The 72,089-nt window shown below is 43.0% G+C and overlaps 2 pseudogenes; both read left to right on the top strand.

The window, feature by feature from the left end:
* Window positions 1-21,477: 21,477 nt before the first annotated feature.
* Window positions 21,478-46,105, top strand: LOC136536753 (polyubiquitin-like; annotated as a pseudogene).
* On the top strand, window positions 34,629-35,482 carry LOC136513450 (2-hydroxyisoflavanone dehydratase-like; annotated as a pseudogene).
* Window positions 46,106-72,089: the final 25,984 nt, after the last annotated feature.

Here is a 72,089-nt window from a genome sequence, read left to right as displayed (position 1 = left end):
AACTCTCTGAACTTGATGAATGGCGTGAAAAAAGCATATCACAACTCCAAGATTTACAAGGAGAGAACAATAAGATGGCATCATAAGAGGATCAAGAAGAAGGAGTTCACCCAGGAGATAAGGTATTACATTTTAATTTTAGGGTTAAATTATTCGGGCATGGAAAACTTCGGAGCAAATGGGAAGGACCATTCAAGGTGATAAGCACTTCGTCACATGGAGCAGTAACACTTTCAAATGACAAAGGTATGTTATTCAAGGTGAATGGCTAGCCAACTGTCAGTCGCCTTGTGCCCAGTCAATTCTCTCGAGTCTTCTAGATCCTTCCTTGTTAAAATCCCATAGTTTTTTTGCCACATTCGGTTTTTCCTCGTTATGAGACCTCATATGGACAGATCTTGACCCTTGCTGCAAGTTGTCCCCCCTATATAAGCGAGCCTCTATCTACCTCCATAGCCATCCCATCAGGGCCTTCTCTCTCTAACAGCAACAAAGCTCTCCTCCTTTCTAGTTCTCATGGCCAACAAAGAGATCGTCCCCTATGGTTTTGATCTTAGCAAGAAGCTCAACACTCTTGCGTTGACCATCATTCCTCTAGAAGTTACCCCCATTCGCTCAAGTCAAACTTACTTCACCCAAGCTATCCATCGTTCGGTGATCGCTCCACCGCTGTCACGTCCACTTCTTGAAGTCAAGCCATGCCAATAAGAGCCTCATCTAGACATCTAGAAGCTGATCAAGGTGACGAAGGAGATCAACCTCCTACCTTTGAAGGGACACAAGGTGCTAACTGGAGTGAAGACCAACAAATTTGGAGATGTTACATGTGCAAAATACAAGTCAGTCACCCCTCATACCATCATCGATGGAATCCGAGCTATGCCAGATCAGATAAAGGTTATTCCTCTAAAGGAGAAGAAGAGGAAGGCGCGATCACCACCTATCCTAGAGGCTAAGAAGCATCCAAGGATGACTATTGCCCTCTTAGAGAAGAAGATTGAAGACCTCTCCGATGTTATCTATACCCTAGAACAAGGGATTGACGAAGAACTCGTCTATCGCAAGAACCTACAACATGACCTAAATGCTTTGAATCATTTTGTTGCTAAGATGAAGAAGTGAGAATTAGGTAGTTAATAATAAGGCATGAGTGGTTAGGTCAAGTGTTTAAAGATAGTATGTTTAGGGTACTTGCTTAGCTCAGATCGTTAGAATATTGAAGTTCATGTTAGGTAGTCAAAAATTTGTGTTTAGTTTGTGCTTGTGTAATAAAGTGCTTATATATTAATGGAGTCTTATTATTATTATTATCTGCTTCCTATTTCTTTTGGGTATGTGTTTTGTCTCCACATGTTTGCATAAAGATATATAGGAAAACAAGTGTGGGGGAGGCACACTGCAACAACGAGACAGAATTCGATCGCGAAAAACATGAAATTCAGAAAGCAATGGACCAAAAACCACACTTGCCAAAGTTGGACCGAAATGGGCCCGATAGTGGGCTGCTCGGCATCCTACATGGGCCAGTTGGCCCATCATGATGCACTTTGCCTCGCGCTTCGTACACTATTAGGTTTGAGCCCAATACACTCTATTTTTATATGTTTCGCTTTCTGTTTTGAACCAAATTGAGAATCCTTTGATAAACAACTTTAAAACCTAAGGAAAGATTATTTCAGTGATGACTTAAGGGTAGACTCACATAATACTTTTCCTGGAAGTCATGCTACTTTTGGGAACTTATTATTAGGGACCTCATGTTACTTAAGTTGTTGTGGAATGAGATATAGTAGAATAATGAGAACTTGATTCTTGATGTTTTGTTATTGGACAATTTTATTTCAAAAAGTAAAAAGAATAGCTACACCTCTCCTTTGTGGTAAGCAATGTCCTACCAAAGCCAAATATAGACTAGAGAAACCTTCTACATATACTACTTGTCATTGTGTTGAGTTTGGTCAAACCTTGTGACCCTTGTTGAGAAACTTATCATGCTCTCAAGATCAAGATCACGTGCACTCCACATATATCTGCTACTCCTACACTAGAAGTACGCAACAACATATTTTCCATCCACCTAAAAATGTTCTACTCCTACATTGGGAATAGACACAAAAATATGCTTGATAGGATAAATGCTTCAAGTTATTGTAAATGTCTCTCTTGAAAAGTTCCAATTATAGAAAGAGAGGCATGGGCTATGCAAAAGTTATTCAAAAAAAGAAAGTATTGAAAAAAATGGACAAGTGTCCAAGATATCTAAAACAATGGGTACTCAGATGCCCGCCAGAAAGAAAAAAAAGAAAGAGAGAGATGAATAAGATAGCCCATGTTTTCTTGCAAAAGTTTTCAAGTTTCAAACAAGAGATATATGTTTCAAGGAGCATAGTAGAATTAGATTAGCCACCATATACACATCCACATCTTGATCTAAGAGTATGACATCTTTCTCCTTGGATTCTTGTTTTGACTTTACAATATATGCAATGCAAATATGTTTTCATATTCATCCCTACCTGAGCTCCACATAAGCTTTTAGAAGTAGAAAAAAAGAAGGCAAAGTCATCAATGCCTTGGTGAGAATCCAAAAATACCACATATAGAGAGAGATTTGAGAGTACTACAAAATGAGAAGGTAAGCTATGTTTTCTTTTGAAAAATCTTAAAATGTTTCTCCAATTGACTTGTCTGAAGGAAGATGGTGATCTGTTTTAGCTATTTCATTTTTCAATCGCCCAAAGTTTCATGGTAGACACTTTGAATCCTGCAGTGCATGCATGACTAGAAAAGGTTTTATATTGATGTCTTATCCTAAGATTCTATCTTAAGTAATCCATTCTTTTATCGAGGACAAATAAAATCCTAAGTGTGGGGGAGTTTGTTCATGGTAGTTAACATTTATCATAAAGCGTAAATATAACTTGAATAGATAACTAAAATGGATAACCAATGTAGACTTAGGGGTTTAAACTATAGACTTAGGGGTTTAAACTGACAAATTCCATGAGTTTTGGTAAATATGTGTTTTCAGCATGATTTAATCAGAAAACTGCTAAGGAGGACCTATTCGTCAAAAGAAATCACGGAATTCCACCGCGTAATCAACGTGGAAAGACTCTAGAAGACATCAGAAGGCAAATCACCGAAGCAGAAACTGTGCCCTTGACATGTGGGGCTAGCCGGCCCCACCTACAGGCTAGCCGACCTATGGGCCCCCCATGTTAGCCTCCTGTTGCTATGTCGGTTCTCCACTGCCTTAAGGATTACATCTCCGCCATTTATTCAAGTCGGTTTGATCCGAGGGCTCAAGATTGATGCTCCAGCCTATATATACCTGCATGCACCCCCTTCCAGGGCAGATGCCTCATTTGATCCTAAGAGCTAAGAGGCCAAAAACCCTAATTCATATGTCCACCAGGATCAGGGCTAGCAATCAAGAGAAGATTAGTCCTTAATAGGATCTAGTCTTGTATTAGAGAGAGTGAGACAGAGTGAGAGGGAAGAGTTTGGAGGAGTTCAGCCTATCAGTGCCCTTTCTATGGCTTGTAACCTGGCAGAATCAAGTTCTTCTTGAGCTTGCTTCTGAGATTTCTCTAGTAATTGAGTTCTAATTCAAGTAAGCATCTTGTTCATTTTGTTCTTTAGGTTTGCGACTCTCTTTTGACTACTTGAATCCTTGTAGCTCCTGGGTTACAGTAGTATCCATAGTGTAAGCATGGTACTTAGACTTGGTTACTCATGGATGCACCCTATTTTCTGGATCAGTGGTAGCTCACGAGGGTGACCCTTATAGCTTCGTTGAATCCTTTGTAGTCCACCTCCTGTTAGTAGGCCTAGCAGGACATTGTTGCTATAAGAAACATACCCTGCCTGTGTTTTCTCTAGTAATAGCTCCAAAATTGAATAATAGAAGACAAAGCTTACCAAAGTTAGAACTAGAAGACCTTAGCAGTCTCCTCTATGCTCCTATTATCTAGCCTTGATTGTGAAGTTGGGATAAGTTAGATTTGGTTATTCTCACACATGTTTCCTCGAGTTCAATATAAAACTAGGTACTCCCAGTGAAGTGCCACATCAGTATAATATTCGTGCGCTTGTGGATTATTATGTGTGCATTAATTTATACCAACAATCACACAATTGTCCAACGGATAGCAAGTTGAAGCTCAATGAAGCAACATATATCACATTTGAAATTGAGTGGTCATTTGATATTGCAACTTTGCCCAACTCTTGCACTTTGCCCTTTGAATTGTCACCAAATGTGATCCTTACTTGACCATCCACATCTTCATCTAGTGAGGTGAACATATGAGGATCACCGGTCATATGATGAGTGCAACCACTATTAATAACTCAATGACTTTCCACCGGCCTTGTAGTTCACCTACGCACACAAGAGATCAAGCTTGTTGTTTAGGGACCCAAACTTGATGAGGGCCCTTGACTTTCTCAACTAGTGATTTAGCAACCCAAATTTGCTTAGGCCTATTCTTGTTTGGTGGACCTAAGAACATGACTTTCATCTTTCTACTAGAATCCTTTCTAAGCATGTAGTGAGTATCGAAAGCAAACGGTCTAGCATGCTTGGGCAAGGGTTGTGGTGGTGGAGTTTCACACTCAAGAGCAAAGTGACCTTCTTGTCCACACTCAAAGCATCTCTTTGGCTTAGGCTTTGACTTGTATTGTTGATGTTGAGCTTTAGCTTTCTTCTCTTAATTTACCAAGAACCCAATACCACTTCTATCCATCCTCATCACGGTGTTCATACGTAGCTCACTTTGAAGATATTGGCCTCTTATGAACTTGCTCAAACCGGTCTTGAGATGCTCTTTCTCCAACTTGAGTTTCTTGTTTTCTTCTCTAAGTTCATCATGAGTTGATAGCCTCTCATGATTCTTCTCCATCTCGAGCCTCTTGTTCTCTTCTCTAAGCATCTCATTCTCAAGAGCCATGTCAAGATCATTGTCAAGTGTTTCAACAACAATTGTGTTGGTGGTTGATAGCTTCTCAAGATCCTTCTTAAGCTTCTCATTCTCATTCTTGACCTTGATATAATCATCATAGTTGTCGGACTCAACCACTTTATTGCCTTTGCTACTAAAACCTTGCTCAATGCTCTCAACAATCAAGTCATCACATGATGTGGCTATATCAATCTTAACAACTTGGTTAGTAGCACCATGCAATTCACAAGGTGATAGCATTCCTCATGCTCACTCTTGGTTCCCTCATGGAGCGCACAAATGTCCAACCAGAGTGCATGGGCATCTTTTTGGTTCCACACACAGTTAAAGACGTCCTTACAAAGGCCTTTAAAAAGGGTGTTTCTAGCCTTTGTATTCCACTTCTCGTAATTTACCTCATCACCAACAAGGTTGGCGGGTTCCTTAGGTTTTGGGAAGCCTTGTGTGGTGGCTCTATACACTCCAACATCTATGGCCTCTAGATACGCTTCCATGTGAATTTTCCAATAAGGAAAATCATCTCCCTCAAAGACTGGAGGGGGTGCATCCCCATGGAACATCTTGCTCTAGGCGGTTAAGCCTAATATAAGGAGCATGAGGCTCTAATACCAATTGAAAGGATCAAGATGCCCAAGTGGGGGGTGAATTGGGCTAATTCTAAATTTCTTGCAATAATTAAGCCCTACACTTATCCCATTTCATCCCCTTATGCCTAAAAGTGTTTCTATTGTTCTACCGCATAAAAGTTTTGCACCCTAGGTTTCAATCCTACTCTAGCATGGCAATTCTAAGAATGTAAAGACATGAATTGAATTACTCAAATGTAAATGCTCAAAGTAAACAAAGGGAGAGGAATGCGGCGATGTTTTTCCAAGGTATCGGAGAGTCATCACTCCCCACTAGTCCTCGTTAGAGCACCTGCACAAGGGTGTAGCTCCTCCTTGATCCATACAAGGATCAAGTGCTCTCTACGGGATGATTTTTTTACACCCCGTCGCGGTGAATCACGCACAACCGCTCACACCATGACTTGAGTCATCCACAAGCTCCGTCGGATGATCACCAAGCTTCCAATCACCACCGAGCCATCTAGGTGATGGTGATCACCAAGAGTAACAAGCACAAACTCTCACTTGACCCAACCAAGCCTAATAAGAAGAGTGGATGCACACTTGCTACTCTTTATGCACTAATGAGGTCCTTAATCTTGGATTAGCAAATTTTAACAACCTCACTACGCTCTTGCTCTCCCTTGCACACCAAATGGTTTCCTAAGCTGAATAAATGGGCAAGAGAACCTCAATGCACTAGATGGAGGGGTATAAATAGCCCCAAGGGATGGAACTAGCTGTTGGCCCTCCACTCAGCTTTTTCGGGGTCACCGGACAACAAGGTGGCACACCACCACCCACTGTCTGGTGCCACCCCAACAACTATTCTTCAAGTAGCCATTACTAGGCTAGCACCACCACCCCAGGGGCGATGACCAAGCCTTAGTTTCCCTCCTCTCTGGAATGAAACAACGGTGGCACCGCCACCCTAGGGATGGTGCCCTGTCCGGTGCCACCAAGGCCTAGGGGTACTCTCTAGAAAACAGTGGCAGTGTCACCACCACCCTAGGGGCGGTGCCCTATCCGATGACCACACCAGAGTACCCAGTCTCTAGATAAAAGGGGTGGTGGCACTACCACCGTGATGGTGGTGTCCAGGGCGGTGCCAAGATACTTACATAGCACTCCCACCCAGTCATCGCCGCCCCTGTTTGAGCCCCCAAATTGGTTCACCATTGTCCCTTGGAGTCCGTGCATGCGCTACAGCTCCGCTTTCGCTGTTGGCCTTGCCGGATCGCGTGTAGATTTGGGGCGGCAATGTGGTCGGCCAAAAGTAGAGGAGATGTCGGCGCGGCGGCGTTCACGTGCTGGGCGAGTGCGGTATGGGCATGAGGTGCGTGGCATCTTGGTGACGAAGGTACACGAGGTGGAGGGCGAGGGGGTGCAGCGCCAAGAAGCCTCGACCGCTGTTGGCCAAGCTCGGCCATGCTGTGCCCTATAACGGCATGGGCACAGAGGATAGTGGAGAGGAAAGAAGAGAGGGGTGACTAACATGTGGGCCATCACCACGCGTCGTCCATGTCAGCAGCCACGGTGGCAAAACCACCATCGAAAACAGCTTGGGGGGTTATTGGACTGGTTTTAAAAGTTTAGGGGGCAGAATATCCGGTTTTATAGTTTAGGGGTAAAGTAGTCAACCCTAGATAGTTGAGGGGTCATTGATGAGGACATCAACACCGACACGGGAATGGCTACTCCAACTGAACCAGCACAGGCGCCACCAGGACCCATCACTCGAGCTCGTGCACGTGAATTAAACTTCGTGATGATTTTGAAGAATGAAGGACCAGAAGTTTCCTAAGTGCATGCGCCATCTATGCTCATGATGAACCTGCCCAGAATAATGTCTAGGTGCTGCGCCACCTATGTGTTTTTAGTTTTGTCAAGAAATAACCAGGAAGGTGCTGCACCATCTAAATCAGGAAAGGGAATCAATGAGATGGTGTGTGGCTGTTTGGGCGCCTATTCCTTGCCTTGTGGGCAGGCTGGGCGTCCTCCTTCCTCCCTCCTCCCCCCTATTTAGCCAAGGGCTGCGCCCCCTCTTTGGCTTGGGTTTTGTTTTGCTTAAGTTAGCCATTGCTACTTCCGAAGCTTCGTCTTCGTGTAATTCAGAACCCCACCTTCGAGTAATATTCAGGGTTGCTCGCCTCAAATTCTTGCTTGTTCTTCGATTGCATGCAGGAATTGATCTTCGTGATCAGGTTGATCTCGCACCAGCAAGGTCAATAACCATCGGGAGTTGGTTCAGCGATTGCTAAGGCGCCACGGACTTGTTCGTCGTAGTCGGATCGCGAGGGTCGACACCCACCAAATCGTAGTTATCCTCCACTCACCGAAAGATCGGGTACTCCAGCTCTATCAAGTGGTATCAAATTTCAGGTTGCTCGGTGAGATCTATCCCTTTATTTGTAGTTTTGTTCATCGTCCTATCATCCACCAGAAAAGCCAACAAAAAAACGTTTCAGGTTAGAACCACTGTCCAAGACCTTTTGAGCCTTTGCATCTTTCATTCAGTTTACTGCTTTGTTGAGTTTTTGGTTGCATCGCTGTGTCGTGTTGCTGGTCTTGGCGTCTAGTCCATTAGAGTTTTGAGTTCCTGTCACGTATTAGTTCACATCTTTGCACTTGATCCTCCTTTTCCTTTGTCCTCCATGCTCCTATAATCTTTCCCACGTCATAGACCCCCTTGTGCACGCCAATTTCCCACCTACAAAAGGAAAGTAATTTATTTCGGGTCTTGATTTATCTCGGCAAGGACACAGGCATTAGCTGTTGCATCCGTAGTCCGTTTGGGAAGTTTAGGTACAATTTGGAAAGCATATTTCGTGCCCTTTCCAACGGATACTCACTTGCCTTGCGATTCATTTTGGGCGTATCATAGGAGATCATGCGAGATCAGGCAGTCTGTGGCTACACGAAAGGAAAGAGTTCCTGATTTCCTTTTGTTTTCCTTTTTGAGTTGTGCAACGTGTTGGTAGTGTCATCAAACTGAAAAAGGCAAAAGGTGCAAAAAGAGCCGCACACAAAAAAAACAACAAAAAAAAAACAAGAGATGCCAAGGGTGTGTACTCGCTGTCTTTTACTCTTTGTTCTTGCAATTCTGTGTCTATCTTTGTGCGTGGGCTCACGTCTCTAGTATGGTCTAGCCTAGGACCAGCACAACACCAGCTTTGAGTGATTATTCAACTTTGCCTTTGCTGAATGCTTGTGCTACTCCTTGCTACAAATTGAAGCCTTCCCATAGCTCCACAAATTTTCTACAGCGATCAAGCTCTGTGTCCTCTGGCAATCGCTCCATTCAATCTTTGGAAGGTTGTACCGCTGGTTGCAAGTCACCCCTGCGAGCTTGGTAAGAACGGGTAAGAGTTTGATAACAGCTTTAGTTTGAGTGCCTTGATCAGCACCACTTCCTATTAGCTTTAGGACACATACTTGTTTTCGTGTTCGTTGTTTTTCCACTAACAATGTCAGGGGAGCCAGCTGATCAGGACACCATGCCTCACTCCCCACGCACTAAAGGCATCATTCACCACTTTAATCGCAAGATGAACGAGCATGTGGAGGGCTTGGCAGAGGAGATTAGGATCGCCAACGAGCAAGTGGGTCAATTTCAGGACGCTCAAATGGCCACAAATGCTACGCTTGCGGAGATGCAGCAAGCACAAGCTGCCCACGCCACCAGCCTTGCCACGCTCACTACACGCCTTGATGAGTTGGTACAACAACTTGCTGATCAACGTGCGGACTTTGATTATGGTGGTGATACCGAGATCGACGACCAGGACCGCCATGGAGGGCGCCACCGCAACCGCCGTGGTGAGCGTGTGGTACGTAATCGAAATGACTCATTTACTAAGATTAAGTTCACAATTCCTTCATTTAATGGCAAATATGATCCGGGTGCGTATCTTGATTGGGAACTTGCGGTAGATCAGAAATTTCATTGTCATGATGTTCCTGCACAATATCAAGTTAGGGCTGCTACTAGTGAGTTTACAGATTTCGCATCAATTTGGTGGCGTGAGCATCGCAGCAAACACCCTAATAACATTCCCACAACTTGGGAGCAATTAAAAACTGTCATGCGACACCGATTTGTTCCTTCCTATTATGCACGAGACGTGCTTAATAAAATGCAGCGTTTTCAGCAAGGAACCAAATCTGTAGAAGAGTATTATCAGGAGTTGCAAACCGGCATGATTCGTTGTGGTTTAGTTGAGACTAATGATGCTGCGATGGCACGATTTCGTGGTGGTTTGAACCGTGAAATTCAGGATATTCTTGATTATAAGCACTACGATGATATTACTACTTTGTTTGCATTTGCTTGCAAAGCTGAACGTGAAGTGCAGGGACGACGAGCAAGGACCCATTCTAACTCTTTTGCAGGTCGCACTACTTTGACCCATTCAACCCCTACGACGCCCTATACACCTAGTAGTACGTCACGTGACAAGGCAGCAGCTCCACCTCCAGCGCCCCCTTCAGTTAATAAGAGCGCCTCCTCTTCCACTAGCCGCACAAAGGACATTCAATGCCATCGTTGCAAAGGTTATGGGCATATGATACGGGACTGCCCCAACAAGCGTACGTTGATTATACGTGATGATGGTGAGTATTCTTCCGCTAGTGATTCCGATGAAACTATATATGCTATGCTTGCTGCTGATGTTTCAGGACATGTGGAAGAACACGTGGCTGCCACTAACGCCGACAAGTATGAGAGTCTTGTTGTGCAGCGAGTCCTCAGTACACAAGTTGCACAGCCTGAGCAGAACCAGCGCCACACTTTGTTCCACACCAAAGGCGTTGTGCAAGAACGATCCATTCGCATCATCATTGACGGCGGTAGTTGCAACAATTTGGCAAGTTCGGATCTGGTGGAGAAGTTGTCTCTCCAAACGCGTCCACATCCACATCCCTACCACATTCAATGGCTCAACCAGGGTGGCAAACTCAAGGTAACACGCTCGGTTCGTGTTCACTTCTCCATGGGTTCTTATTCTGATTATACTGATTGCGATGTTGTTCCTATGGAGGCATGTTCGTTGTTGCTTGGTAGGCCGTGGCAATATGATACTGATTGTTTACATCATGGTCGCACAAATCATTATTCATTACTGTTTAAGGGCAAGAAAATTATTCTTCATCCAATGACCCCTGAACAGATTGTGAAAGATGACATTGCTAGGGCTACTAAAGCATTAAAACAATGCCAACAACAACCAGCCACGTCTAAAGAAATTAAGCTACATGCTCCTGTTTTACTTGCTACGCGTGCTGATTTTGATGAACTACATGTTGATAAGATGCCTTGCTATGCGCTTGTATGTTCTCATGTGCTGGTTTCACTCGATGATGCACCATCTTTGGATATACCCCCTGCTGTTACTAAGCTTTTGCAGGACTTTGCCGATGTGTTTCCGAAGGACTTACCACCAGGTCTTCCTCCCATTCGTGGCATTGAGCACCAGATCGACCTCATCCCGGGCGCCCAGCTTCCAAACCGCGCCCCGTACCGTACCAATCCTGATGAGACAAAGGAGATTCAGCGCCAAGTCCAAGCACTACTTGATAAAGGCTACATTCGTGAGTCTCTTAGCCCTTGCTCTGTTCCTGTGCTACTTGTCCCAAAGAAAGATGGTACCTGGCGCATGTGTGTAGATTGTCGAGCGATTAACAATATCACAATTCGTTATCGTTATCCTATACGTCGCCTTGATGATATGCTTGACGAGCTTAGCGGTGCTGTTATATTCTCCAAGGTAGATTTGCGTAGCGGGTACCATCAGATTAGAATGAAACTTGGGGACGAATGGAAGACGGCTTTTAAAACAAAATTTGGCTTATATGAATGGTTAGTTATGCCGTTGGGACTGACTAATGCTCCCAGCACGTTTATGCGCTTAATGAATGAAGTTTTGAGGCCTTTCATAGGCTTGTTTGTGGTTGTTTATTTTGATGATATTCTGATTTACAGCAAGTCTAGGGAAGAGCATTTGGAACATTTGCATGCTATTTTTGATGCTTTGCGCGCTGCCCGCTTGTTTGGTAACTTGGACAAGTGCGACTTCTGCACACAACGTGTTTCGTTTCTTGGCTATGTTGTTACTCCGCAGGGCATTGAGGTGGACAGCAGCAAGATTGACGCCATCCAGAGCTGGCCCACGCCAACAACAGTTACGCAGATTCGGAGTTTTCTTGGGCTTGCAGGTTTCTACCGATGGTTCGTGCGTGACTTCAGCTCCATTGCCGCCCCGTTGCATGAGCTCACCAAGAAGGGCGTTCCTTTCTCCTGGGGTGTGGCACAGGACGAGGCATTCACCATTCTAAAAGATAAGTTGACACATGCCCCCTTACTACAGCTACCTGATTTCAATAAGATGTTTGAACTTGAATGCGATGCTAGTGGTATTGGGTTAGGCGGTGTTTTGCTGCAAGCGGGCAAGCCAGTTGCTTACTTTAGCGAAAAATTAAGCGGTGCTAGTCTGAATTATTCCACTTATGATAAGGAGCTTTTCGCTTTGGTTCGCACACTTCAAACATGGCAGCACTATCTTTGGCCTCGTGAGTTTATAATTCATTCTGATCATGAGGCATTAAAACATATTCGTAGCCAAACTAATCTGAACCGTCGGCATGCTAAGTGGGTCGAATTCATAGAGTCTTTTCCTTACATCATCAAACACAAGAACGGGAAAGACAACATTATTGCTGATGCTTTGTCGCGTAGATACACCATGCTGTCCCAGTTAGACTTTAAAATTTTTGGTTTACAAACTGTGAAAGAACAATACGCCGATGATCCTGGCTTTAAGGACATCATGCTGCATTGCAAGGATGGTAAACCATGGGGTAAATTCCATGTAACCGATGGGTTTTTGTTCCGCGCTAACAAGCTATGTATTCCCGCAAGCTCGGTTCGTCTTTTGCTGTTGCAGGAAGCGCATGGTGGCGGCCTCATGGGACACTTTGGCGTTTACAAGACACAGGAGATTTTGGCCGCGCACTTCTTTTGGCCCCAGATGCGCCGCGACGTGGAGCGTTTCGTTGCACGCTGCACCACGTGCCAGAAAGCTAAGTCACACCTGAACAACCACGGTTTGTATATGCCGTTACCTGTCCCTACTTCTCCTTGGCTAGATATTTCTATGGATTTTGTTTTGGGCTTACCTCGAACTAAGAAGGGGAGGGATAGTATCTTTGTGGTTGTTGATCGATTCTCTAAAATGGCTCACTTCATACCATGTCATAAAACTGATGATGCTAGCAGCGTTGCTGAGTTGTTCTTTCGCGAGATTATTCGTTTACATGGTGTTCCAAATACAATAGTCTCAGATCGCGATGCTAAGTTCCTAAGTCATTTTTGGAGATCTCTTTGGAATAAACTAGGAACTAAATTGCTTTTCAGCACCACTTGTCACCCACAAACAGATGGGCAAACTGAGGTTGTGAACAGAACCTTATCTACCATGCTTAGGGCTGTGTTAGACAAGAATCTGAAACTTTGGGAGGATTGTTTGCCCCATGTCGAGTTTGCTTACAATCGTGCTACACATTCCTCCACGAAAATGTGCCCTTTTCAGGTTGTCTATGGTTACATTCCACGGGCGCCAATTGACTTGCTGTCCTTTAACCCTTTGGACGCCCCACATGTCGATGCTATTGCACGTGTTCAACAAATGTTGGACATCCATGAGCAAACACAGCAGAACATTGCGCACACTAATGCTAAAAATCAGGCTGTTGGTAGTAAAGGACGTAAACTTGTTACTTTTGAACCTGGTGACTTGGTTTGGTTGCATTTGCGCAAGGATCGCTTTCCTAGTTTGCGCAGGTCTAAGCTGATGCCCCGTGCTGCTGGTCCCTTCAAGGTGTTAAAGAAAATCAATGATAATGCTTATATACTTGACCTGCCTGCAGACTATGGTGTTTCCTCTAGTTTTAATGTTGCAGATTTGAAACCATATGCGGGCGAGGGTGAGGAGATGCCGTCGAGGACGACTTCGATTCAAGAAGGGGAGGATGATGAGGACATCAACACCGACACGGGAATGGCTACTCCAACTGAACCAGCACAGGCGCCACCAGGACCCATCACTCGAGCTCGTGCACGTGAATTAAACTTCGTGATGATTTTGAAGAATGAAGGACCAGAAGTTTCCTAAGTGCATGCGCCATCTATGCTCATGATGAACCTGCCCAGAATAATGTCTAGGTGCTGCGCCACCTATGTGTTTTTAGTTTTGTCAAGAAATAACCAGGAAGGTGCTGCACCATCTAAATCAGGAAAGGGAATCAATGAGATGGTGTGTGGCTGTTTGGGCGCCTATTCCTTGCCTTGTGGGCAGGCTGGGCGTCCTCCTTCCTCCCTCCTCCCCCCTATTTAGCCAAGGGCTGCGCCCCCTCTTTGGCTTGGGTTTTGTTTTGCTTAAGTTAGCCATTGCTACTTCCGAAGCTTCGTCTTCGTGTAATTCAGAACCCCACCTTCGAGTAATATTCAGGGTTGCTCGCCTCAAATTCTTGCTTGTTCTTCGATTGCATGCAGGAATTGATCTTCGTGATCAGGTTGATCTCGCACCAGCAAGGTCAATAACCATCGGGAGTTGGTTCAGCGATTGCTAAGGCGCCACGGACTTGTTCGTCGTAGTCGGATCGCGAGGGTCGACACCCACCAAATCGTAGTTATCCTCCACTCACCGAAAGATCGGGTACTCCAGCTCTATCAGTCATGTAGACTTTTTCCATCTAGTAATGTTGGATTTAATTGGGTGTGATAAGGTTTTATTTCAGTTAAATGAAATAAAGCCCAAATCCTATAAAATGCTAGGTGTATTGAAGGTTTAGTCCCCCATAGAAAATATAATGGACTCAAGATCTTAATTTTACTAGTTTCCATCTGAGTCTATATGTCAATCCTTACTAGACTTTGTTAGGGAATAAGATCAGAAACTCTCAGAATAACGAGAAATACCATATATATAAGAATGAAAAGTGAGAAGAATTTTTTTCATGAGAATCATAAAATTATTGGACTACTGATAAGGATTTGAAAAAAATAGGAAAAAGAGACAAAACAAAACGAAAATGAAAAGATAAAACCTGCTCTATGAGAGGGAAAATGGATGAGAAGCCGGGGCGGCTGGGCCTACTTAGCTAGGCATGTCCGCACTTGCGATCAGTTCGGCCCATGAAGAAAGCGCAGTGGGGTGACATGGGCCTTGTGCGATAGACTGACTATGAGTTGGGCCGAGCTATACATTGGTTATATATCAATATATCTGGAGAGAATTCCTTATTTGACATCAGACAAATGACCCATTCCTTTCTTGGCCCTCAAAAAAATTCAGTTCGATATTTGATACCGAGTTCAACTTTCATTCCTTATATGACACTCCGTTAGATTTTCCATCCGTGAGTCGTTAACTGCCATGTGAAAAGACGATTTTGCCCCTATGGGTCCCACCACCCTTCTCCCTCCTCTCCTCCCCTTCTCCCTCCTGTCCATGCCCGTATAAACAGCACACCGGCGGTGGAGAAGACAGGCGCGTCGCGGCCCCCGTCGGCCATCCCCGCCGCTGCGGCCGGAGCCCCCTCCCTCCTCCGACGAGCCACGCCGTCAACCACCGACAGAGCTCGCTCGGTTGCATCATGCCCTGGGACAGCGGACATCGGGGCCCCCTTGGCGGGGGGTGGCCACCCGCCCCACCGGCACAGCACCCTGCGGGGGGCGCCGTCGCTCCGCCCCTGCGGCGTGGGGGAGGGGCATGGAGGAGGAAGGCGCTGAGGGCTGGTGCCGCCACCAGCGAGAAAGAGGCAGCTAGGGTTCTGTCGAGCCCCCGTGGATCGCCGGGAGGACGCAGCGCAGGGGAAGCTGCGCCGGCGTCCACCAGCGGGGCCCAGTCATGCCGCTCTGTGGCCGGGGACGACCATCGATGGGGCGCACGCGCAGCGCTGCGCTGCGTGCTGAGGGAGCCGTCGCTCTAGCCATCCGACGTCGCTGGGCCTGGCAGACACGCTAGCATGTCGGGAGAGAGGGAGAGGGCGGGGAGAGGGAGGAAGGAGGAGGACGGCCGCTGCTACTCTGAGGACCTGTTGTCGTCGCTCGCGTGACGAGAGAGGGAGTGGAGGGAGGGGGCGCGGACAGGAGGAATACGGGCGCGGACAGGAGGGAGAAGGGGAGGAGAGGAGGGAGAAGGGTGGTGGGGCCCACATTGGTAAAATCGTCTTTTCATATGGCAATTAACGGCTCACGGATGAAAAATCTAACGGAGTGTCATATAAGGAATGAAAATTGAACTCGGTGTCAAATATGTAACTGAAATTTTTTTGAAGACCAAAAAAGAAACGGGACATTTGTCTAGTGTCAAATAAGGAATTCTCTCATATATCTGTGTGTATTTTTCTTTGTGGGAATCTATCAATAACTCTGTTTGATCGTGACGACCTAGCACCCACGACTGACGACACGACGCCATCGTGGTAGCCGCCGCCGCCACTGACGATGACCAAGACGAGGTGATCCTTTTAACCCGGTCTCCGCATTGATCTGCTTTCTTTGTGTTCGCCGCAGCTTTATTCTCTTGGCATGATAAATCCACTTAGAAAATATCTTAGTTGTTATAGGTTAATTTGCATGTTCGATTGACCAAGGTTAATTATACTTTTTAATAATAATAAATATAACTATGTCTATCTCGGCCATTATAGAGACGTTTGTACGGGTAGGATAAGCATTCGTGTGTTTGGACATGTGTGTGAGTATTTGCATTGAAAGCGTGATGATTGTCTTCGCCTACATCCCTTGCCGCCGTTTGGTTTGTGACGAAGTTAACTCACAGTTTGGTTTGGGACGAGGTTAACTCGCTGACAGGTTCCACGTTTTAGGAGCGTGCGACTTCGCTGGCATCGTTCTCGCCCCTACCATGCACCATCCGCACCTGGTGGCTCCCGCCGCCTCGCCGCGCCACCTGACTCCCGCACCCGCTTCTCGACCCCGCCCTCTCATAACTACTAACAGGACGTCCTCACCGTCAGCTCCACCCAACTGTCATCTTCCACCGCCCCCGTGGGCGGTGCCGACCTGCCCCGCCACCGTCTCTCCTGCCACCGCTGCGGTGTCGCGACCACCACCCCCAAAGTGCCGATGATTGAAACCCCTCACGAAACCGAAACCATAACCCATCGCGTGTTTGAGTTTACTTTTGGTTTTGTATAACAGAATATGGTGCACTAAATTGATTATTATATGATTCACTAAACTGATTATTGTGTGTTGTGTTTAGATGCAGATCTTCATGAAGGGGTTCGCTGGCATACACTACACCATCGAAGTGGAGTCCTCTGACACGGTTGATAGCCTCAAGGCAAAGGTTGAGGAGTTGGAGGGCGTTCCTGCTAAGCAGCAGCGCCTTCTTATCGGTGGTCAGCAGCTTGAGGATGGGCACAAACTTTCCAAATACAAAGTCGTGGATTTTGCCACCGTGCACCTTGTCTTGCGTCTTATTTCTTGTCGTCGGTGTCCATCCTGTACTGACAGGTATGTCTACGTACAGACTGTTATATTCGTAGGAACAACTGGGAGTAGGTTTTATGGGTTGATTCATTTCTATTTGGCTTAGAACAACCAACAACATGAACTAGAGAGAGAGTAGAGTGCCATACCTTCGGGCTTGGCAAAGGAGGAAGAAATCGCCATGTCGGTGATGTAGGGCGTCGGGAAGGCGGCGGCGGTGGACTTCCCGTCGCTTGCAGCATCCCTATCGATCGGTCTAGGGTTGGGGTAGAGGTGGGGCGTCTGGCGGCTTAGGAGAACCTCCTACCTTGTATCCTGGCCCCCACCTCCATTTTATTGTGCTGTGCGACGGGTGCCCACTAACCATAGAGCGGTTGGGCGCCCCTGACCAGGGCTCAAATCCAAGGGCCCAATTGGCCATTGGGCCAATTGGTGGAGATCAAACTAATATTCTCCCTCTTGATCCCACCTTATTCCTTAAACTTAACTTACTTACTTTATCTTATTCACATTCCATCATAGATCAGTGTATAGAGCATGCCTTATCGTCACGATCTATTGTCATTAGATTAAACAGCTACAGCGCACCTCTCTGTTTTGAAACAGATACTCAACTAGGCCCTTAGTATCCAGAAATCATAGGATTTTTCATAAACCCATGTCGACTGTATGCTCTCTGAGCGCACTGGGTGGTTAGCCTTTGGTAAGCGGATCCACAAGTACTTATGTGCTCCATGCTTTCAAAATGTTTATGGATTTTCTCCTTTACAACATATAACTTAGTGTCAATGTGTTTGGCAGCACACTTGACATGTTGTCTTAGGAGTTAACTTACTTTAAATGGTTATTGCTATTGTCTACCATTATCAAATCCGGGTACAAATTTCCTTACTCTCCTTTTGTCTGTTTCTTAAGCCTCATGACAAGCTATACTATGGTATGCATCACTGATGATACCACAACTATTTTCTTGGAGCTTTTCCATAATAATACTCCAACTGCGAGTGTTAGCAACCGCTATGGATTTCACTACACATCTCGCCAAGACTTAACTTTTTGTACCCTCAACTATTTGAGAGTACTTATTCTTTCTTACTCAACATGAGGCCTATTATACTTTGCAAAATTGTAAGACATTATTAAATCAATTCCAGTGATCTATATCTAAACTGGACTTCTACCAAAATATCCCGGATACATAAACTACGTCAGGGTAAGTTCTTACTTGTACTTGTACACTCATCAAGCTTCTAACAGTTGAAGCATATGGAACCATGTTCATTTGATCGATCTCATATCGGTTCCTAGAACACTTAAAGTTCCCATAACTATTACCCTTGACTATAGGAGCATGCGTAGGTTTACTCGCATGCATACTTTATTTCTTTAGAATCTTTTCTAAGTATGCCTTTGCGATAGTCCTAATACCTCATTTTCTTCTATCTCGGTGAACTTTGATTTTTAGAACCAATGACTCTTCACCAAAATCATTCACATTGAAACTTGAGGACAAAACTTCTTCTTCTCCAATGATAGATTAACATCACTACTAGTGAGTAGAATGCCATCTATTCACAGGATGTGAAAAATAAGTTTTCCATTCTTGAACTTCGTATAAACGCTATTGTCCTTCTCATTTTCTTTAAACTCAAACTTTCTTATCATTATTTTATCAACTTCAAGTACTACTGTCTAGAGACTTACTTTTGACCCATAAATGGATTTCTACAAGCGGCATCCCATATGTTCTTTTCTTCCATGATAAAAACATTTTGGGTTATGCCATGTAAACGTTTTCATATAAATCCCCATTTAGGAATGCTGTCTTTACATCCATCTGATGTATTTCTAAATCATAATGTGCCATGAACACCATTATGATTCTAAAAGAGTCCTTGCATAAGACTAGAGAGAAAACTCTCATTGTAATCTTTTCATTCTCTTTGCGTAAAGCATATTGCTACAAGTCGTGCTTTATATTTTTCTACATTCTCTTTGGAGTCAAAATTTGTCTTGTAGACCCATTAGCAGCCTACTGTTTTGGCTCCATTAGGAATTACATCTAAGTTCTAAACATTGTTGGTATTCATCGAATTCATTTCAGCTTCCATAGCTTCTTGCCATTTAAACAAGTAAACGCTTCTCATGGCTTCTTCAAATGAGGTGGGATCATCCTCCATTTGAATTTCTTTACTAACATAAACTTCATAGTCATCAGAAAACTGGTTTACCTTTGAGACCTTCTGGGGCCTTAGCAACTGGCACTTTTATATGGGGCTGTTGTTGCTCTTCATTGCCAAGAGACAATTGATTCTACAGGTTCCTATATAACAAGATCTTATTTACATTATTCATCTTCTTCGAAGAGCTAACAACAGGTGTTGTATTAGGTCATACAATATCAACAGGTATTGAGAAAACTTGTTGGTCCTGAGTCACTAGAGTGGGCACACAGTTCCTCTTCTCTTCAAGTCTTAGGTCTCCTACATACCTCTACATACCATGCTCCCCAAGATCTTCCCATCTTTTCTAAAGATAGTGTATCTTCAAACATCTTATTTTGGGTTTAATTCATTTAAACTCTCATATGGCGCTTTAAGCACCACCTTAACATATTTGACGCTGACTATGCTATCTTTCATGTCGGAACTTTAAAGTCCTAGGAATTTAGCTATTTCTCTGCTTAGGGGTATCATTATTATGACTGTTGTACTCCTCCGACGGTCGCATTACATCTTAATTAATCTTATCTCACTCTTGATGAAGAGTATCTTTCTTAATTGAATCTTGATATTTCTCCCCTTCGAAATATGGCATGAACTTTACTGACCATAATTTTGATAACTATTCAGAAAGCTTGTAAACGAGAAGACACTTATAACTTCATTCACATAATTATGTCATGTAAACAAAGTTATTTCTTGATCCATTTAGGAGTACACTTTCCTTAATTCACTTTAAGAACTCAATGAGGTCTTTCATTAGCGATACTTTTGCAAGTCACACTTGCATCTTTTCTTATCTTTTGGTTAGTATTGACCATGACTATGCATTTCTATTGTGCCAAGGTCAATACTAGGACAACATAAGAGCTACCCAAATTTCTCTCGCAATGCGGGATACAAAACATGTGAATCATCACAAAACTTCTCCCGCCATGCTGGATGGACTAGTATAATTATTATGCCAAAACTTCTCCCCATGTGGGATACATCTATATGAAAACTTAGTTATGATGACTAAAACATTCACTTATACTTTATTTTCCAATTAAATCTTCCCGTTGGTTCCATTTTAATCAGAAAATTAATAAACTAGCAAAAATTGTCCAAAACTAGCTTGACTCAAGCCTTTTCATTCATATACCCCAACATTGCAGCCTGTTGGCATGTAGCAGAGTGATCTCGTTGGTTAAATAAACAAGGTGCTTCTGCATCAATTCTACATCACTGTTGGGCAAAAAATAGAATTTAATACATAAAAATCAAAAATTAACTTGAAATCTATATAACTACTCTTCAAAATTAAATTCTTCCGTTGGTTCAAATTTAATTGAAAGATTATCAACATCATTGCAGCGGAAACATGCTAGCAAAATATATTCTATTAGTTCATGAACATTTCTTGGTCCTTATCTACTGTTTGAAAAATTGACCACGTTGGTATAAAATTTACCAGAGATTTAAACTTCAATATTAAATTTATTATAATATTGTCATCATCAACGTTGGTCAAAAAATGACAATACCTTAAAATAAAACGGACTACTCCTCTAATTAAAAATTTTCATTGGTTCCAATTTAATTAGAGGATGAACATAATCTTGATTTACTAAATACAACTGCTCTTCAAATTAAATTCTCTCGTTGGTTCGAATTTAATTAGAAGATAATCAACATTAAACTTTCTAGCGGAAACTTGAAAAATTGTTTATCTACTTTTTAGAAGCATCTCATTGTACTCATCTACTCTCTGAACAATTTATCCCGTTGGTTCAAAGTTGAATAGAGATAAAAAAAAAACTAATCAAAATTCGCTTCTGAAATAAATAAACGAATTTATAATCATTACTGTGCATTCGACCCGACCCTTTAGGCGCTCGCGCGCGGCCCAGCAACGCACAGCAGTGCCTGCGATGCCTCCCCACGCCCAGGCCGCAACCTGGGCCTGGGCCGAAATTTCTCTCGCTCGCCTAGGCTGAATTCGGCCCGTGCAATCCCCGCCGTACGTCTTCATCCGACGGTTGTGCGCAGCGATCAGGAGATCAAAATTGCCCCTTCCCTGTCGGCCTCCCACAAAACCCTAACCTCGTTCAGTTTGCCCCCTTCGACTCTCTCTCGCCGAGCGGCGACAGCGGTGGCGGCCACGGTGGCCGTCGGCACCGATGAGGAGAAACTCCGCCGGAGCAAATCCGGCAGCTCTCCTCTACTTCTTTCTCGCTCCTCTTCTCTTCTGTCCTAAGAGCGCCCCGACAGAGCGACGGTGGAGCAGTGACCGCCCGCGGCAGCCGGAGGAGATGGTGGCGCCGTCGCGCGTCCCTTCACCGGTGTGCACGTTCACCCGAGAGTGAGCGCGCCGCCGTCGAAGGGTTGTGCTGCGGTGCCCTTGCATCCGCACGTGGAATGTCAGAAGCGCCGGCGAGGCCTTTGCTCGGCTGGTCTTCTAGCGCATCGGCGAAGCGACGCAGTTTATCTTCCCTCTCGGCATCAACGACGGCCAGCGGTAAGGCAAAACAGGTAGGTCCCTTCCGTCTCCCACTTTTCTCGCTAGGGTTAGGGTTAGGTTTGGGTATTGCTTGGGATTTTGGTTCTAGGGTTCGGTTGCCACTCGACGGTGGGGCCCTAATCCCACGCGCCCGACGATGGCAACTCGGCGTGTCCTTCCCGCGCGACAGCGGGTCTCTTCCCGTGCAACGGCGGTGATGACGGTGGTGGAGGAGTTCAGTGTGTCCCTCTCGCTCTCCGTCCATGTCATTAGGGTTAGGGATTCTACCCCTAATTTCGATCTACACTAGAACCTAGCTCTGGTACCATTGTTATATTCTTAGGAACAACTGGGAGTAAATCTTGTGGGTTGATTCATTTCTATTTGGCTTAGAACAACCAACAACATGAACTGGAGAGAGAGGGAGAGAGAGAGTAGAGTGCCATACCTTCGGGCTTGGCAAAGGAGGAAGAAATCGCTATGCCGGTGATGTAGGGCGTCGGGAAGGCGGCGGCGGTGGACTTCCCGTCATTTGTAGCACCCCTCTCGATCGGTCTAGGGTTGGGGTAGAGGTGGGGCGTCTGGCAGCTCAGGGAACCTCGTACCTTGTACCCTGGTCCCCACCTCCCTTTTATTGTGCTGTGCGACGGGGGCCCACCAACCATGGAGCGGTTGGGCGCCCCCGATCAGGGCGCGGATCCAAGGGCCCAATTGACAGTTGGTGGAGATCAAACTAACACAGACATGCACAAGCAACACCATCGCGCTCCAAATGGAGCCATAAGAAACGATCACTGATGTCTGGAAAAAGATTAGTGGCCACTAGAGCCTCTTCTTGGCTGGCAACAAGCTCGAGGATGATCGAACATTTGGATACTACTATCAAATCCAAAACGACGCTTACCCTGCACCTCGACTTCGGCACACAAAATTCGTGAAGATGCTCAACGGCAAGACCATCACGCTTGAGGTAGACCCATCTAATACAGTCGTCAGTCGGTGATGTCAAGGCAAAGATACAGGACCAGCAGAGGATTATCTTTGATGGTAGCCGACTTGATCAGCGCAAGCTTGGCTCTTACAAGGTTCAGAACCATTGGACACTGCACCTTGACCTCTGTCCGTGTGATGGCATGCAGATTGCCGTGAAGACACTCCCACTCCGTGGCAACGAGGCCATTAGGTTCAAGGTGCAGTTTACTGACAAGGTTGGTGATTTGAAGGCAAAGATTCAGGACCAACAGAGGTTCCTCTTTAATGGATAGCAACTTGTAGATGGGCAGAAGCTCGCCGATTACAACGTCAAGAGACAATCTACCCTGCATCTTGACTGTCCCATGCAGGTCTTTGTGAAGACGTCCACTGGCAACATGATCACTCTAGAGGCGGAGCCGTCTAATACCATTGACGATGTCATGGAAAAGATCGGTGGCCACAACCGTCTCACATCTGATGGCAATCAGCTTGACGATGGGAAGACACTTGCTGAGTGCAATGTCCATATGGGGTCTACCCTGCACCTTGATGCTTAGCTAGAAAAATTTGGCGGATATCTTTTTATTTTGATGTTCTACTACTTAATATATTTTCCCACTCCTAGACTAGTTGTTCTTGTAAGTGTCTGGTTGAAATCGTGTGATGGCTTTGTTCCTATACTTTGCGAGCATGTGCCTTTCAAGTGAGACTATCTTTCTTTGTTTTTTGGTAATAGTAAGAACATGCGTTTGTGATAAATGCTCTCCATATTTCTCAGAACCGTCCATGCTTAAATTCCGTGATGCATAAATTTGTTGCCATTTCATTCTGCTATACATTTGCCCACACTGGCACCTCGTACCCATCTAAGTTTCTGACTAGTAATATTCAGCAGAGGTGCACTCGGAATACTTCAGTTAAGCCGTTGCCTACACCTAAATACCTGCTTCCTTTTTGAATTCATCTGTTGATAATTCATGAGCTTTTCCTTCATTAATTGCGTGCAATTCCGTTTTTGTACTTCAAGTATTAAAATTATGTTTCTTTCAGTGAGCCCTCTCTCTCTCTCTCTCCCTCCCTCCCTCTCTCTCTCCCTCCCTCTCTCTCTCTCTCACTCAGTTCAAGTTCAATCTTTAGAAATCACAACTAGAAGGTTAGTACTTGGATCAAACTCTCGGCTTTGGGCCATTTTTCCTACATTGGTAACCTAAGGAGAGAGATTGTCAGTCTGAGCTATGGTTTTTGCATCCCAAGAATTCAATAACTCTTCAAAATACATACTAGAATATTTACAAAACCATCTTCTTTATCTCCCTATCTAGGAAGAATTACGGACTAGGATTTACCTTTTCTTTCTAAACTCATTTTTTTTCTTCCCAAGTATTGTGCATTGGATCAATTACAACAAGAAATGTGTTTCAACTTTTGTAGGTTCTATGTTTGCTATCCTATCTTTTACAACTAAAAAGAAAGAAAGTAAGCGTGCGACATTCAATCGGGTCACCTTTCTGCCTACGACGTGGGATACCGATACCGCCGCGATCGCTCGCACACGCACACGTGAAAGCTCTAGTTTGGTTTTGGTTAATTGATGAAACCCTAAGTGCAAACCTAGTTTATCAAGATGATCATGAGAAAGGTAGCACTACTCCAAGTGATGAAGCAATGACGAAGATCATGACATTGGTGATGATCAAATGCTTGAACTTGGAAAAGAAGAAAGAGAAACAAAAGGCTCAAGGCAAAGGTATAAAATGTAGGAGCCATTTTGTTTCGGTAATCAAGACACTTAGCGAGTGTGATCACATTTAGGATAGATAGACGTACTATTAAGAGGAGTGAAACTCATATCGAAATGAGGTTATCAAAGTGCCACTAGATGCTCTAATTCATTGCATATGCATTTAGGATCTAGTGAAGTACTAACACCCTTGAAAATGTTTGTGAAAATTTGCTAACACATGTGCACAAGGTGATACACTTGGTGGTTGGGACATTTGAGCAAGGGAGAAGAAGTTAGAGTTGAAATGGAGTTGATCGCAATGATGCTGGCGTCGATCTACTGACCGGACGCTGGGTCACTCAGCGACCGGACGCTGAAAGGCTGCGTCCGGTCAAGCTGTCAGACGGCACAGTGGCTAGGGTTGAGCACCGGACGCTGGGCTATGTCCGATCAAGCATGACCGGACGCGTCTGGTCGGCAAAAATAGGATTTGGACCCTTACTGGAAACAACCAGACGCTGAGGGTCCAGCGTCCGGTCAGCTCGGTCGGAGCGTCCGGTCAATATTTCGACCGTTGAGATCAAACGTTCACAGTTGAACGCATGTGACACGTGGCCGCCATCGGGCGACCAGACGCTGGGGACCAGCGTCCAGTCAGTTCGGCCGGAGCGTCCGGTCAGCCTGATCAGTGCCCAGTGAAGGGGTACAACGGCTCTATTTCGTGGGGGGCTTCTATTTAAGCCCCATTGCCGGCTTAAGCTGATACTCTTGCACATTTTCATTGATATAGCAACCTTGTGAGCTTAGCAAAAGCCCTCCCACTCATCTCCATCATTGATCCATCATTTTTGTGAGATTGGGAGATAATCCAAGTGCATTGTTTGAGTGATTGCATCTAGAGGCACTTGGTATTCATGTTGCGCTGTGGATTTCGCTTGTTACTCTTGGTGGTTGCCACCACCTAGACGGCTTGGTGCAGCGGTGGAGGATCGGCACGAGTTGGTGATTGTTCGTGGCCGTCTCCGGTGATTGTGAGGGGAGTTGTACCTTCCCCGGCGGAGTGCCGAAAGGTAACTCTAGTAAATTGCTCATGTCATTGAGTTACCTCACTTGTGGGTAGGTTCTTGCGGTGTCCAATCGTATGGACGAGGTTTGTGAAACACCTCTTAGCCGCCGAACCACCAAGTATTGGTCGACACAACGGGGACTAGCGTGTTGGCAAGCACGTGAACCTCGGAAGAAAAATCGGTTGTCTCTTGCCATTTGATATTCTCCTGGTGATTGGTTTCATATTCATCTTGTGATTGGTTCATTCCTCTACACGGCGGTATAACCATCCTACTCACTCGTTTACATTCTTGCAAATTAGTTGTAGCAAGCTCTTTAGTGTAATTAGATTTGAGAGCTTGCTTTGCTATTTAAGTTTGCTTAGTGGAGCTCTTTAGAGTAGAAAGATTGAGAGCTCTTAGTGAGTAATATCATAGCAAATTGTGGGTCTAGCTATCATTGCAACTAGAATTATTGGATAGGTGGCTTGCAACCCTTGTAGAGCTAGAGCAAGTTTGCATTTTGCTATTTGTCATACTAATCAAATTGCTCTAGTTGATTTGTAGATTTTTAAATAGGCTATTCACCCCCCTCTAGCCATATTAGGACCTTTCAAGTAGTATCAAAGCCGTAGTCACCGTTTGATTGAAGGCTTAACCACCTCGGTGTCAAATTATGGCTCAAGTTGTGTTCAACCATGTGGGGGGCAAACCACTGTTCTTTGATGGCACATGCTATGATTATTGGAAGAGAAAGATGAGGATGTATCTTGGTTCAATCAATGATCAAGTATGGGAAGTGACCGAGAATGACTATGCTATCATTGATCTCGATGAGCCCACCAACCAAGATAAGATCAACAAGCAATGCAATACAATGGCTCTCAACACCATATACAATCCCATTGATTCCAAGGTGTTTGAGCAAATCAAGGATTGTGAAAGAGCAAATGAGGTATGGAAAAGATTGGAAGAAACATATGAGGGCACACCGGCGGTGAAGAGTGCCAAGTTGTATATCCTCAAGGACAAATTGACAAGCTTCAAGATGAAGGAAGATGAGAGCATTCCAGAGATGTTCCATCGATTGCAAGTAATTGTCAATAACTTGAAGGCTTTGGGAGAGAAGATCAAGGATGATGACGTCTCTCATCAGTTCTTGATGTGCCTACCTCCAAGATTGGAGATGTTAAGATTGCTAATCATAAGAGGAGGATTGAAGGATATTACCCCCAACCAAATACTAGGTGATGTCATGACACAAGAGACATACTGTGTAGAAAGGGAGGGGGATGACAAAGATGATAAGAAGGAAGAAGAAGACAAGAAGAAGAAAAGCATAGCATTCAAGGCTAGCTCATCATCATCAAAGAACAAGGGCAAGTCCAAGAAAGAATCAAGTGATGATGATGATCTTAGTGATATTGATGATGAAGCTATGGCTCTCTTTGTGCGCAAGATGGGAAAATTCATGAAGAAGAAGGGTTATGGTGCAAGAAAGAGAAGAGATCACACCAAGAAGAAAGAGTATGTGAGAAGATGCTACAATTGCAAGAGCCCCGGTCATATAGTAGCAAACTGTTCATATAATAGTGACAATGATGAGGATGAGAAGAAGAAGCACAAGGAGGATAAGAAAGAAAAGAAGGAGAAGAAGGAGAAGAGAATGACCTTCCAAAAGAAGAAGAAGGGTGGAGGCTATGTAGTCACTTGGGATAGTGATGGCTCTTTGGATAGTGATAGCTCTAGTGATGATGACAAGAAATCTATCAAGAGAGCACTAGCAAGCATCGCCATCAACAACAAGCCCTCCATCTTCAACACTCCATCGATGTGAGTGATGCTGATGAATGTGAAAGTGATGCTTGTAGGAGTGATGATGATGATGATGAGGAGTACTCCAAGGAGGAGCTCATGGACATGTGTGAGCAAGTGCATACTTGCTTTGAGATGAAAAGAAAGGAGTGCAAGGAATTGAACAAGAAAGTCAAATTTCTTGAGCAATCCCTTGATGAGCTCAATGCCACTCATGAGAGGCTAATGGAAGCCCATGAGAAGCTTGGCAAAGCTCACTCTAAGCTTGAAAAGGCTCACTCCTCTCTCATTGAGCAAGTCAAAGTAGAGGAAGCCAAGAATGAGCAAGTGATCATGACATGTGATGTGGGACTAACATGTGATCTTATTGATGAATCTATTTTTGTTGCTCCCACTAACACTTCTTGTAGCACTACAACTTCCACTTCACCTTTGAGTGATGGTCTCACTTGTGATGCCTCACTTATGGTGGAAAATGAGAACCTCAAGAAGGAGGTGAATGAGCTCACTCGTGCCTTAGGCAATGCCTATGGTGGAGAAGCCCACTTGCTAAAGTGCTTGGGTAGCCAAAGATTCTCTCAACAAAGAGGGATTAGGCTATAACCCCAAGAAAGGCAAGGCGGCCTTTGTCACTCTCAAAGCTAGCTTTGTGAAGGGCAATGATCGGTTTTGCAATAGATGCAAGCAAGTTGGGCATATAGAGCAAAATTGCAAGACAAACAAGAATAAGCTACCTAATGTATCCTCAATCAAATTTAATTCTTGTTACATGCTTTATAAGGGTGCCAATGGTGTGAAGGCTAAGTTCATTGGTACACCAATTATGGGCCCAAAGAAGAAGGCCATTTGGGTACCGAAGTCCTTGGCGACTAACCTACAAGAACCCAAGCAAGTTTGGGTACCTAAAAGAAATTGTTCTTCTTTTGTAGGTAAATTATAAAGCTAGAGGAAGGCCTTGGGTTCTTGATAGTGGGTGCACACAACACATAACCGGTGATTCAAGAATGTTCAATTCAATCAATGAAAGCAAGAGCAATGGAATTGATAGTATCACATTTGGTGACAATGGCAAAGGCAAGGTCAAAGGGCTTGGTAAGATTGCAATATCCAATGACTTGAGCATTTCCAATGTGCTACTAGTAGAGAGCTTGAACTTCAACCTATTATCGGTAGCTCAATTGTGTGATCTTGGTTTCAAGTGCATGTTTGGTGTGAATGATGTAGAGATCATAAGTGTAGATGGCTCTAACTTGATATTCAAAGGATTTAGATATGAGAATCTATACTTGGTTGATTTCAATGCTAGAGAAGCTCAATTGTCAACATGTTTGATCACTAAGTCTAGCATGGGTTGGTTATGGCATAGAAGGCTTGGTCATGTTGGAATGAAACAATTGAATAAATTAATTAAGCATGACTTAGTTAGAGGCTTGAAAGATGTCACATTTGAGAAGGATAAGCTATGTAGTGCATGTCAAGCCGGAAAGCAAGTTGGTAACACACATCCTAAGAAGAGCATGATGAGCACATCCAAGGCATTTGAGTTGATGCACATGGACTTGTTTGGACCAACCACATACACTAGCATTGGTGGAAACAAATATGGATTTCTGATTGTGGATGATTTCACTAGATACACATGGGTGTTCTTTTTTGTTGACAAGAGTGATGTGTTTGCAACATTCAAATCATTTGTCAAGGGCATTCACAACGAGTTTGAAACAACCACCAAGAAAGTTAGAAGTGACAATGGTAGTGAATTCAAGAACACTAGAATTGATGAGTTGTGTGATGAATTTAGAATTAGACATCAATTCTTGGCCAAGTATACTCCTCAATCAAATGGGCTAGTTGAAAGAAAGAATAGAACCTTGATTGATATGGCAAGATCAATGTTGAGTGAGTACAATGTGAGTCATTCATTTTGGGCCAAAGCAATCAACACGGCTTGCTACTATAGCAACCGACTCTATTGTCACCCCATGATGGAAAAGACACCTTACGAGCTATTGAATGGAAGAAAGCCCAACATTGCATACTTTCGGGTTTTTGGTTGTAAATGCTATATATTGAAGAAAGGCACTAGATTAAGCAAGTTTGAAAAGAAATGTGATGAAGGTTTCTTGCTTGGTTACTCCACTACTAGCAAGGCTTATAGAGTTTGGAATTTGGCTAGTGGTACTCTTGAGGAGGTTCATGATGTGGAATTTGATGAAACAAATGGTTCCCAAGAGGAAGATGAGAATCTAGATGATGTAAGAGGCACTCAATTGGTCAATGCAATGAAGAACATGAACATTGGTGAGTTAAGGCCTAGAGAGGTGATTGATGTTGAAGATGACAAGAACCAAGTGCTCTCTAACTCAAATGTGCAAGCTAGTGGTTCTCATGATCAAATCCAAACAAGCACTAGTAATGGCAATGAGCAAGATCAACAAATGGCTAGTTCATCATCTCAACCAAGTGATCAATCAAATGCTAGCAATCAAGTGCAAGTGCTTCAACCAACCAATGTTGCAAGAGATCATCCATTGGACACTATCATTGGTGATATTTCAAGAGGTGTGCAAACAAGATCAAGATTGGCCTCATTTTGTGAGCATTTCTCATTTGTGTCATCCATTGAACCTAAGAAGATAGATGAAACTTTGAGGGATGTTGATTGGATCAATGCTATGCACGAAGAGCTAAACAACTTCATAAGAAACCAAGTATGGGATTTAGTTGAGAGGCCTAAGGATCATAATGTGATTGGAACTAAGTGGGTCTTTCAGAACAAGTAAGATCAAGATGGGATAGTAATAAGGAACAAAGCAATATTAGTGGCTCAAGGTTACACTCAAGTTGAAGGTCTTGACTTTGGAGAAACATATGTCCCAGTTGCAAGATTGGAAGCAATTAGAATCTTGCTAGCTTATGCTTGTGCCAACAACATCAAGTTGTACCAAATGGATGTGAAAAGTGCATTTCTCAATGGGTACATCAATGAGCTTGTGTATGTTGAGCAACCTCCCGGTTTTGAAGATGAAAAGAAACCCAACCATGTTTACAAGTTGAGAAAGGCTTCGTATGGATTGAAACAAGCACCTAGAGCATGGTATGAGAGATTGAGGGATTTCCTACTCTCTAAGGGATTCAAGATGGGAAAGGTTGACACCACTCTCTTCACCAAGAAGCTTGGCAATGACTTGTTTGTAATGCAAATCTATGCTGATGATATCATTTTTGGGTCAACAAATCAAGATTTTTGTGAGGAGTTTGGCAAGATGATGGCAAGTGAGTTTGAGATGTCCATGATTGGAGAGCTTAGTTACTTCCTTGGTCTTCAAATCAAGCAAATGAAGAATGGCACATTTGTGAGTCAAGGCAAGTATATCAAGGACATGCTTAAGAAGTTTGGAATGGATGATGCTAAAGCTATTAGTACACCAATGGGGACAAGTGGAAGCTTGGATAGTGATGCTAGTGGCAATATGGTGGATCAAAAGATGTATCGGTCTATGATTGGAAGCCTACTCTATGTGACCGCATCAAGGCCGGATGTGATGTTTAGTGTATGCATATGTGCTAGATTTCAAGCCTCACCAAGAGAAAGTCATTTGAAGACAACTAAGAGAATATTGAGGTACTTGAAGCATACACAATATGTTGGATTATGGTATCCCAAAGGAGCAAGATTTGAGTTTATTGGATATTCGGATTCTAATTATGCAGGATGCAAAGTTGAGAGAAAGAGCACATCGGGTACATGTCAACTATTGGGAAGATCACTTGTGTCTTGGTCATCAAAGAAGCAAAATAGTGTATCACTTTCAACCACCAAAGCGGAGTACATTTCGGCCGGTAGTTGTTGTGCTCAATTACTTTGGATGAAGGCTACTTTAAGTGACTTTGGAATCAAGTTCAAGCAAGTGCCATTGCTATATGACAATGAAAGTACCGTAAAGCTCACCAACAACTCGGTTCAACACTCAAGAACAAAGCATATAGATGTCCATCATCACTTCATAAGAGATCACCAACAAAAAGGGGACATTTGCATAGAAAGTGTGGGCACCGAAGATCAACTTGCCGACATATTCACCAAGCCACTTGATGAGAAGAGGTTTTGCAAGCTATGGAATGAATTGAACATACTTGACTTCTCCAATATGTGTTGATGCACCCCCACTATATGACATGCCTCTCCCTCAAGCCAAGCAAGGTAAAGTTGATTGACATGTCATCCATCCATTGCTAAGGACATGATTAGTGCATCTAGACATATTTCACATTTGAATAGGCACATTCATGAAAATCAAATAAATTTAATGCTTGTATGGTACCACTATTGCTTGTATCTTTGAAATGATCTAGTGGTAGCATATGACATGTTTGTGGGCTTGCAAACCTAGTGTTTGATTTAGAAAATGAGCTATAAGTGTTTCACTCAACATGGTACAAGATAACCCTTAATTGGAGGTGTGAAGAAGCTTGTCCTTAGATCAAACCGAGTTAAATATCTTTTGCAAGTAATCTAGATTGAACCAAATTGGGAAAATGATCCTCATTTCACATGGTTTCACCTCAACATATCTATAATTTGAGGTCACCTTTTGTGCAAATTGTTGACATTAATAATCCTACCCTATCTATACTTTAAGCCTTTGTGGTCATTGATGACAAAGGGGGAGAAATAGTGTACAAAGATAGTGAAAAGACAACAAAGAAAGAAACAATGGGGGAGAGATAATATATGACAAAGGAAGGGGATTAATTAAAATTTTGTACAAAGATAGTGAAAAGACAACAAAGAAACAAACAAAGGGGGAGAGATAATATATGACAAAGGAAGGGGATCAATTAAAATTTTGAGCATACAAATAGGGGGAGCAAGCTCATCAACTTGTATGGTAAATTTGAATGTGCATTACATATGTTTGCTTGCATGGCATAAATTTTTAATTTCAATATCCATGCTTGTGTGGTGTATGCTAGTTTTAGGTTTGAATGTTGAAATGAAAAACTAGCATGTATAGGCTAAAGTAACTAGACCTATGTTCATTATATGGAAACTAGACCCTTATTTGTAATATTAATCTCATGGGGTATTCTAGTTTTTGTGTATGTCTAGTTACTAATGGTGCTAAGGATGGTATGTTGGTGCACTTCGATTGGTATCACACTTCAAAGATCCATCTCTTATACCTTAGCATCATTTGGTAGAAATTGTCTCCTATATTTCCTATCTAATCATATGTGCAAAGCTTCAATTCAAACTCTTAGAACATATGTAGGGGGAACAATTGCTATCATATGGAGTTCATGAAACTTGTCCATATCCTTTACACATGATAAATATGCTTGGGCAAGCAACATGGATTCAAATGAACTTTAATTCATATCTTTGTATAAGGGTTGTCATCAATTACCAAAAAGGGGGAGATTGAAAGCTCTAGTTTAGTTTTGGTTAATTGATGAAACCCTAAGTGCTAACCTAGTTTATCAAGATGATCATAAGATAGGTAGCACTACTCCAAGTGATGAAGCAATGACAAAGATCATGACATTGGTGATGATCAAATGCTTGAACTTGGAAAAGAAGAAAGAGAAAACAAAAGGCTCAAGGCAAAGGTATAAAATGTAGGAGCCATTTTGTTTCGGTGATCAAGACACTTAGCGAGTGTGATCACATTTAGGATAGATAGCTGTACTATTAAGAGGAGTGAAACTCGTATCGAAATGAGGTTATCAAAGTGCCACTAGATGCTCTAATTCATTGCATATGCATTTAGGATCTATTGAAGTACTAACACCCTTGAAAATGTTTGTGAAAATTTGCTAACACATGTGCACAAGGTGATACACTTGGTGGTTGGCACATTTGAGCAAGGGTGAAGAAGTTAGAGTTGAAATGGAGTTGATCGCAATGATGCTGGCGTCGGTCTACTGACCGAACGCTGGGTCACTCAGCGACCGGACACTGAAAGATTGCGTCCAGTCGAGCTGTCAGATGACACAGTGGCTAGGGTTGAGCACCGGACGTTGGGCTATGTCCGATCAAGCATGACCGGACGCGTCCGGTCGGCAAAAATAGGATTTGGACCCTTACGGGAAACAACCGGACGCTGAGGGTCTAGCGTCCGGTCAGCTCGGTCGGAGCGTCCGGTCAATATTTCGACTGTTGAGATCAAACATTCATAGTTGAACGCATGTGACATGTGGCCACCATCGGGCGACTGGACGCTAGGGACCAGCGTCCGGTCAGTTCGGACGGAGCGTCCGGTCAGCCTGATCAGTGCCCAGTGAAGGGGTACAATGGCTCTATTTCGTGGGGGCTTCTATTTAAGCCCCATGGCTGGCTTAAGCTGATACTCTTGCACATTTTCATTGATATATCAACCTTGTGAGCTTAGCAAAAGCCCTCCCACTCATCTCCATCATTGATCCATCATCTTTGTGAGATTGGGAGAGAATCCAAGTGCATTGTTTGAGTGATTGCATCTAGAGGCACTTGGTATTCGTGTTGCGCTATGAATTTCGCTTATTACTCTTGGTGGTTGCCACCACCTAGACGGCTTGGTGCAGCGGTGGAGGATCGGCATGAGTTGGTGATTGTTCGTGGCCGTCTCCGGTGATTGTGAGGGGAGTTGTACCTTCCCCGGCGGAGTGCCAAAAGGTAACTCTAGTAAATTGCTCATGTCATTGAGTTACCTCACTTGTGGGTTGGTTCTTGCGGTGTCCAATCATGTGGACGAGGTTTGTGAAACACCTCTTAGCCACCGAACCACCAAGTGTTGGTCGACACAATGGGGACTAGCGTGTTGGCAAGCACATGAACCTCGGGAGAAAAATCGGTTGTCTCTTGCCATTTGATATTCTCCCGGTGATTGGTTTCATATTCATCTTGTGATTGGTTCATTCCTCTACACGGTGGTATAACCATCCTACTCACTCGTTTACATTCTTGCAAATTAGTTGTAGCAAGCTCTTTAGTGTAATTAGATTTGAGAGCTTGCTTTGCTATTTAAGTTTGCTTAGTGGAGCTCTTTAGAGTAGAAAGATTGAGAGCTCTTAGTGAGTAATATCATAGCAAATTGTGTGTCTAGCTATCATTGCAACTAGAATTGTTGGATAGGTGGCTTGCAACCCTTGTAAAGCTAGAGCAAGTTTGCATTTTGCTATTTGTCATACTAATCAAATTGCTCTAGTTGATTTGTAGATTTTTAAATAGGCTATTCACCCCCTCTAGCCATATTAGGACCTTTCAACATGCAAGGAAAACTTGGGCAAATGCCTTGCCATCTCGGGAAGGAAACATTGCGCCTCGCCATCTCAAGAAGGAAACCTTGCGGCCTCCCTCATCCTCGCTCATCAGGCAGGCACCCGGTGCTGGTGTTCTACCACGGCAGCGCATTCGTGATCGAGTCGGCGTTCACGCCACTGTACCACGCGTACCTAAACGTAGTGGCGATGAAGGCACGCGTGGTGGCGGTGTTCATGGAGTACCACCTGGCGCTGGTGCACCGGATGCCGACGGCGTACGATGACTCATGGCAGGTGCTCAACTGGGTGGCCCAGAATGCCGTGTCTGGGTTGGAGCCATGGCTGCGGGACTGGGCCAACCTGACCCGGCTCTTCGTTGCCGTGGACAGCGCCGGCACCAACATTGCGCACAACATGGCCATGAGCGCGGGGGCACGGAGGAGGGCGGGTGATGGCTAGATGGTGGCGCAGCCATCACGGGGCTCCTGCTCCTACATCCTTACTTCTGGGGGAAGCAGCCAGTGGCCAGGGAGACTATGGACCAGGCGAGGCGGCACTAGTACGAGGCAACATGGTCCTTCATCTGCGACAGGCGGTACGGCATTGACGACCCACGGGTGGACCCGCTGTCGATGCCAGTGTCGTAGTGGCGGAAGCTAGCATGCTCACGCATGGCGGTCATGTCGATGGGCCTGGATGACTTCTGGCCACGTGGCCTGGCGTATGCAGCGGCGCTCAATGGCAATGTGTGGGACGGGGAGATCGAGTAGTACGAGACGCCCGGCAAGCGGCACGTCTACTTCCTAGATAGGCCCAAGGACCCCAACTCCATCAAAGAGCTGGCCTTTGTCACCGGTTTCCTCACCCGGGAGTTAGAGTAGGTAGCCATCGCGGCGAGGGCCAATCGTGAGGATTGCTGGTTGCGGTACATGATTAATTAATAGAGATTATTATCATTGCTAGCACCGTAGCATGTTCTTTTTGTTTTTTGTGTTTGGATCTTGATAGGGTTCTCGAGAGGTGATGATGATTTGGTTGATGGTGAGCACGTGAATCTGGGGATGGTAGCTCACCACACCTCTGACATCGTGAGGAAAGCTGCCTACAGAGTGCAGCGTGTGATGCTGTCGTATGTTCGCTTCAATTTCTACCGGCGAGCTAATGCAGGTGGAGCTGGTCCACCCAGCGGCCTCGGGAGAAGGGTTCGTGGTGCGTGTGCTCGACGATTGCGGGGAGATGTGGGAGGCCGCGGAAGACATCAGCGACGCCGCCGTGCTGTGGCCACGTCCACCAGGTTGTGTCCCGCACTAAGGCCCAACACCATGTACTATGCCATGCTGCGGGTGTGGGCGTACGGCCTCGCGGGCGCATCAAGGTCATGGAGGTGCTCCTGACCACCAATAGGTACAGGGCGCCGTGCTTCTGGTTAGCGCCGGTGTACTCACAGCGACGCCCCCGGCGGCCGTGACTTGTGAAGTCATGATGCAACCAAATCCCTTTGCTTGCTGCATTGTCATGCTTAGTTTGTGTTGGGTGCTCTATCAGTATGGGTTTCAGTGGTGCAGATGCACTGTACATCATCACTATACTGTTGAGTGGTTTTTTAGTGGTGCAATCTTTGTTTTAGGATTTGGATTCGTTGAGACAAACTGGACAGACAGTGAAGCAGCAAACAATTTTGGTCTTGTAGTCATTCACGAATTCATAAACCTGGTAAGTTCACTTGCATCTCAGAGTAACTTCATTTTCAGGTCTTCCGCGATCTACCACTGCTCTTGTCCGACAAATTCAATTTTGCAGTTTTGTTATTTGAAGTTACTCCTTTTAGTATTGCATGCATGTTTCCGTCTACCACTCTATGTTGGTCATCAATCTAAAATATACTTGCTTGCATCACCGTGCGTTGGACATCTACACTATTTTTCACCATGAGATAGTAGTAGAAAATTGAGCAGTAGCAGTTGGAATCTTTATCAGCAGATGGTAATTCAATATCACGTTGTGGTCTAATATGTAGTAGAAAATTGAGCGGTAGCAGTTGAAGTCATCGAAACTCTGAAAACTCCTTTTATATAATTGTAGACTTTATTAATATATAATTTTCATTATGGTTTTAGTCATCCAATCATGACACTATGGAATACTAAGTAGAATTAGCCAACCAATAGTACACATAGAGCAACAAGTTCACCTCGTAAAATTATTGAGAGATTACATTCTTAACTGTACAATATATTTCATGAAGACTTGTATAATATTGATATTGATGTTACCAACATCATGATAGTATATCTTTTAGATAACAGACACACACTCCCGTTGCAACTCACGGGCATTTACCTATATTTCATAAAATGCCTCTACAAATTAAGTTACTTATTTTGTATTGATTATATTCTATACACTAAAATGATAGATTGTTCGATCTTCTCATCTTTTGTTGTTCGTTCAACACTCCATATTTTATAGATTTGGTCAAGTGCCATCCAAGTTTAAGTAAAATTTCACAAGAAACTTAAATTAAGGTTATTCAAGACTACATGCTTGTTCAATGATTTATAAATTCTTGATGCAGAGCTAACAACTAAAGCAACAAATTCAACAAATTCTTGTGCTAGCTAACCACAAAGGCAAAGAGCAAGCAGAGATAAGGGTTAAAGCAAGGAATTCCTGTGCCGAGCAAACCATTAAATTAAGCAGCAAGCCTGTGCTTCAACAAGTTCCTATGCGGAGCTAACCGAGTTCTTCAGTGTTGAATCAGTGTTTTCCAATCCTGAATTAGTGTTTTCCAATCCTTTGTATACCATAAGTAGTCTGTATTATCCCCTGGTTCAGTAATAAATTGCAACAAGTTATCAAGATAATTTATTTTAGTTTAGTTAAACTTGTAATGATGATCCATTTTGCAACTATTGTCGTGATAAATATATCTATGTTTATTCAGAATGAGCTTTGTTTACTTGTAGTACTAAATAATTTTCTGCCACCTTCGGTGTTTGGAGCTGATACAAGTACGCCATCGACTCCATCTCAGCCATAGCAAAGGTGATTCATCTCTTCTCATGCGCTTTGTTTATTTATAGAATTAAGTCCATTGTACAAGTGCAGGTACTAAATAATTTTGTGCCAGCTCCAGAGTCTAGACCTGATACAGGTACGCCGACGACTCTATCTCAGCACTAGCAAAGGTGATTCATCTATTCTCATGTCTTGTGGTTACTAGCTCGCTACCTGATAATGAACGTAACACTATCTTTAAAATAAACAAGTGAGATCAAATGTTCATTTTCTGGAAAATAATGCCTTCAAAACCATATTGAATTTTGTGGAAAATACTGCCTTCAAGTTGTACTATGAACATTCTTCAAAACCACAACGCGAGTGATGATGGATACCAGCTGTGGCAGTTGGTTGATTGGGAAGGATTTGGCATAGGGAGTTTATCATATAGTCACTATGGATTTATTTTGAGAGTTACTGTCACTGCAGAATTGACCACAGTTACAATTTTGCTAGGAGTTTTGGGGGCAGTCTTACATTAAAGGGGTTCTGAAGGCAAGATTCCTCTATTTTCTAAGGTCCATGTACATCAACATGATGTACAAATAGAGGTGAATCTATATTATTGCTCATGGTGAATCTGGCAGGCTCTATCTCTTGCATATATTATTGTACCTTATAATATTTTTTAAGATAAAACTGAAAGTAAAACATGATGTACATGGACCTTAGAAAATAGAGGTGAATCTATATTATTGCTGAAGGTGAATCTTGCCACAGACGCTCAAGTGGATACCATATTGCTGATGGTGAATCTTACCACATAGTATATTTCTGCGTGGAATAGACCTAAAGCCACACATATTTATACGGTGAGTATAACATACTTTGTTTTAAGGTTTTGTGAGACATTTTCCAAGACACGCAGTATTACCCATGTGACAAGCACTAATATTTACATATATACTCGAACCTACGTGCATGATGGGATATCAGAGATTTCTTCCTACCGATATAAAACATTATCTTAGCCGCATCACGGAAAGATCTATATGGTAGAGTTTTTGTGCCTACGACGTCGCGCTCTCCGTGACTGTGTTAATTTTACGAACTTTGCTTTTTTGGATTAAATGTCCCTCCAACTCCCATGTCTTCATCTCCAACCATTTAGCTTCTCCACTGTTTAATCGTTGCCTTCTACAGATTGCGGCAACCACTTGGCTTTTGCAATCCAAACCCAAATAGCTACTACCTTGGAGATATATATGAATGGACCATGGACCAAAGGAACAACCAGTTGGAGCCCAGGGAGCCCCGGTAATCCATGTGCCAGCCATCAAACGCCTACAGATATGAGAACAGCGCCGCCACATTGTTCCGTTAAGTAACTTCCTAATCCTAGCAGCCTAGATTTCTCCTATATCCATCCTCATGACAGTTCTTTAGGAGTTCAACCTATGGAGCATCCTTCAATATTGGATTTGCACTATCCGTATGAGTACTGATTAGTTTTGTTGGTAAGTCATCAAGAGTTGCTAGGATTGATTTTTCAAGCATCTCCTTTTTTGCCTAGAGATCTCTGAATTGTCAGCAGGAAAATCCAGTTCGTATAGTATGTTTTTAGTTTCATTTGTCTTTTCCTCTTTCAGTTGGTCCGCACGATATATGAGGACAGACAGCTATACAGAACAGCGATCAGTAGCAAGATGGAAAATGACTACAACACAATTGGACGTACAACTAAGCAGCTACACACTACTCTCTTGGCAGTTGTTTCTTCAGCTTTGCAGCACAAGTAATTTGCATGTTGTCTTCTCTGTTCATGCCACAAGTGTGAATGTTGTATTCTCTGTTCATGCCATAGTATATTTTTTAGGTTTTAACTTCCATTTTTTGAGAGGCCATAGACAGTGTGGATGTTGTCTTCTCTGTTCACGCCACAAGTAATTTGCAGTACTAACTTTCTCAAGTCCGTACGTTTCATTTATTCTCCATTTTTTTGTATATTCTAACTTCATTAGTGGTGACAAGGTGGATTAAACTCACATCATGTATGATGCCCATCAGGTGTGGATTTTCAGGAAACTACTACATATATATTGTATTACTACCGTTCCCAACCAATTGTTTTTATTTTCATATTTAACCCCTAAAATTCCTATCATACTCCATTCTCCTAATGAAATAATATGATATTACTTTGCTTCGCCCACCTAATATCCATTTATACGATTCTCAAATTTCCACAGCAACGCGCGGGAATTTCAACTAGTTCTATTTGAAAGAGGATGGAACGTTGGACATATGAGTGCCCTTCGAGCAGTGGAGGAACCGCCAACACATCCCTCAATTGCAAAAGGAAGAAAAAGAAATCAACCTGAATAACCTCTCTCAGCAACATATCAACTTTCTAGCATGTATATTTGAGAGTTACTCTCTCTATTTCAAATTGTAAGTCATTTTGGCTTTTCTATATACATAGCTTATGATATGTATCTAGACATGATATATATCTAGCTAGTTATGGCAAAGGACGGGCTCCGAATCTGCCTAACCGATCCCTTGATTGATCTCGTTGGTTTTGGAGTTGCTTGCTGTGTATAATAGGTCGTGTGCGACCTCGGGGTGTATGATCTAATTCGACATCAACAATATGCTATAAGAATCAAGAGGGTACCTTTTGTGTTTTCAATTCTGCTTTTCTTTCATCAGCCTTATTATTGGTTTGCTTGGCCGCTTCCTTATATTAGATTTGGACCCGTTTGTAACAATACATAGCACAAGACCTAGGGCAGCTAGTGATTAAGCTCGTTAAGGAACACTCCATGTCGATATTAATCATCGTATCATAATTGAAGAATATTATTAAATAAAAATACATAAATTGAAAACCTACAACGTAGAAAAATCATCTGGACGGGTTAATACTGGAAGAATTGTCTCAATACTTTTTTTTTGAAACGAAATTGTCTAAAGACTCAAAGCATATTTTTGAAATATCAAGTTGAATTTTAGATAAATTACAATAGATGAACCAACAAATCTGACGTTCATGCTAACGTTCTTGTGAAATCTAATGAACAAATTGAACAGTTCCCAAGGATGGCTCGTTTTTTATAAAAGTGACATAGCTTTTGTTGGCACCATCTGACCGATCTGGCTATCATGGAGGAGTTTTACACCCTGTTTGCTTGATCATTTCTGTGGCTTATAAGCCGGCTGATGCTATTTTGTTGTGAGAGAAAAACGTTGTATCATGGCTGATAAACATGGCTGATACGATCAAGCGAATAGGGTGAGAGATTCGGGAAGTTTACAACTGAGGGAGAAAATAGACTTTCAAACATAAGGAAGGCAGGATAAACTTTTTTAGGCTTTATAGCTTGGTGTGTGTCAAGTTGAGTGTTTAAACCTTTAAAAAAAGGAAAATTTTGTTGCAGGACACCGTTAAAATGCGTAATATGCTGATGGACATCGCCAGAAGCGAAATTTGCCCAATACCATTACAAAAATGTGCGCATTTGCCGTAACACACCGTTGAAAGGTCCTAATGGCTAGAGGGGGGGTGAATAGCCTATTAAAAATTTCTACAACAACACTTAACAAACCGGTTAGACAATTATAAGGCGAAGTAAGTGTTGCGCTAGCCTACTAAAAAGCAAGCCACCTACCACAATTCTAGTTTATATAGTTTCTATCCACACAATAGCTATGACACTACACTAAGTTAGTGTGCTCTCAAAAGCTAACTAAAGAGCCACACTAACCAAACTAACAAGCTCTCACAACTAGCTACACTAAAGAGCTTGACAACTAGTTTGCGGTAAAATAATGAGAGTGAGCAATTTGTTTATACCGCCGTGTCGAGGAAGGAGCCAATTAATCACAAGAATGAATACCAATCACATCGGAATCAAATGATGAACACAATGATTTTTACCAAGGTTCACTTGCTTGCCGGCAAGCTACTCCTCGTTTTGGCGATTCACTCACTTGGAGGTTCACGAGCTAATTGGCATCACACGCCAAACCCTCGATAGGGTGCCGCACAACCAACACAAGATGAGGATCACACAAGCCACGAGTAATCCACTAGAGTACCTTTTGGCTCTCCACTGGGGAAAGGTCAAGAACTCCTCACAATCACCATGATCGGAGCCAGAGACAATCACCACCCTCCGCTCGACGATCCTCATTGCTCCAAGCCATCTAGGTGGCGGCAACCACCAAGAGTAACAAGCGAATCCTGCAGCGAAACACGAACACCAAGTGCCTCTAGATGCAAACACTCAAGCAATGCACTTGGATTCTCTCCCAATCTCACAAAGATGATGAATCAATGATGGAGATGAGTGGGAGGGCTTTGGCTAAGCTCACAAGGTTGCTATGTCAATGCAGATGGCCAAGAGAGTGAGCTTGAGCCGGCCATAGGGCTTAAATAGAAGCCCCCACAAAATAGAGCTGTTGTACCCCTTCATTGGGCACAACACGGGGTGACCGGACGCTCCGGTCATATCGATCGGACGCTGGACAACAGCGTCCGATCACGCTATGTGTGCCACGTGTCCCCTCTCTTCAAATGTTGATCGCTTGATCTCAATAGTCAAGTGATGACCGGACGCTGCAGCTCAAAGTGACCGGACGCTGAACCCCAGTGTCCGGTCATTTCCAGGAAGCATCCAGAGGCGACTTTTCACGACCGGACGCATCCTGTCATGCTCGACCGGACACACCCAGCGTCTGGTCACTCGACGACTCCTCTGTGCGCAACTATGTCAGTGTGACCGGACGTAGCCAGCCAGCGTCCGGTCGATGACCGACGCTGTGCTTTTTCTGCTGCTATTGACTGGACGCGCCGGTCCTTCAGAGACCAGCGTCCGGTCACCTATAGTGACCTCCATCTTTTCTGTCTAGAGCACCAGTGGCACTATTGGACTGTCTGCACTCTACGGGCAGACACTCCGCCGATGAAGTTCCTAACCCTTGCTCAAATGTGCCAACCACCAAATGTATCACCTTGTGCACATGTGTTAGTATGTTTTCACAAACATTTTCAAGGGTGTTAGCACTCCACTAGATTCTAAATGCACATGCAATGCGTTAGAGCATCTAGTGGCACTTTGATAACTGCATTCCGATACGAGTTTCACCCCTCTTAATAGTATGACTATCAAACCTAAATATGATCACACTCTCTAAGTGTCTTGATCACCAAAACAAAATAGCTCTTATTATTTATACCTTTGCCTTGAGCCTTTTGTTTTTCTCCTTCTTCTTTTCAAGTCCAAGCACTTGATCATCACCATAGCATCACCATCATCATGTCATGATCTTCATTTGCTTAACCACTTGGAATGTGCTACCTTTCTCATGATCACTTGATAAACTAGGTTAGCACTTAGAGTTTTATCAATTCACCAAAACCAAACTAGAGCTTTCAACCGTACCTATTATTTTATTCATTTCTCGTATTCATGGAGAAAGAAGGTGGGGGAATAACTTTTTTGCCCTCGTCTTCAACCTCTGGCTGTTCAACGATGTCGTCGTCGTTGGAGCGTCACCTGCGTCAGCACCCACGGCAGAAGTTCGCAAGCGAGTGCCCGACGTCCGGCTTCGGTGGTTGGGCCCCCAACCGTGCTGGCTAGGGAGGCCACGCCCCTAGCCGTGCCGGGCTAGGTGGCCGCGCCAGCCTAGAGGAGGGGTACTCACCATAGGAGCTCGCTGGAGGAGGGGGACTCGCTAGAGAGGCGGCGACAGCAGTTGAGGACGGCGATGAGAATGCGGCAGTGGTGTGTTACAACAAATATCAGTGAACAATCGGAGGTTGAAGATGATTGCAGAAAAAATCATTTCTCCCACTTCTCTCTCCATGAATATGATAAATGAATAAAATAATAGGTGCAGTGTGTTACGGCAAATGCACATGACTTTGTAATGGTACTAGGCAAATTTCACTTCTGGCGGTGTCCCTCAGCATATTACACATTTTAACGGTGTCCTGCAGCAAAATTTTCCTTAAAAAATTATATGCATGTATGACTTCTTTAGTTTTAAGAAAATTAGTAAGTTAACTTGTTCGTAAGTGAAGTATTCTTCTATTAAGGTTTATGAATAGCTAGATTTCCTTGTAGTAATGTTGGATTTAAATGGGTGTGTTAAAGTTTTATTTCAATTAGCAAATGAAATAAAGCCCAAATCCCATAGAATGCTAGGTGTAATGAAGGTTTAGTCCCTCATAGAAAATGGACTCAAGATCTTAATTTTACTAGTTTCCAACCGAGTCTATATGTCTAATCATTACTAGACTCTGCTAGGGGAAAAATGAGAAATTCTTACAGTAACAAGAAGTACCTTTAATTTTGTAGACTCTAAACATGTAACCTTCAAGGAGAAGAAGAAGGTGAAGGAGAAGTAAAATATGAAGAAACAAGGAAATAAACAAAACTTATATATAAGAAAGAAAAGAAAGAAGAAATTTTTTTTCAGGAGAATCAACATGGATATATAAATCATAAATTATCATAATGATGACTACTCATAAGGATTTGAAAAAAAAAGAGGATAAAGAGAGAAAACAAAACGAAAACGAAAGAAAGATAAAACCTACTCTACGAGAGCCAAAACGGATGAGAAGCAGCAGCGGCTCACCTAGATCAGGCATAGCAGGGCCTGCTTAGCTACGCACGTGTGATCGGTTCGGCCCACGAAAGTGCAGAGGGAGTGACATGGGCCCTGCGCGATTGATTGACTTAGTCGGGCCAAACCGTATATTTGTTACTATATGAAGACTTGCTTTCTCCGTGGTAGGCTAGGCTTAGCTGTGATCGCGGCGACCTAGCAGCTCCCACGACACGACGCCATCGTCGTAGCTCCGCCGCCGCCGCTGACGACGACAAACACGAGGTTATCATCCTTTTATTTAATATATAATCTGGCCTCCGCATTGTGCTTTCCCTAGCCCCGTATGCACATGTTTGTAGATTTGTAGTACACCCTTTTCTTCTGCTTTTTCGACACGCCTGATCGATCGTCCATGCAATGTTTAACGTATTATTAATATCCTTGTGTTCGCCACAACACAACTATATTCTCTTTTGGCCTGATAAATCCACTTAGCAACATCTTAGTTCTTAGGTTAATTAATAATTTGCTTGTTCGATTAGCCAAGGATCACAGAGCTGATCGTGTCTATGAGTGTTTTGACGTCGGTTCTACAAAACAACTAGTATAATTTTTGCATTGAAAGAGTGCTGATTGTCTTCATCTACCACTTCCCTTACCATTTGGTTTTTTTTAGACCAAAGGTATTCACCCCACTTTATTAGAAAGCGTAACCAGCATCAATGGTCCGAGGCTGGGGACACCAGCGTTACACCATTTGGTTTTGTACTATAACTGCTGTTAAAATATGATTCTAAAATCATTATTGTACGTGTGCTGTGTTCAGATGCAGATCTTCGTGAGGGGCCTCGCTGGAAGACACATCACCATCGAAGTGGAGTCCTCTAACACGGTTGACAGCCTCAAGGCAAAGGTTGAGGAGTTGGAGGGCGTTCCTGCTAAGGAGCAGCGCCTTATTTTCGCCGGCAGGCAGCTCGAGGATGGGCACAAACTTTCCGATTACAATGTCGTGGAGTTTTCCTGCCTGAACCTTGTCGTGCGTCTTCTTTCTTGTCGTCGGTGTCCATCCTGTACTGACAGGTATGTCTACGTACAGACACGCACAAGCAAGACCATCACGCTCCAAGTGGAGCCATCAGACACGGTCACTGATGTCAGGAAAAAGATTAGTGGCCACCAAAGCCTGTTCTTTGCCGGCAACAAGCTCGAGGATGATCGAACATTTGGATACTACTATCAAATCCAAAACGACGCTACCCTGCACCTCGACTTCAGCACGCAGATTTTCGTGAAGATGCTCAACGGCAGGACCATCACCCTTGAGGTAGACCCATCTGATACAGCCGGTGATGTCAAGGCAAAGATACAGGAACAGCAGAGGATCATCTTTGACGGCAGCCGACTTGATGATCAGCGCAAGCTTGGGTCTTACAAGGTTCAGAACCATTCGACAATGCACCTTGACCTCTGTCCGTGTGATGGCATGCAGATTGCCGTGAAGACACTCCCACTCCATGGCAGCGAGGCCATCAGGTTCAAGGTGCAGTTTACTGACAAGGTTGGGGATTTGAAGGCCAGGATTCAGGACCAACAGAGGCTCCTCTTTAAAGGACAACAGCTTGTGGATGGACAGACGCTCGCCGATTACGATGTCCACAAAGAATCCACCCTGCACCTTGACTGTCACATGCAGGTTTTTGTGAAAACGTCCACTAGCCAGACGATCACTCTAGAGGTGGAGCCATCTAATACCATTGACGATGTCAAGAAAAAAGATTGGCGACCAGCAGAGTCTCACCTTCGATGGCAACGAGCTTAACGATGGGAAGACACTTGCTGAGTGCAATGTCCATATGGGGTCTACCCTGCACCTTGATGCTTAGCTAGAAAAATGTGGCGTATTTTTTATTTTGATGCTCCACTACTTAATATACTTTCCCTCTTCTAGACTAAGTTGTCCTTGTGAAAGGACCGATTCGATGTCTAAAGGGGGGTGAATAGGCTGCACAAAACTTTTAAGCCAAAGTTAGCAAATAAAAACTGTCACAGTGCTGTCAAGGTTGGCCTGGCCAATCCTCAGTCCCGGCCTGGCCAATTGTAGGCCTAGGCCGAGTTGCCTCTCCAATCAGGCTGACTTCACCGGAAGTTCCAACAACTATCAGAAGTTTCGACACTCTGCGCCCAAAAAGGTTGTGAGCCTTTGGTCTCGTCTATGTAAATGCAACTTGGGGTATGGTAATGCTTATAGATGTGTGAACACTATCACACAGCTCCTGCAAACACAAATCACCACATCCGAGTACCACAAGCGGAATCACAAAAAATATATGCAATGTAAACAAGCGTGAGGCAAACCAAAGGGGAGACGCGAGGATTTGTTTGACAAGAGTTCGGACCTCCCAAAGGTGACCTACGTCTCCATTGTGGAAGCCGGTGAGGACCCAACCAAGGTTGACTCGTGGCCGGACCCGAAATGGTCTCTTTCCACCTTTCCACTAAGGAGTCTTCTTTCCTCTTTCAGTGGAAAGACTTGTCCTTACAATGGCCACCACAGCAGCCCACAACACCCTCGGGTGCTTGCCGTTGACACTTTGCCACCTAGGAACAAAGTTCCAAGAGAACGAACGCAACAAACCAAAGATGTTTGACTTGCTCAAGTGCTCAAGAATGGGACAGCTCACACAATGTCTCTCAAGCTCTCTAACGCCACCAAGGCAAGCTCAAAAAGATTGGTTCACTCTCTAATCAAATATTTGGCAAGTTGGGAGCTAGAGCACTCACAAAGAGGAAGAGAGGAGAGCCAAAATGCTTTTGGTCGTATGTGGAAGTGGGGAGTACCACCAGCCTGCAAAGGACGAGAGGGAGAGGTATAAATAGCCACCAAAGCCAAACTAGTTGTTGGGCTAAGTCAGCCAACCCGGCCTAGCCAGGATGAGAACCCGGCCTAAGAAGGGATTTTGAACTAACTAGCCGTTGGACTAGAAATCGGCCTGACCGGGATGCAAACTCGGCCTAGCCTATAGCCGGCCTGATTGGAAATCAAAATAGGCCTGGCCGACTTTGGCTGGCGGGCTAAAAACTGGTCTTTCTTCTCACTCTTGTCTCTCATTTTTCTAGGCTTTCTCACATGTTTCAACTTGAGCACAATTTACTTGTCTTAGATTCAGTGATGCATCCCTCTTGATAGTCTAGCTCAACTAAACTCAACACAAGGAAATAAAACTTGATCTCTACTTGAGCTTCTTCTAATTTTTGCTTTCCACAATACTCATGCATAGTTGAGTTGAGGAATTCCATCACTTGATTTGATTGAGCTTATCCATCTTGAGCATGTGACTTGTGTCGAAGGTTTCAAGTCACTTTGAACATTTGATTTGATCTTCCACATTGACAAACACCACTTGATTAGTGCCTCGACTAAATGCAAGTAAATTCCTTCTTCACTTTTAGCTAGGTCCATCGGCCGCCAAGTCGTCACTTGCCCTTCACCTTTCGCTTAGTACCTCAAAGAGATTTGCTTGCTATCTTCACCATCTCAAGATTAACATGTCTTGCCAATGCTTCTAACCAATATTTGAGTAACATTTCATTTGCATTGTTGTCTTGTGCTTCAACAAGATTGTCTCCAATGATCCTTACAAGCTCGACAACCATCCTTGATATTAGTTCTTGCAAGCTATATAATTGAGACCATTCCATATGCAATCCCTTATGTCTCATTTATTTGATTACACACTTGCTTGCAAATCCTTGCTTCACAAATAAATCTTGAACTTAATTTAACATTTATATGATCACCACACATTATATGAGTCCAACACATAATAATTCACCTAGGACTAACTACCTGCAAGTCTCATAAATATTATTAGTCCCTTAATTGTGTTGTCATTCAATGCACCAAAACACACAAGGGCCTAGATGCACTTTCAATCTTCCCCTTTTTGGTGATTGATGATAACCCCGATTAAAGCTTACAAATGATATATAAAAATATAGCTTTTGGGTTCAATGATTTATGAGAGGCTCCCCTTGATATGTGCATATGAGTGATATTCATAACATGGCCTCAAATGCCAATTTTGCACATATCAAAACAAATAGGAGACTCCTCTTAAATTATTGCATCCATGGGGTGCAACAAGTGTGTGAATAATAAACTGTGATGCATATGACAAGTATATCATACAACAAATAAATATAAGATCATACACCATCACAAGACATGTATATTACACTAACATGCAACCCTTAGATAAAATATCATGGAGTTCAATCACACAAACTAGCACACAATACAAATATTCCCAAGTCCACGTGATAGATAAAAGTGCTAGATTATTGCATGTCCAAAGTCATAATCTCTCACAAGAATATTACAATGAAGCTCAATGACTCAAATCTCATACAAACTCATCCAAATCAGCATCATACAAGATAATTAGATAAACATGAAGCTTTAATCCATCTTCTTTCTCCCCTTTGTCATCACATCATCAAAAAGAGAAGAACGAAAATAGGTGTGGAGAACTCATCACATCAATCACTCAACGCCATTGCCCCTGGTGGACGATGGATCTACAAGAAAAGTGCCACCACTGTCACTGTCCAGCTGCCAATATGTAGTCGAGCCCAACTGAGTCTGAGTGTCAGAGAAGGTATGGGAAGCAAAGCCATTAGACAAGCTGGGTAAGGTGCTAAAGATAGAATCTGCAGCTGTGTGAGCAAACCTCTCTGAAGCTCGCACTGAAGTGCAGATAGGTGCTGAAGTGAAAACAAGTGCTAAAGCAAACACTGGAGGAGCTGTAGACGGACCTGCTAACTATGTTGGCACATAGCCATAGGACATGGATGACTTGGTGCCGTAGTGCTATGTGAAGTAATCATCCTACTACAACTGCTCAACATAACTGTCCAAAGGTGGCGGTGGAGGAGAAGCTTGTGCAACTGGAATAGGTGGAGGAGCTAGAGCATCAGGCAAAATGTGACTATGCAAATCTCTGAGTATCTGATCATGAATCCTGGTAGTCTCTCTAGCTCTCACCCTCTCCTGGTGTGCCTTCTCATCTATGTCTCTAACTTTCTTGCACAACCCAATTAAAATGTTATACATTTTCCTAATGGGAGAAGATGGTTTGTCACTATGCCTATTAGACCTGTCGCAGAACCGACCAATTTATAAGAATACAAGTACAATGGCAATCCGCAAGCGGTTGCACTGTTATACTTGAACCCATATAAACAAGGTAGTCCGTCAAGTACCACGACGGGTCTCGATAAATGATTTACAACAACCAAGATCGTACAGGATTCAACATACATGCCACATATTACATAAAGTTCATAGATACTTTTCATCATCAGAGTACGAATAAAAGTTATTACAAACCGAGTTTGATAAATAAAGCGGAAGCAATTAAGTTCGAAGATAAAGTTTCCAACATAGTTTGATACAGTGCCAAGCCAGATCACGGTCCACAAAAGCAAAGATAGGAATTACTAAAGGAGCCTGCCCAAGGCTTACTCCTCATCCATGGTGGGATAGAAGCAACTCTTGCAATACCCATGATACACAGTGCCATCTGCAACAATGGGAAAAATAAACCCTGAGTACGAGAAGGTACTCAGCTAGACTTACCCGTCATGAACCAGAAATAAATGACTCCAAGGATTATGCAAGGCTGTATAAGTGGATGTAACTCGACAACATTTTTGCGTAAAAGCAATTGAGTCATGGTACAGTTACAATTTCTTTATCAGGTTAACTATAACTATCCATTTCTAGATTAGCAACTATCCTATGCCAAACATGTGGTATATCATTTAGAAGCATACAATAGTAACCATAGCAGGTGTTGTAATTCCATATTCATCCGAACCATCATGTTTCATAACACAGTTACTACGATGTTGGAGCTAGTCAAGTTTCTCACTATCCGGGAGAGACGGCGATTCGAATCGATTTCAACCAGCTGGGAATTTATTCCTAACACAAACCCAGGTCTACCAGCCACGATAGCCTTAGGTCACCTTTGGTACAACTCCGGTACACATTTCACGGGTCCGTACTGTGCCACACAATCTAGAACACTAGATGCCAGGATGCTCAGGCCAAGCCTGCCCTTGGGCTCAGTCTGATCGTTCCCCAGAAGGAGCGCACAACAGAATGATTCCCGGCCTAAATTGAATTACTCGGCTTCGTGGTCAGAACGAGTTATCCGGCCAGCTAAGTGAGAGGCATGCGTTCAATCTTGTCAGAAGTTCCAACAATGGTACGGTCCTTGATCGACACAGACGGGGATAGATCCACACCCAAGACCTCCATGTCTTGTTGCTTCTCTATCGACCTCCCGTCCGGTCTTGATTTACTTTTACCTCATGGTTCTATTCCATGATGGCAGATATAGCCAACCATGCTCTGGTATCCACCTATATCTCGCAGGTGACAGGATATCACCCGACTTCTACCGGTCTAAGCATAGCTAAGCATTTATTTGATCCTAGACCTATACCGGTTAAAGGTGTAATATCTGGACAAGGAATGTACATGCATCAAGTGGTTTCATTCAACTCTTATAACCTAATGCATCAACCATAAATACGTAAGTAAACATTTGTAAATTACTGGGAGACTTATAATGCTCCGGGGCTTGCCTCGCAGAAAGGAAGTAGGGCGGTGGTCAGGACACTCCGGAAGCTCTTCAGGGTTCTGCTCCACGCCTTCGGGAGCTGCGGCTTGCGGATCCTCCTGCTGGTTCCCTTCCTCTGCTTCTTTGAATTCCAGCAACGTGATCTCTTCTTCCGATCCTAGATGCATGAGTATGGCATAAGTATTACGAATGCATATATGTTAACAAGTGCATCATGTTTATTGAGTAGGTGCATATCTCTTCTCGATTATTACTTAACTACTTCTACAATGCATCGACTATGCCACAAACAGTAGCTACTTGTTTCACTCATAACTGGAGTTCTACTAATCCAAAAATAGTGATCCTAGACTTTCTGGAAAGCTTATCAAATTCTCTACAACTTTGTTATTAACCATTTTTATAGTACACATCAGTTTCAACATGCAACTCATCAAACTCTAGAATCAGTCCGGAAACTATTTAATATGCAATATAAAGTAATAATACTTCTACTTCATGTAATCATTCAAAATTTGACAACATAGAATCTACCAATAGTTTAAGCATACCAAATACATTTAAGATAATATAATGGTAAAGCCCAAACTATTTATTTAATTGCCTTTATTATTTTATTTAGATATCTAGGTTAAATAATAAACATATATCAGATACACTTCATAAATTCTCAAAAATTTACAGTGCCTTACTAATGCTATCAAAGGACTACTATAAAAATTTCATGTCATTTTACCAAGTAGAACATCCTATACAAAGATGATAAGGCAGCAAGGCTTGAAATAGCATAAATGGAAAACCCTATTGAAAAGTGTCAAGCAATAGATTTCCTATTTTTCTTAGCATCCATATGGTACTAGGATTGCCTCCAACAAATTTCATGAATTTTGGACTCATAATTAATTTATAAAAATTCATGCAAGGATTAACTATTCATAAAAGAAAAATCTATAACTATAAATCTACACATGCACTGGTCCTCAAATTTTTACCAGAGCTCATATATGCTAAGACTAGCTTACCACAAAAATTTCATAATTTTTGGAGTAGAGGAACTCTAGATATAAAATAAACAAATTTGAATGCATTCAAAAGCACATTTCAAATCCCTATTTAAATCTCCAAAAATTTCTACTGTACAAGTCAAGAACATATTTTTCCTAAATACTACACTTCCTAAGGAACACTCACAAATTTATTTCACAATTTTAGGAGCTATCAAACTGAAGATACAAAAATAACAAAACACATGAAATCAGGATTTAAATCTGAAAAGAATGAACTAGCTTTCTCTTCTTATGTCGCTGACCGGTGGGACCTACGCGTCAGTTGGACCCACACGTCATCGAGACAGAAACAGAGCCGGCGGCGCCTCTCTACGGACGTGGCCAGAGCTCGTCGACGGCGAGGTTGCCGGTGGTGACATCTTCACCAGACTTTCTACTCGACCTAGCGCATCTAGTGAGCCAGTTGGCCGGCTCAATCGTTGACTGTAATGACGACGGCGGCGGCTATGGCGGAGCGGCGGGGCTAGACCACGGCGGTACGCCAGTGGATGCCACGGCGAAGCGAAAAAAGGCATGGACGAGTATCCCTGGGCTCAGGCGAACCTAACGCGCACGGTTACATGGGCTCCGGTGGAGGGACGTGCCCCAGCCACGGTGACGGGCGCGGCGGGGAAGCTCCGGCGAGCACTTGCATGGCATTGGGGCTTACCGAGCTCGGTTAGCGGACACTGGTGGACGTGGTGGGTTGCCAGGGTGGTGGTGGAGCTACTGTGGTGATGGAGAAGCAGCGAAGGCGAGCTATCATCGGCAAGGGCGACGACGGACTCTCTGTGCTGGGATGGCTGCTGCTATGGGCGAGAAGGAAACCAAGGCGAAGCAAATGGGGTGCGCGACTAAGTGCGGGCGGGTGCTGGGAAGGTTAAGGCACGCACTGGCCTGGCTCTGCCGCGCTGGGCAGGGCACCGGCGACGCGCGGCCATGGCTAGCCACCACACGACGCACAGGCTCTGAGCTGGTCGGCCACCGAGCTGGCCAATTCAGTTCGACAGAAATCGAAATGGGACGCCTGACAGTCGGTTTTCAAGTTGAGCAAACTCTTAATCCGTGGACTTCTAGCCAAAACTTCCTAAACCGAAATTGTAGACCTATGTACTAGCTACAATACTTGTTCAAAGCACTTGCTCTAATTTGCAACAGAAACAGAGAAAAATCATGCTCAAGGTCGGCTTGTCAGGCTGTCAGTGTTCATGACTTAGCAAAATTTGCCAAGTGTTGAAATTGTTGATTTCTTTGATTTTTGTGATCCAAATTCACACATGTTAGGAGTTGAATCAGTCAAAGACCCAAAAATAAAAGTTGTTCCTTATGTCAAACACTACAATATTGCTTTAGTGATCTCCTCCATGCAAGGTCTCTAACACCTAGTTCAACTTTAGTCAAACATGTCACTTTGAAATAATGATACATACTCAAACCATGACTAAATGACCAAATTAGCCCTAGCCCTAAATACCAAAGTTGTTCATGATGATATCCTAAACATGTTTAAGCTATTTGCAAGGTCATTCAATCATTTCACATAGTAGTCACTCATAGAGCTAGTTAGTGCAATCACATGAAACATGCCTTAAAGGCTTGATTAAGAAAAGTGACTTTCATGAACAATGTTCTAATTGCTAACCCAAGTGTGGTTACATGTTTTTGTGACTCACATCTACCAAGTACATGTTTTCATTCATGATCATTTGCAGATACACATGGAGACAAGAAATAACGAGAAAGGTTGCATATGATAATGAAACATGCGATCACAAGCAAATGTTGCAGATGTTTCAATCAAATGTTTTAATTGTAAATGCTTGTTTATGAATGCGTGATGATCATGCTCATGTTATGCAAGTCAAGTTATGCAAGGCTAACATCTGAGGTGTTACAAGACCTCTGCCTCTGATTGCCCAACTGCTCTATGGAGAGTGCACTTGAAGTCCCAACTAAAAATGGATCTACAGAATAAGATGCTCTTGGGGCTATAGGCACAATGGGATCCTTTAGACAAATAATCTTCAAAGGTTTATGCTTAACATCTTTCACAAAGATCTTCTCAGTGACTGACTCAATCATGTGCATAATGTAAGGTGCATAGCCACAGTTCTTCATGGGAAACTAAGAGATGGACTTTATTTCTTCCCACACAAAGTTGAAGACACTGAAAGGCTCAGCTCTTGGATCCATCCTAGCAAGCAAATTCTTGGTATAGAAAGTGATATTTGCTGGATCTCCATCTTTTGGCACAAGGTTTTTTCTAATCATTCTATTGAGATAGGAGTAGTAGGAGTAGAGACTAGATACCTTTCCATAGTTGCTAGTTGCATTTTCTAGATACATGAATTTCATTTGATGAGCAGGGAGGTGAGGCTTATTATGAATCTTGAACTTCCTGAAATCTTTCCCTGCAAATCCAAACAACTTGCCAAATGTGACATAATCAACTTGGTGCCAGTTTCCTTTAGTTCTCCAGTGCATATACCAATTCTTTGGATCAAACCCATTTTCCTTGACATACAAAGTTTTATAAAATTGAGCAATGATTTCATCATTCCAGTCATGTTTGAAACCATGATCTTCTTCATTTTTTGCCTTTCACAAGTAGATATCACCTCATCAAACACAACATCCTTCTTGTTGGCCATGTAATCCCAATCTATCCATTGACTTCTACTGACCTTATCATCCTTGGTCAGTATCACAGTCTCATAAAAATCTTGCTAGAACATATTGTGAAACCTATAATACAAAGCAGTATGAGAAAGTACTCTAGGATCTTGTTCTCTCAATTCTCTCACAACCGCTGTCATCCCCTTAGCTTTTATAGTTTGTCTTTGGCCTATTGGGAGGCCCATGTGTTACTCTAAACTTGAAAGCTTGAGGGACAAAAATATCATCCTGTTGTGCACCACCATGATCTGGTTCTACTTCCTCCTCACGGTCATTTGCATCATCATCATCATCATTATCATTATTGTCCTCAACATTTCCATCTGCTGGGCCTTTGTAACACCCTATTGTTAAGCATTGCATTTGACACTTGCATTTTATGAGCACAAGCATCATCCATTCATTCATGAGCATGAGCATATGAAATTTCATCTCATTCTTTATATGTTATCACATGTGATGTTGATTATATACATGCATATGCTTGTGATAATGTGTGACTAATGCAAGAGATGGTTGTGAGGTCACAAAAACACCTTAGACATATCTAGGATGGTAAATGGAACAGTATTTGTATTCATGACATGGGCCAATTTTGCTTCTAAGTCCTAGTTTACACATGATGTCATTTTTTCATGATCCTACTTTGACCAAAGTTGAACTATAGCATAGAGTATTTGCATGGTAGTGTACCCTTAATAAAAGTTGTAATCCATGACATGCGGAACAAACTTCGTTTATGGGCCATGAGCTAATTCAGTGCCTAACATGGTGAAAAATAGCTCCCAAAAATCAACTAGATGTTGTTTTCAAACTTGGGAAGTTTTCTAAGAACTGATTTACAGTTTCATGTACCATACTTTGATGCTTTGCAATTTGAAAACTAGATCGAATTAGACCAAGCTCATTTAAGCAAAGTTGGAGATCACATGTAGCTCTACAATTCTTAGTAATGGAATTTTTGCTAACTCGCCACGGATTAGGGGTACTAATGGCTTGAACTCGCACTATCAGTCAACCTAATGGCTGGGTTTGAACTGGGTGCCGTGTGCCGTCGTGGCCGACCGGTGTCAGCGGGTGCGCACCATGTGTCACCGCTTACCTATCCTTTTATCGTCGTGTCAAGAGGGAGAGTGAGCCAGCTGCTCCTCATTCCCACTCACTCGTGCCCACCCTCGATCTCGGTCACTCTCTCTCTCTCTCACCCACACACGTAGAGCAAGCAGCAGCGCCACCGTTGCCATCGCCGCGTGCCTTCGCCATGCTCGCACACCACCATCGTAGCCCCACTGTTCAATCCGTCATGCGCATAGCTCTGCCGTGACTTACTCCACTTCCCTAAGCCGCTAACGCCATCATTCGTGCAATGGTAAGGCCGCATTGCGCCGCCGCCATTGTCGCCATGGCCAAGAAACGCCGCCGAGCTCCGAGATCACCATGGCTAGCCCTATCCACTGCTCCTCCTACCTCTTTCTCCCCTGGTCCATTGTCGTCTTAGGTCCCAATAGCTCATGTCATAGTCGGTTGAACCACTACCATCGCTGTCGTGCGAGAACATGCGACTGCACCGCGCGTGCCCACCATGGCCACGAGCTCAAGCTCGCGCGTTTGGCACCGACTAGACCCTATTGTCCCCCTCTAGAGTGTGTTTCCATATGGCCTTGAACCCTAGCACCATCACCAAAGATGGAGACCCATCACCAACCACCGTCTTGTCAGAACGGTAAGTGCCGCCGCATGCGTTATGCGCCGCCGTGCCTCCATGCATGTGGCCAGAGCTCACCGCTGCTTCGCTATGGCCGTGACCTAACCCTAGAGCTCCTCTAGGACCCCCTAATGTTGTAGCCAAGCTCGCCTGGGCATGCCATCGCCAAAAATGATGAACCCACCGCCGCGCACCCTTGCCATGCCACCATGGCCACTGGCGAGGTAGCTTCGGTGATCCATCGAGATAACCAAGGGTATTAGTCGATGTGCAAGGGCATGGGGAACACAATGTCGATGACCTGGCCACCGGTGACCTCGCCGTCGATGAGTTTGTCGCCCATCAACCTCGTTCTCTGCTCCGTGTGCCTATTGGGTGGGGCTAAGTTGACTGCAGGACCCATGCGTCAGTCACTGTGGGTGTAACACCTCGGGTGTTTAAATATTAAAATCTGACATGTCATCATATGCATTACAAAGCATTTGGCATTTGGTGAAAACTTTGAGATGCATACACTAATACAAGTTTATATTTATGTGGTATGTGTTGCAATGTATTGTTTGACTCAAGTTCAATGTTTGTTTGGATTTTGAATTTTTCGAGAAAACCCCGCTTTTCAACATTTAAATCCTACCCTGAAAATCCATTTCAAAATCTAAGCATATTTTGGGGTTGGGCCCAAAAGCAAAAGTGTAGAGCTTGGCAAGTTATACAAAGTTTATTTTTGGAGTTTTTCAAGTTGTTTAGAAAAATTTTGAGTAATTCAAAAAGGCGTAATTCGTTAAATTTCCCTATTTGAATTCAAAAGTTCATTTCAAAATCTAGACCGAATTAGGAAATGGTTATAAAAGTAAAGTTGTAGAACTTTTGATTTTGAACAACTTTTATTTTTGGAGATTTTTGAGTTGTTATGAAAATTTGGGAGTAATTTGTGAAATTTGGCGAATGGCAAACTTGTAATTTCGATGAACAGTGTTCACCGCTTGCGCTACACCGCCGGCGAGCTTTGGCTTGCTTCCAGTCGTGCGCGTGGCCGTCTGGGCATCGCGTTGGCACGCTGAAGGCTTCGTCGTGGCTTCCTTGAGCTTCCTAGCCATCCTTTTAAGCCTGAGCCGCCATCGTCGTTGCCCTTCTCCCTTGCTCTGTTTTCCCATCGCCGCTGCTCCACTCCAGCGAGCCCATGCCGTCGTTGTCATGCTCCACCGTCACTGATAAGCTAGTCCCAGCTTCGCTTTAGCCTTATGCGCTCCGCCAACCCATCAATTCAGCTTAATTTCGCTGGGAACCACCGCTCGTCGTGTTTCTTCTCCACGGCCGGCAGCCCCACCGTCGAGCCCGCGTCGCCGTGGCCAGCGCGCTACGGTGAGTCCCTGCCCTTGCCGAGTCTTGCTTTGGCTTCGCTACAATGATGTAGTGCTTTGTGACCCATTGGTTTCTCATTTCGACCACCACAGCTACCGGATCATCGCCGTCGTTGAAGATCGCTCCGCCTTGACCCCTGTCAACGTCGACCCGTGTCATCGTAGCTCATCCGGTCCCATTCTTTGCTCCAACATGTTCGTGGTGAGCTACTGGACCTTCCCATGCCCTCTGTTTCCCCGTTTTCGGCTTCGTTTCACCGGCGTAGCACTGCCGTGCCACCGCAGCCGCCATGGCCGGCGTAGTGCTCGGTCTAGGCAGTAATTGTTCGCGTTTGTGCCACAAATCGGTGCACCGTGATGTAGTGATCACGTTAGTGCATTCGCCGTCGCCGTTGATCTCACCATCGGCGAGAAATCGCTGGTCAGAGCCGTCGCTGCCGTAGTCAACGTCGGAGGTTGAAGATGACATGTGGGACCCATTGTTAGTGACTCAGCGTTCAAATGGATTTTTTTTCTATTTTCAGATTTGATTGAATAGTATCTGTTTTTGTTATTTTTGTATAGATTTATTTAAAGCTCCAAAAATTATGAAAATTTTTGTGTGACTTCTCTGTGATGTATAGTATTTAAAAAAATATGAAATAATGTTTTTTCAGTAATTTTTAAATGTGGTAAAAATTGCTCAATTAATTCATAAATGGATTTCCATGATTTTTCTAGGCTTATTTATTTATCCAAAAATTATGAAATTTGTTTTGCCACTTAGTTAACATGTAATGAACATGTACTAAAATTTTGAGCTCAATTAGAATAAGTTGATTTATTTCATAATTTTGAATTAAATAATTAATTCATAAAAGCAAATAGTAACCTTTAATGATTTAGGTTTTTATTTGGACTTTTGGATTGAGTGATGACCTTGGGTCCTTAGTTGATGATGATCCTTGGCAATTGATGTATGTGTTATGAAAAAGGATTTAGTTGGTTGACTTGCAATTGTACCGCGAAGGAAAGTTGTATTCAAATTGTTAATTTTTGTATCCATCATCGAGGATCATATTTCGTATTCCGCATCATGTTGAACATGGTATTGTTACTACGTGTAGTGAACGAAGGTGAAATCGTGGTAGTTAATCAAGCTGTTGAGGAGGTTAATCCGTCTGTTGAGGTCGGATCGAATCCTTGTGTAACGTCGCAGGAACCGGACTTTTCCATCAACGAAGGCAAGCCCCGGATGCATACAACCCTACCTTGTGTTTTACAAATTAATTTCGCTTTTGCTTTCCGTTACTGCATTAAGTTATTAGGAGTTAAGTAAGAGCCTAATTGGTGCATTACCACCCTTGTTATTCCACATTTACCATATTACCAGTTTTAAACTCGTATATGCCTAGTTTTGCTTAGCTATGCGTAGAACGATGAAAGTCGGGTGACCCCCTGCCACCTGCAAGTTTTAAATGGGACATTGGTTAATATTGTTAGCATGTGATATGGGAATGTGGAGTAATAAATCTAGACCGGGCGGACTCGGTGTGTGTGAGCCACAAGACATGGAGGTCTTGTGAGCGGGTTCTTTCCGCCTGTGTCGATTAAGGCACGTCCGTTGTTGAATTGTATGAGGTGAGAATTTGTAGTACTAACCACATACTCCGGTAAGCCTGAACTTGGAAATTCTATTACGAGAATGGCTACTCGTGCACTGGGAGTGGAGAGATGGCGGGAATAGCGTGTACCCACGTGGCCATGGGCTGGAATGGTGGAGTACTGTATTCTCAGGTGGCGCAGACCCGTTCTTGTTTTAGAGGATCCGAGGGTAGGTTGATATATGTGAGTCGGGGACCTGCATATGTCGTGTGGTCTGGAATCCCCAGCTGGGCTTAATCGGTTTGAATCGCCGTTGCTCCTCGGTTATGGAGACTCAACTCACTGTTCATCATCGTAGAATTAATAACCGGAACTTGAATAAGGCTTGTGAAGGTGTTGGATATGAAGTTTCATGATCTCAGTGCGGATCGTGTTAGCTTTGTATATAATTCTTGAGAAGTTTTCTATATAAAGAATGTTGTTAAAAGAGCTTTTACGCAAAAGAACTTTGATCATTGTTAAAGCTATACCTTGAATCCCTGAGCCTGCATTACTGAGTTTATCAGTTAATATTTTGGATAAGTCTTGTTGAGTACTTTCGTACTCAGGGTTCATTGACCCCTTGTTGCAGGTGAGCCTCATGAGCAGATCTGTTTTGGATCATGCTGCATGACTATCGTTCGTTCTGACGATGAGAAGTAAATGTGTGATCCTTGGGTAGGATGTTTATACTGTGTGTTAAGTTTATGTTAATTATGCCACTCCACTACTACTATGGTTTGTAATAATCATCGAACTTAGTTTGTAAGGTTTGAAACAACTGGTTTCTAAACTATGTTATTGTAGGACTTCCGCTGTTTTTACTCTAGTTTTGATATTTGAATAAATGTTGTAATACTGCAATGACTCTGTAACGTGATCCTGCTCGGAAATCGTGGATGATTTGGGGTTCCCCGAGGACACCCGACAGTCTTTTTAAGTTATTGGAAACATATGCATAAATGTCAAAGGTCGTCGGACAGTGACAAGTGCATGTGGGCCCTATAACTTAGGATGTTCTGCCACAGTGGGTGCACCGGACCGGGTGTACGTAGCGTATTTAGGGTTTTTGAAGTGTTTTTCTTTATTTATTTTCACAGATTTGTACACAAATTTCAAAAATTGATATCTTGAGTTAGGAGTGTCCAAATTAGGTGAACTAAATCTTGTTAGATTCATCATGAAGTGTACTATTTGATAAAAATATGAAACCTACCGTTTAGGATATTTTTCAGGGAGAATTAAATTGAGCTAGATAAGTGCTTTTAAATTTGTTTCTATCTTGTAAAATGCATAACTTGAGCTAGAGAAGTGCAAAAATTGTGATTCCAATTTGTTGGTCTTGTGTTGACATTCTCTAGCTAGGAAAAATGCTAAATCAATAGTAGGCATACTTGGAGTATGGTCTTTCTATTTAATCTTAATTAATTGCTAGTTTCTAGTAAAAATAAATGGGGTAAAAATACATAACTTATAATCATGCAAATTTTTACACAATGTTCTTATGATAGGATGAAAGCAAAAAATATGAAATCTGTTATTTGACACTTTTCACTAGGATAAACTATTTTCACCAAAATAATCCTTTACAACTTGCCATTTTTGTATAGATGGCTATACTTATCAAATTGTCATGAAATTTGTACAATAGACTTTTTAGCTCATATGTAAACTACTGTAATTTTCTTAGAATTTATTGTGCAATGGAAGTATTTATCTTCTAAATCACCCTATTATATAAGGAAATTAATAAATGTATATAAATAAATTAGTTGGGCTTAACCATGATGTTTTCTATGGTGCTTGTGATGTACACGATCTGTTGATATTAGTAGTTGTTCTTAGAAGTAATTGGTGATAGGTAGCTAGATAATTATTCCTTATAATTCAACTAAATGGTTGCATGAGTAGTTTCTGTTGTGTTGAAAAATTCAAGATGATAATGATCTGTTCTGCAAAACTTGTCAATAATAAAGTTGTAGATAACTTACTCATCTTTCTTGTCCTAAAATTTCATAGTTATAGGCATAATGGTTTAATAATTATAGCTGTTAGAAGACTACTATCAGATTTGCTTATCCTCTAGATAGATCTAGAAGATTGAATTGTTTGGCCTAGATAGCTACTGAATCACCTTAAGATGTTTAAAACAAAGTTGTTGGCAATTTTATAAGCTTTCTAGAAAGTCTACAATCATGTTGTTTGAATATGTATAACTCCAGTTATGGTAAAAAACAAGTGGTTGTTGTTTTGTAGTCTAGAAATTGCTTAAATGGAAATTTGTTTAATTACTAGAGAGGAGATATGCACCTACTCAGTAAAAGAAAATTTACCTTGTTATCACTTTAATACATTGCTTCCATGGACGTTTGGGAAATATGCATTTTATCATATCATATCATATCATCCACACCATTATCTATGCATCCATGATATCTTATTTCATGCTCATACATATAGGATCTCCTGAAGGAGTAACCCTACTAGAATTCAAAGAAGAGGCAGAGGACAATCAAGAGACACCCCAACCCGTAGCTCCTAAAGGAGAGGAGCCAGCCATTGACAAACTTCCAGAGTGCCCTGATCACTGACCCACCTCTTTCTTGAAAGGCAAACCCTAGAGCATTTTAAGCCTCCTATGTTTTATAAAATATCACTTGAGTCCTTTTATGTTTGATGCATTAGGTTATAAGAGTTGATTTGGAAACACTTGTCTAGATATATACTTTAAACCCTATGTAGGTCCAGGATCAAATATATGCTTAGCCATGCTTAGACCGGTAGAAGTCAGATGATTTCCTATCACCTGCGAGATATAGGTGGATACCAGAGCACGGTTGACTATATTTGCTATCGTGGAAAAGAACCATGGGATAATGTAACTGGAGGTCGGGCGGAGTCTAAGTGTTGGTTGACTCATGTGATTCCATCTATGTGTAGGACCGCATCGTTGGAGGCCCTCTTGTCATTTTGAACGCATGCCTCTCACTTAGCTAGTCGGATAACTCATTCCAAACATGAAGCCGAGTAGCTCAACTTAGGCAGGGCCTCATTGTGTCAAAGTGTGCACTCTGGATGGTAGTAAGGATGTGCGAGGAGCCAGACATGAGTCCAAGGGCAAGGTAATCCTGATCGTCCTAGTAGCTGGTTGTCCTTGGTTGTGCGGCGCTGATCGAACATGTGAAATGTAGACCTAAGTTGTACCAAAGGTGACCTAAGGCTACCGTGTCTGGTAGACCTAGGTTTGTGCTAGGAATACTGCCTAGCTGGTTGCAATCGATTCGAATCACCGTCTCTCCCTGATAGTGAGAAACTTGATAGAGCTTCTTCATCGTAGTAATTGGATTATGGAATATGATGGTTCTAATGAATATGAAAACCTTGCACCGGCTATGGTTACTATTGTTATGCTACTAAATGATATACCACATGTTTGGCACAAGTTAGTTGCTAATCAAGAGATGAATAGCTATAATTAACTTGATGACTGAATTATAAAATGTATAGCTTAATTAGTGGCTTTTTATGCAAAATGGTGTCAAGCTTGCTCCACTTATAAAGCCTTGCATGATCCTTAGAGTCACTTTATTTTTGGTTTGTGATGAATAATTCTAGCTGAGTACCTTCTTGTACTCAGGGTTTATTTCCCACTTGTTGCAGATAACATAGTGTATCATGGATATTGTAAGAACTACTTCTGTCCCACCGTGGACGAGGAGTAGGCCTTGGGCAAGGCGCTTCTATTTATATATCTAATCCATGATGCTTTTGTGGGTTGTGATCACAGACTGGCAAGTATTTGAACGATGATGTGTGATGTTGGTTTAAAAATTACTTTGCTTCTACTACTACTTTATTTGAACTTGATTTGTAATAACTTTAATCGCACTCTAATGTATGGCAATGTATTTGTGAACTCTATGTAACATGTGGCATGTATGTTGAATCATGTATGATCTTGGTTGTATGTTGGTAATTAATCGAGACCCTTTGTGGTACTCGATGGACTACCGGGTTTATATGGGCTCAAGTATGATAGTGTGACTGCTTCATAGGCTGCCATTGTACTTGTGCTCTCATAAATTGGATAGTTCTATTATAGCTGGCATCAGAGCATGATTCAACATTATTGCCATATGTGTATTAAAAACAAAAGTCTTTGTTTTACAAAAACTAGTTTTTGGCAACTTATAGCTATATATATAGGTGTTTAAATCTGAAGTTTGAATCTAAAGTGTTCCAGTGATCACTTCCCTTATGCCCAGTTAAGGATTTTAAGTGGCTAAATAAGTACTAACATGGGGGTTTTTATTTTCGTCGTCCATGCGACATGCTATTGTATGGATGCCATTCACTTGAGTGGTAATGTATGGATCAAATGCCTCTACACCTAAGGTAAGATGATGAGTGGTATGACCGCAATTTGTGAGTGTGTGGTCTAAGGGGAGAGGTAGCTTTGATAATGAAGTATATATATGTCTCATATATATATACTAAGGTATTTAATTGTGGGTTAGCTTTGATACGGCTATATATGCATATTTATATGTATATATAGGACATATTTACTTTTGAGTACCTTTGATACGGAAGTATATGTATATGGGTATATATATGGAAGTATTTAGCTTGCAACCTAGAGCCTAGACTTTCATTTCTACATATATAATTATGGGGTTGGGCTAAAATGAAATTCTTGTGTAGGTACACTAACAGCGAAACGTGTAGCCCGACTAGTTATGCTTATATTATGAGAGAACGTATGTATGCCATCATGTATGTCACTAGAAGTTTTAATTTTTCCTAAGTTTGTGAGGACGTATGGAACGTGCATGCTTCATGATAAATCATTCATTACATACTTGCATTGTTCCTCCCCTTATAATTTTCTTATTCGGTTAAGTAACTCTTTTCTATTATAACATTGTTCTCAAGAGAGTTGCACCATTTTGCTACAGATGGTAGCCTATTACCCACCGGATGGGAACGAGGCGTTCTTGGGTATCTTTGGCACACCTACCATTCTCTAGAGAGTGTTGCATTTTGTGGGGTACATAGAGCCACCCCAATACTTTTGGACACAGAGGCATGTGTAGGAGAAACCATGGTCTGAGGTGCAAGTGTCCATCCCAGCTTCTACATGGGCACCGTAGTACCAGGGCTGGAAAGCAGAGTCTGAGGGAAGAACCCCTTTGGAAGGCACTCAAGTGGTAGCCTTTGAGATCTTGAGCACACTTTGTCAGCAGCATGGTGATTCACTCACCAACAGTGTAGTGGGATCTATTCCTCAGGTGGATCTAGCTTTGGTAGTTTGGAGGCAGCATGACCTCGTTTTTGTGGTGTGGGACCGTGACATGTGGGCACAGAGCTCGATTCCTGCTATGAGTGCTATGTTTGTTGTCATATAGATGTTTTATGCCTGAGAAGACGCCTACTATTTCTGGCAAGAGTCTTAGAACATCTATGTGAACAAGCTCATGGAAGCTAAGGAAGTACAACAAAGGTTGAAGAAGTGTGTGCGTAAGCATAAGAAGACAGTGAGGGAAGCTCTTTGGGACACTGATGATGCTCATACAGCATTGGGAGTCCTCCAGACTTAGATGGAGAATGTTGTTGCACATAGGAACGTAGCACAAGTAGAGACACGGGCTGCTCATGCTCAGCGGGTGCAGGCCATCCAATAGAGGGATGAAGCCTATAGTCTTTTAGATGCTAGAGAGGAGGCTAGGACTAGGACTATGATTCTAGCTAGGAGGCTAGAGAATGACTACCGTTGGAGGGAGGCAGAGTACCGGCGTCAGATTTAGGAGCACCAGAACACCATTGTGGAGCTTCAGCATGATGTTCATCACCTCAACAACATCATTAATCCTATTCCTCCCCTAGTAGCCGTGGAAGAGAAAAAGATAGAAAGCTTCAAGAGAGGCCTTAGCACCAAGTTGATGAAAACAATGGCCAACTCCAAATGTGCTACATACAACAACTTCATCAGTGATGCCCTAACATAGGAAAACTAGAACAACCTACATGCGGCAGCAAAAGGTCGCAAGCGGGCAGCTGAGGTGGGTGCCTCAGGTTCCTCTCACTCCAGAGCTCTAGTGGCAGCTAGGCCACAATTTTGTCCCCCAACACCTAAGTTTAGGCCTCCCTAGAAGAACACCCAGTCTAGCCGACCTCAGAAGGTATTTCATAAGGCATTCACCATTGCCCTGCCTAAGGGTAACGTAGGCCAAGGAAGCTCAGCAGGGCCAAGAAGTAACCAGCTGTGCTTCAACTACAATCAGATAGACCACTGGGCCAAAGAGTGCCCCTGTCCTAAAAAGGGCAGTAATCAGAATCAAGGCAACCAAAAGCAAGCCAATCCTAAAGCATGTTCTGGGTATGTGCATTATATAGCCATGGAGGAAATCCCTGCGGGAGAAGTCATGTCTGCTAGTATGTTTATTGTAAACAAGCACCCCACAATTGTTTTATTTGCTTCTAGAGCTTCACATTCATTTATGAGCCAAACATTTGCATCTAAGCATGATTAGAAGATAATTGAGGTAGACAAGGGTGGTTATAGTATAAGTTCAGCTAGGGGCTACTATTTCCACAAACCAATTAGTCAGAGATGTACTCATCTCCATACAAGAGCGAGAGTACACTATGGATCTTAAAGTATTGCCAGGATTAGCCATAGATGTGATATTGGGCATGAAATGGATGAGTGGGCATAGAGTTCTTATCAACATATCCACTCGAACCATTATGTTGAGGGAACCTAAAGGGGATGGTGCTTTCCTAGTATCACTTGCCAAAAGTTTTGATCTCCAAAACTTGCCTTATGCCATCCAAACCACTACTCTATGATATTCCTATAGTTTGTGAGTTTCTAGATGTATTTCCATATGAGTTGCCTGGTTTGCCGCTAGATAGGGATGTGGAATTTAAGATTGAGTTAGTGCCAGGTACAACACCTATCTCAACAAGACCCTATAGGATGCCACCTAATGAGTTAGTTGAACTTAAAATTCAGCTACAACAACTTTTGGACAAAGGTCTCTTCGACCTAGTTTGTCTCCCTGGGGATGTCCAGCCTTGTTTGTGAACAAAAAGGACAAATCATTACGGATGTGTGTGGACTATAGGCCGCTTAATGCCGTAACCATAAAGAACAAGTATCATTTGCCTCATATTGATATTTTGTTTGATCAATTGGCAAGAGCAAAGGTATTCTCTAAGATCGATTTGAGATCATGCAACCACCACATTAAGATTAGGCCAGAGGATATACCTAAGACATCTTTCTCCACTATATACGTCATGTATGAGTACTTGGTTATGTCTTTTGGACTAACAAATGCTCCTGCCTACTTCATGTATTTGATGAATTCAGTATTCATGCCTGAGCTTGACAAGTTTGTGATTGTGTTTATTGATGATATCCTAATTTACTCCAAGAATGAGATAGATCATGCAGAGCATCTGAGAGTTGTCTTGTCTAGGCTGAGAGAGCATAAATTATATGCAAAGTTTAGCAAGTGTGAATTCTGGCTGAAGAAAGTACCTTTCTTGGGTCATATATTATCTGAAGATGGAATTTTTGTAGACCCATCTAAAGTACAAGAGGTCATGGATTGGAAGGCCCCGACTTCGGTTCATGAAGTTCGGAGTTTTCTAGGGCTAGCAGACTATTATCGTTGTTTCATTCCTGACTTTTCCAAAATAGCTAAGCCCATGGCCAGATTACTTCAGAAGGATGAAAAGTTTAATTGGACTCTAGAGTGTGAGGTTGCTTTTCACACTCTGCGAACCTTACTAACTACTACTCCTGTTCTAGCACAACCCTGATATTGAGAAACCTTTTGATGTGTTTTGTGATGCATCGGGTACAGGTTTAGGGTGTGTGCTTATGCAAGAAGGTCGAGTTATTGCCTATTCTTCTCAGACAGTTGCGGAAGCATGAAGTCAACTACCCTACACTTAATTTACAACTTGTCACAGTTGTTCATGCATTAAAGAATATGGAGACATTACTTGTTGGGAAATGTATGTCACATATACACTAACCACAAAAGTCTCAAGTATATCTTCACTCAACCAGAGCTGAACATGAGATAGCATAGATGGTTAGAGCTGATTAAGGACTATAATTTGGAAGTGCACTATCATTCGAGAAAAGCCAATGTTGTAGCAGATGCACTTAGTCGGAAATCTCATTATAACACCTTAGAAGCCTTGTTGAAAGATGGGTTTAATCTATTATATCCTGTTGTGTTACACAACCTCACCATCAGTTGTTCACTTGAGAGCAAAATCATAGAACTACAGAAGACAGATGTAGGTGTGTTTCACATAAAGAGAAGGATGAAGGAATAGGAAACCAAGCATTTTAGGTCGGATGACAGAGGTGTGTTATGGTGCAAAAACCGACTAGTGGTACCAAAAAATGTGAACTTAGAAATCAAATCCTAGATGAAGCTCATTCATCCAAGTTGTCCATCCATCAGGGTAGTAGCAAAATGTATCAAGATTTGAAAACCGATTTTTGTTGGACCAAGATGAAGAAAGAGATCGCCGCCTATGTCGCTAGGTGTGATAATTGCAGTAGAGTCAAAGCTGATCATTTGAAGCCTACCGGATTGCTCCAACCTTTATCTGTTCCAAGATGGAAGTAGGGAGGAGATCAGCATGGATTTCATTGTTGGGCTCCCACCCACTCAAAATGGTTTTGACTCAGGTATGGGTAATTGTAGACCATTTGACTAAATCTGCACACATTTCATCCCAGTCAAGACCAACTATCGACCTTATGATTATGCAACATTGTATATCGCGCATATAGTGCAGGCTACATGGAATACCAAGAACCATTGTGTCAGATCAAGGATCCCAATTCACTGCCTAGGTTTTGAGAGCACTAGCATAAGCAGTTAGGTACCAATTTGGTTCAAACCTTAGCATATCACCCTCAGACCTCTAGACAAACTAAGCAAGTAAATCAAATCTTAGAAGACATGTTGAGAGCATGTGTGATCTCTTCCAAAGGTTCATGGGAAAAGTAGCTACCTTTAGCTAAGTTTTCCTACAATAAAAGTTATCAAGAGAGCATCAAGATGGCTCCTTTCGAGGCTTTGTATGGTCAAAAATGTAGAACTCCTTTGAATTGGGTTGAGCCTAGAGAAAGGAGATACTTTGGCATTGATTTTGTCATAGAAGTCGAAGAGCAAGTGTGTATTATCTAACAACATATGAAAGCTAGCTCTGTCTAGGCAAAAGAGTTATGCTAACAAGAGAAGAAGGCCTATCGAATTTGAGGTAGGTCACTATGTATACCACAAGGTATCACCCATGAAAAAGGTGCAACTGGTTTGGTGTGAAAAGGAAATTAGCACCTAGATATGTAGGCCCATACAAGATCATGGAGTGAAGTGGAAGAGTAGCTTACAAGCTCTAGTTACCTCTAGAGATGCAAGCTATATTCATTGTCTTTCATGTTTCTCAACTTAAAAAGTGCCTTCGCATACCTGATGAAGCCATTGAACCCACCAATATTAAGCTCCAATCAGATTTGACTTATGAAGAAAAACCCATCCAAGTGTTGGAAGAAACGAAAAGAGTGACCCAGAGCAAGGTCATCAAGTTCTACAAAGTGGTGTGGAATAACCACGATGAACAAGATGCCACGTGGGAATGAGAAGATTATTTACGTGAGGTTTATCCCGCCTTTTATGAAAAATGGTAGGTCTTTCAAATCTCGAGATAAGATTTCTATAAGGGGGAGAGACTGTAACACCCTAGTGTTAAGCATTGCATTTGGCACTTGTATTTCATGAGCACAAGCATCATCCATTCATTCATGAACATGAGCATATGAAATTTCATCTCATTCATTATATGTTATCACATGTGATGTTGATTATATACATGCATATGCTTGTGATAATGTGTGAACAATGCAAGAGATGGTTGTGAGGTCACAAAAACACCTTAGACATATCTAGGATGGTAAATGGAATAATGTTTGTATTCATCACATGGGCCAATTTTGCTTCTAAGTCCTAGTTTACTCATGATGTCATTTTTTCATGATCCTACTTTGACCAAAGTTGAACTATAGCATAGAGTGTTTGCATGGTAGTGTGCCCTTAATAAAAGTTGTAGTCCATGACATGGGGAACAAACTTCGTTTATGGGCCATGAGCTAATTCAGTGCCTAACATGGTCAAAAACAGCTCCCAAGAATCAACTAGATGCTATTTTTAGACTCGGGAAGTTTTCTAAGTCTAAGAACTGATTTACAGTTTCATGTACCATACTTTGAAGCTTTGCGATTTGATAACTAGCTTGAATTATACCATGCTCATTTAAGCAAAGTTGGAGATCATGTGTAGCTCTACAATTCTTAGTAATGGAATTTTTGCTAACTCGCCACGGATTAGGGGTACTAATGGCTTGAACTCGCGCTTGTCAGTCGACCTGATGGCTGGGTTTGAACTGGTGCGCCGCACGCCGTCATGGCTGACCGGCATTAGCACGCGCATGTCGCATGTCGCCGCTCGCCTATCCTTGTGTCGCCTGTGTTGAAAGGTCCTAATGGCTAGAGGGGGGTGAATAGCCTATTAAAAATTTTCTACAACAACACTTAGCAAACCAGGTTAGACAAATATGAGGCAAAGCGAGTGTTGCGCTAGCCTACTAAAAATGCAAGACACCTACCACAATTCTAGTTTCTATAGTCTCTATCCACACAATGGCTATGTTACTACACTAAGTTAGTGTGCTCTCAAAGGCAAACTACAGAGCCACACTAACTAAACTAACAAGCTCTCACAACTAGCTACACTAAAGAGCTTGACAACTAGTTTGTGGTAATATAAAGAGAGAGAGAGCAACGATGGTTATACCACCGAGTTGAGGAATGAACCAATCAATCACAAGAATGAATACCAATGAAGACCAATCACCTCAGAATCAAATGATGACACAATGATTTTTACCGAGGTTCACTTCCTTGCCGGCAAGCTAGTCCTCGTTATGGCGATTCACTCACTTGGAGGTTCACACGCTAATTGGCATCACATGCCAAACCCTCAATAGGATGCTGCACAACCAACACAAGATGAGGATCACACAAGCCATGAGCAATTTACTAGAGTACCTTTTGACTCTCTGCCAGGGAAAGGTCAAGAACCCCTCACAATCACCATGATCGGAGCCGGAGACAAACACCAACCTCCGCTCGATGATCCTCGCTGCTCCAAGCCATATAGGTGATGGCAACCACCAAGAGTAACAAGAGAATCCCATAGCAAAACACAAACACCAAGTGCCTCTAGATGCAAACACTCAAGCAATGCACTTGGATTCACTCCCAATCTCACAAAAATGATGAATCAGTGATGGAGATGAGTGGGAGGGCTTTGGCTAAGCTCATAAGGTTGCTATGTCAATGCAAATGGCTAAGAGAGTGAGCTAGAGCCGGCCACATACCTTTAAATAAAACCCCCAATGAAATAGAGCCATTGGGCCCATAGAGCACCCTACTAGTGCATCGATCGGACATGTAGTTTGAGGCGACCAGACGCATGCCACCCAGCAGTCCGGTCACACTGATGCGCACCACATGGCCTCTCGATTTAACCTCATCCATGCGATCTGAAATGGCTAGTCTACTTCATGCCATGTGTTAAGTTGCGACTAGACGCGCTGCTCAAAGTGACCGGACGCTCCATCACTGGAGTCTGGTCAGTTCCAGTAAGGTTCTAGAGGCAGAAATTCATGACCAGATGTGTCCGATCATAGATGACCGGATGTGGACCAGAGTCTGGTCCTTACTGGCCTATTCAGATGCTTTTGTCAGCACACATCATCACCTGACTGAACGCACCCCTAGCGTGTCCGGTCCTATTTCTTCTCAGTGTTCGATCAAAGGACCGAGGGCAGCCTTCACTGCGCACCACTAATCGAACATAGGGTCAGGGTCTGATCACTGCCCAAGGCAGAGTCCGATCAATATGAAATACCTCCTTTTGACCCAAAACTTCGCCACCCTTGATCAAATGTGCCAACTAAAGTGTATCATCTTGTGCACGTGTGTTAGCATATTTTCATAAACATTTTCAAGGGTGTTAGCTTTGCACTAGATCCTAAATGCATATGCAATGAATTAGAGCATCTAGTGGTCCCTTTGATAACCGCATTTCAATTACGAGTTTCACCCCTCTTAATAGTATGGCTATTGATCCTAAATGTGATCACACTCGCTAAGTGTCTCGATCACTTAAACCAAAAATCTCCTATCAATTTTACCTTTGCCTTGAGCTTTTTGTTTTTCTCTTTCTTCTTTTCTAAGTCCAAGCACTTGATCATCACCATAGCATCACCATCATCATGTCATGATCTTCATTTGCTTCACCACTTGGAGTAGTGCTTCCTATCTCATAATCACTTTGATAAACTATGTTAGCACATGGGGTTTCATCAATTCACCAAAACCAAACTAGAGCTTTCAATCTCCCCCTTTTTGGTAATTGATGATAACTGTTCGATAGAATATCATCGGTAGTCCACTGAGGGGTATCCCACGATGGTAGATTGATCGACAGAGGAGCGTGTAATCAAGAACAAGAAGGCAACAGAGACACACGAGTTATACAGGTATAGGCCGTTAGTATGACGTAATACCTTACTCCTATGGTCTGCTTGGTTTGTATTAGCTATTGTATGATTTGCCAGTGATTTTGTAGGGGGTCCCTGCCCAGCCTTATATAGTCCTGGGGGGCAAGGTTACAAGTCGGTTAGATCTAGACATAACCTGGAAA

Source organism: Miscanthus floridulus, chromosome 2 (genome assembly GCF_019320115.1).
Source record: "Miscanthus floridulus cultivar M001 chromosome 2, ASM1932011v1, whole genome shotgun sequence".
In the NCBI taxonomy this organism is placed as follows: Eukaryota; Viridiplantae; Streptophyta; class Magnoliopsida; order Poales; family Poaceae; genus Miscanthus; species Miscanthus floridulus.
This window is presented reverse-complemented; position numbering and strand designations above follow the sequence as displayed.